The sequence below is a fragment of the Moschus berezovskii genome, chromosome 24 (assembly GCF_049115385.1).
Source record: "Moschus berezovskii isolate FMDL1 chromosome 24, NW_MosBer_1.0, whole genome shotgun sequence".
Taxonomy (NCBI): Eukaryota; Metazoa; Chordata; class Mammalia; order Artiodactyla; family Moschidae; genus Moschus; species Moschus berezovskii.
In genome coordinates, this window is record NC_142483.1 from 46,587,068 (window position 1) to 46,652,384 (window position 65,317).

The 65,317-nt window shown below is 48.0% G+C and overlaps 2 protein-coding genes and 1 long non-coding RNA gene across 6 annotated transcripts in view; 2 read left to right on the forward strand and 1 right to left on the reverse strand.

The window, feature by feature from the left end:
• Positions 1–2,996, reverse strand: part of LOC148774053 (uncharacterized) — a 7,919-nt gene extending 4,923 nt beyond the window's left edge. The window contains exon 1 of the long non-coding RNA XR_016036161.1: positions 2,890–2,996. This is a non-coding gene — a long non-coding RNA (uncharacterized LOC148774053). The remainder of the gene's footprint in view (positions 1–2,889) is intronic.
• A 66-nt stretch (positions 2,997–3,062) lies between these two features.
• Positions 3,063–9,652, forward strand: HIGD1A (HIG1 hypoxia inducible domain family member 1A). Of its 4 annotated transcripts, none has more exons than XM_088831888.1 (5): positions 3,063–3,159; positions 3,633–3,677; positions 7,056–7,170; positions 7,806–7,940; positions 8,603–9,651. In XM_088831888.1, exons 3-5 carry the CDS (start codon positions 7,074–7,076, stop codon positions 8,650–8,652), a joined length of 282 nt encoding a protein of 93 aa, XP_088688014.1. In that variant the 5' UTR covers positions 3,063–3,159; positions 3,633–3,677; positions 7,056–7,073; the 3' UTR covers positions 8,653–9,651. The 4 variants fall into 4 exon arrangements, with proteins under 4 accessions (XP_088688014.1, XP_088688015.1, XP_088688016.1 ...); XM_088831890.1 differs by having other exon boundaries at positions 3,100–3,159; positions 7,060–7,170; positions 8,603–9,652; XM_088831889.1 differs by lacking the exon at positions 3,633–3,677 and having other exon boundaries at positions 3,069–3,159; positions 8,603–9,652.
• An 11,862-nt stretch (positions 9,653–21,514) lies between these two features.
• Positions 21,515–60,233, forward strand: CCDC13 (coiled-coil domain containing 13). The gene is made up of 16 exons (XM_055414526.2): positions 21,515–21,556; positions 22,347–22,573; positions 30,756–30,904; positions 34,340–34,482; positions 36,075–36,164; positions 40,745–40,861; positions 42,022–42,126; positions 45,965–46,123; positions 46,726–46,902; positions 48,057–48,263; positions 49,878–50,017; positions 50,498–50,581; positions 52,756–52,878; positions 56,805–56,959; positions 58,956–59,070; positions 59,631–60,233. Exons 1-16 carry the CDS (start codon positions 21,533–21,535, stop codon positions 59,788–59,790), a joined length of 2,175 nt encoding a protein of 724 aa, XP_055270501.2. The 5' UTR covers positions 21,515–21,532; the 3' UTR covers positions 59,791–60,233.
• Positions 60,234–65,317: the final 5,084 nt, after the last annotated feature.

The following is a 65,317-nucleotide window of genomic DNA, read 5'->3' on the forward strand; positions in this document are numbered from 1 at the left end:
TTTCTGGCAGAGAAATGCTGATCTGTTCTGTTCCGTTCCGTCGCTCAGTCGTGTCCGACTCTTTGCGACCCCGTGGACTGTAGCCTACCAGACTTCTCCATCCATGGGATTCTCCAGGCAAGAATACTGGAGTGGGTTACCATTTCCTTCTCCAGGGGATCTTCCCGACCCAGGGATTGAACCCGGGTCACCCGCATTGGAGGCAGACGCTTTAACCTCTGAGCCACCAGGGAAGCCCCGAGAAATGCTGATAGTACCTGTCTAATGCATTCAATTTTCAATACCTCAAACACACTCAGCTTTTGTAAGTAGCCAGTTCTAAAACTTTCAAGGGCCAACAAATACAATACTGTCCAAGTTCTTTTACTAGCATTAAAGGTCCTCCCCACTGAGCTTTCTTTCTATTACTCTCTGACTGTGCTTTAGTCACAAATGTTTGCCTTTTCCCTACTCATTGTCCTTCATACCGGACCTACAATTGCAGTCTACCTCTACTCCTCCACCCACTGTTTCCTTTTCTGTAAAATTCTTCCAATTTATTTACATGCTAGTCATCCTTCCAAGTTCACACATTCAAGCCCCAGTCCCAAGAAGTCTACTTTGAAATAGCTCACTCACTATGTTATCTACCTGGATTTCCATTCAAAGCACTTCTCACAGACTGTTTTCTACACCTATTCCTTTGACCTAATCAGATTATAAATTACTTCAGGGAAGGAACTGTGTCTAATTTCTGAGTCCAGTACAGCACCAGGCACAATACATGTCCAGTATTTGGTGACCCTGTCATTTCTATTCATACTCAATTTTTCTCAAAAGTCTTACGATTTGTTTTAGACAAAATGCCACAGAGATTACACAATATTTTTTAAGGATGTCAAAAACTGGATTATGTAGCTTTAAGCTGACCATAACCTAAATAGACGTCTGAGTTTAGAAGTGCATTTCTTTTATAATGGATATGATCATATGTGGACAGCTCCTTGGAGCATGAAAAGTTAGACTCTCTAAAGAGGGGAAATTAGCCAAAACTGGCAGACACTTATTGTGCAGGCTTTCTATAAACTACATGTAGATTAATTTAATACATGAGAACCTAAATTTTTTTAGTCTTCTGTATTAATTCTTTCAACTGAGAGTAAGAATGAAATAATATATGTTGTACATTAAAAATAATAATGTCTGTATTATGAAAATTTTAATAGTTAAATCAGTTGTCACTATTGTTTTATATGATACTGAATAAATAGAATAATTTTTTTTAATCTTCTATATCGTCTGATAGTTATCATTACCATTTACCAAGATTTTGGTTTTTATATACTAATCAGAAAGAGATGATTTCTTACACAAATAGGACAGAGTCTGCCTCTTTCTGCACAATGCATATCATAGGTATTTTTAAAGTAATAGCTTACACTTTATATTTGTTTCCTCATTAATCACTACTACTGTTATCCTCTTTTTATAAAGGAAGAAAGTGAAGCTCAAAGTCATGGTTAGTATATGGCCAAGCTGGGACTAGCACTGGTCTGCCTGACCCCAAATCCCATTCTCTAGAAATTAGTAAACAAACTTAACACTATTTAGATTCAAAGACTAGGCCATGTTCATTGCTGTATTTAGCCTTTGTACTTCCAGAATCAAGGGACTTGATGACTTCTGCATTACTTATGAATATGACTTTCATATTCAAATCTCAGGTTCTCTTATTTTCTTAAATATTTATTTGGCTGCACTGGGCCTTAGATGCTGCATATGGGATCTAGTTCCCTGACCAGGTATTGAACCCAGGTCCCCTGCTTTGGGAGCACAGACTCTAAGCCACTGGATCACCAGGGAAGTCCCTCTTTTACTGTTTTAATTACCCTAAATCAACTTCTGATCTTCTGACTTAACTTTCATGCCCTTCGTAACCGTTGCCGCTTCTTTTAACATTACCAAGGTCCTCCAAACACTGTTCAGGGAGATATCACCACGAACCTGACAAAACAGGAGCCAGCAAGGAGCTGAAAGCACTCCACAGGACCAAGGTAAGGAGTTTTTATCATATTCAGAATGAAAGTTTCCGGAAGTGAAAGTGAAAGCCACTAAGTCGTGTCCGACTCTTTGCAACCCCATGGACTATACAATCCATGGAATTATCCAGGCTAGAATACTGGAGTGGGTAGCCTTCCCCTTCTCCAGAGGATCTTCCCAACCCAGGGATCAAGCCCAGGTCTCCCGCATTGCGGGCGGATTCTTTACCAGATGAGCCACAAGGGAATGTTTCCTACTTGTGTCTGAATTATGAGACAAAAGATTTTCAAGATCCTGAGCCTATGACACTGAGCTTCCATCTGTGGGGTAGAGCACATGGCAGTCTGCCTCGTTTCATGGTTATATGCAGAGATGCTAGTTTAGTTAGAAAACAGTCCTCATGGCAGTGCTTGATGCTTTGCACCAATTCGCCAGGTAGTTACCGAGTGACCTACTAACAAATTAGGGGTTCTGTCCCAGGAAGTTCACCGTTACAAGGTGCCTGTGACTTCTTTCCTCAGGCAAACCACGCCCGTCAGTACAGAGTCACCCGTGCTTGTAATGAATGGCTGCCTCCGACTAGAGTGTAAGCGCCAAGCTCCGAGCCCCATAGCGCCTGTTCGCGGCCGATAACTGCCAGGGCATGAGAGTGGATCCAGCGCCCTAAGCCCGCCGGCGGCCCCTAAGGCAGGAACTTGCTCCCTCCTCACCCGCAGCCTCTCAAGGACCGGCCGCGGTTTAACTCTCTCAACCTCAGCTCCGCCCCGCTGCGTTCGCTTCTGCCACCTCCCAAGAGGAAAACAGCAAAGCTAATATCGGGTTCCGCCCAGGCAAGGGCCGAGAAGCAACCTCGAACGTCCTCCGCCGTACCTCTCACCTCTGATGCAATCCGTACGTGAGCCAGGGACGAGAAGTCACCGCCCGCGCACGTCGCCCCAGCCAATCCGGGGCTCTCTCTGGGCCGCCCCACCCACCGCGTACACGCACGCACGCACCCATCCACCCGCCCCACCCACGCGTGCTAGTTGCTGGCTTCTGATTGGCTGAGGCCGGACGTAGGCGGGACCGGGAGAAGCCGGCTGGACGGCGGGTGCCGGAGTGCGGTCAGAATCCGGTAGGAACCTGAAACGTCTTGAAGTTGTAAGTGATGCAGGCGGGCTTTGGGGGTCGAGTGACTCCGGGCGGTGGAGTGGGGAGAAGTGAGGCCGCGTTGAGAGCACCTTGGGAGGGTTGGCGGCCGCGGGACTGGGAGAGGGGGCTGATGCCTGGGCTGAAAGGGGCGAAAGTCTGGTTGGCGGGGCTCAGGCCTCATTTCGTGGTGCCGGGGAGGGCTGGTGAGAGCGCACGGAGCGTATGAGGGGTGCAGAAAAGGCTTGTAGAGCGACTCGGCTGAGCTGGAAGGCTCGGGGATGCATCTGGGGAGGCACCGGGCTGGGGCCGACTTCGCGGAGCCCGTAGGCCCGAGCGTGTCCGGGACTTCTTTGAGAGCGGGTGGGTGAGGAGGGATGGCCGTGGAGTCCTGACAAGGTCACAGGAAGGGAAAGGGGAGGAAGGTTGAGGGGAGGGCGTAACACTACACGACCTTCCCGCCATCGGCTTCCTCTTCTCCCCAGGCCGGTATTCCCTTCCACCTTTGGTGACTCTTCCGCTCCAGGAAGGTAAGAAGGACCAGGGCCTGTATCAAGCGCCTCCGACGGAATTTACATTTCTTCCTCAAAAGTAAACCTGCCCGGTTAGAGATTACAAAACATAGCACCGGATTAGAATTGGGAGCAGTCGAAATGATTCGGCAGGTTTATTCGCCTGTTTTATTTTACCGGTGCGGGAATCAGTTATTCCCCTCTGCTGGGTAATCCCTATGGATGGAATCTATGCTCCCAGAGGTGAAAAGTTGTGATGTATGAGTGGTACCAGGCCCCAGCATGACAGTCGTATTTGAGTTTTGTACACCAGTGGTTCTCTTGATTCCCGGTGCACCAGAATCTCTTGAACGGGTCTTAAAAATATAGATTCCTTGGGACCTGCCCCAGACCATCTGAATCAGAATCTCCTGGGGTGGGGCCTTGGCAGCCGTTTAAAACGGGCTGACAGGTGAAGGGTTCACAATGAAAATTGGAATCCATTGTTAGAAGCTCCTGTGACAAAAATGACGAGCTGTGAAGATCCTTAAATATTTTTACATCACGTGATGCGGAGCGGCTTCTGTTCCTTTATCCCACTACTAGGTGCCCATGCACTTGGAAAGGTCTTCAGTAGTATCTTAGTTTACAGACTAATTCGTGTTTTCCAAATTGGCGTTGAGTATCTGGTTTTAGGTGCCTCTTTTTGTACATGTTCAACTTTCTGGCAGATCTGGGTCAGGTGCTGTGGGTGGATAAGAAATGATAAAGGAAATCCAGAAGTGATGCTAGGGGAAAAATATTCAAATCACAGCTGAAATTGTTAGATGAATTAAGTCACTGGGGAAGAAGATTCCATTTAACTTTAGGCATGACAGACATTTTTCACAGTTTAAAGGAGATGCAGGCTTCTGTTAAGTGGATTTTCAGTTTTTTTCAGATTAAATATACACCAGCATAATAAGACAAATGATCTGGCAATATATTGTCAATCAAAAGAACCCACAACTGTTTATTAGGAGAGCTGGGTTCTAATCCTGCCCTGCCAGAGATTCCTGTTGCTGAGCAGTTTATTTCACCCTTCATAAGCTTTCTTTTTCCATCTGTAAAATAAGGCTGTTGGCATGGATTGATACTTGGTTTTTTATTGTCAAGTGACTTATTGACCCTGATACTTTAAAAGTTAACCATATTTTATTTAGGTGGCTGTAAATCATGAATACTTGGGGAAACTTCTACGTGATTAGGAAGAGAATTATTAAAACGTTACACTCAGGGAGTTTTATAGATATATGTCATGTTAGAAATAGAATTTGAACCATAGAATAACAAATTAACTTTGTGACATGTTGGACTTTTAATATTCTCCTTTTATGCTGAAATGTGCACACAAGGTGTTCTGTATCAGATACAAATTATCCTTAGTCACTTAAGACAAATAATGACTGCATGGTTCCTTCATACCTTGATTCTTACCCCAGGGACTACTTTCTGAAAGCCAGATCAAACGGCCTATCCATATAAACTGCTGCGAGGAAGAAGAAATGAACTTTCGCTACACTGATCTGTTGGACAATTAGTTCTCTAGAAATTAGGACAATGGAAGAAAACATGCTTTTATATCTGCAAAAGGAGGTGCTAGTTTTTAAACGTGGATTGTGGTATATAGTGGTTTTTTTTCTTGTGGTCAAAAGGATCCAAGATAACTCAGCTTATCATGTGTTTTTAATGAGCAATGTAAGAATTAAAAGAGAAATTAGCACTTATGTACTTACAGCTTGATATTTTTCTTACTGATGAAACGCTGCAAATGTGTGTAATTGTTATTTTTCACTAAATTTTCCTAACTGCCTGAGAATAATTTTAATAGTTGAATAAATTTTAAAGTAATATTTTTCAACAAACAAGAAGTTTAATTAGAATGTGGGATTGGTGAGGAAGGTAGAAGGAGGAATTGTGATAAAATCAGAAAGATTTTGAAATGTTTGCCTTTGGGAAGTTTAGATTGGTTACGAAGGGAACTAATAAACATACTGGCCTAAAATAGTTTAATCTTACCATCTAGTCGATTTATGTAGTATCTTGGGGTTTGTTTGTTTGTTTGGGTTTTTTTGGCTGCACCACGCAGCATGTGGGATCTTAGTTCCCAGACCAGGGTCCAGGCCCCCTGCAGTGGAAGTGTAGAGTCTTAACTGCTGGACCACCAGGGAAGTCCTCATTTATGTAGTATGTTGAAAGCCAACCTCAAATATTTCTCTGAAACTTCCCAAACTTTATCTAAAAGGTATCACACTAAATTCTCACTGTCTCTGTTATGCTTTTGGCAAAGTGTACACACTCTGGCATGTTTTTAAAAGAATCTAATTTATGAAACATTATTTCAGTGTTTACATTTTAATCTCTTCAAATATATAATGAGCATCCTGAACCTTGTGTATAATAAAAGTTGAGAGAAAGTAGGGGTTCATTCAGTTAGCAGGTAATGGAGCACAAGAAAAAAGAGAAAGTCAAAGTGAGAGTTGCTCAGTCGTGTCCAGCTCTTTAGAAGTCCATGGACTTTTCCAGGCTAGAATACTGGAGCGGGTAGCCTTTCCCTTCTCCAGGGGATATTCCCAAGCCAGGGATCGAACCCAGGTCTCCCGCATTGTAGGCAGATTCTTTACCAACTGAGCCACCAGGGAAGCCCTAGTTCTAATTGATTCTATCTGTGTGACACTGTACAGCTCATCTGGATTAAGGTCGTCTCTGTCAGATGACAGAACTATACTCTTCCCAGTGAGGATGGAGGCTTGAAGGGACAATTTCACTTTTCAAACTAAACACTACGCTTCACGTCTAGAGTAGGATTTTCTTTGAGAACCTTGATTACTATTAAACCCCTTGAATAGCAAAGTGTTGAATGAGAGCCATTTATTACTGGAGGGAGTGTGATGCACATGAAAAATTCATAAGCTTAAGACTATACAGATAATGGGATGGGCAGTTAACTTTTTGATGTCATCTGTAAATGACATCTGACTGATGTCAATTACAGCAGTTTATTGTAATTAACATCAGTCAGAGACTTGTGCACTTATATACTATGTCTGACTCCCTTTTTTAAATCTGTGGGTGAAGTTTATCATCTGTTCAGATCAGTGAGAAGGAAATATGTACAGTGACTGTAACTAAGGTGAAATTGAATTATTACTTTATTGTGATGAAATGCCTATCAGTTTCCTGTGTTTAAAAAAAAAAAAAGACCGAAAAGGGAGAATGGAGCCTTGGTCCCTTTGTTATAGAAATTAATCCTTTTTTCACCCTGCCCCGTTATTCATATAATCAGGCCAATATCTTACCTTTTTTAGTATTACTTAATAATCTTATTTTAAAAAAGTATGCTTTTAACTGCAGAACCTCATGGAAATTCTGTTTCAGGAAGATTCTTCAATCACTATGTCAAGCGACACAGATATTTCTCTTTCTTCATATGATGAAGATCAGGGATCTAAACTTATCCGAAAAGCTAGAGAGGCACCATTTGTCCCCATTGGTAAGTTTGACTTTGATGGTCTAATAAGCTTTAACACAGTAGAAGTGTGAGTAATTTGTTTCATTCATCAAGCATTTCCTGATGAAGCATTTATTTTTTAATATTTTTTCATATGTTGAAATATGCTTTGATTGGTATAACTCTCCTAAAAATTCTTCTCCAAATGTAGACATCGTGTTTTATTGACTTATCTCAGTGAATGTGTTGCGACCCCAAGACCACTGTCCGTTTCAGTGATTTGCTACAAGGACTCACAAAACTCAAAGAGTTGTTATAAACTCACAATTGTGGTTATTACCTCTCTGCTGCAGTCCCTTAACTGATTTCCTTCAGGGATGGAAGTAGGACAGAGACGAGTTCCCCTAGCACTCTTAAAGGAATTTACTTACTGGCTTCACAAGCCCATACTTTAAAGAAGATCTTGATTTTCTAGATCTGCTACTGTTTGCTACCGATTTTGAAGTTTTGATTCTGAATGGGGGTGGGGGTGAGGATTAAAACCTCAGTTTGTATGCTAGCTGGGTAACGGTCTCCTAAAGCATCCTTATAAGAAACAGAACATCGATTGATGATAAACTCATCTTGATCCCCTGCTCCAATGTATCTGACATAACTTGTGACTATTTCTTTTACAGGAATGGCAGGTTTTGCAGCAATTGTTGCCTATGGGTTATATAGATTGAAGAGCAGGGGAAATACTAAAATGTCTGTTCACCTGATCCACATGCGTGTGGCAGCCCAAGGCTTTGTTGTGGGAGCAATGACTCTTGGTAGGTTCCTACAGGCCATTTTCAAATTTTTGGTTCCCGATGAATGGATTTCTTTGTAAATAAAAGAAAGTAGATACTTTTAACTGACTTTGAAGCAGTTTGCAAATATCACTTACTCATTTTCACCTAAAAACTGAATGAATAAAAATAGTTCAAGTAGTGATATAGTTTTACTATCTATGATGAATAATCTTACTAAGGTATTAAAGAAAGAAAAGATAGTAGAGCCCATTATAATGTCATTGAGGAGCCTATATATGCAAATAGGGTTGGTAGTAAGATCCATCATCTGGAAGAGATATGGCTGTTTTATTGAGTTTTTGAAGGTGGAAAAGATACTACATGCTTTTGTAGGCTTTATAATTCATTGACTTTATCTACTTTATACAGCAAGATTGAGTCCTTTTAAAGTTACCAGATAAATATTGATATTTTAGCCATCTGAGCTAATCATACTAGTCTTGAAAATACTTTGGAAACTGTGTAAAAAAATTTTAGAAATTTGAATTAAGAAAGCAAGAATAAGCAGCCTAGGGTCTTGTTCTCCTTGTAAGTAGTATATACTAGTAAGAGTGCTACTTTTAGCTGTTTTCTGAACAGTTTTTAATTTTCTAATACTGAAGAAAAATGTTAAATGCTTAACTAGCATTCTTTTTCTTTAGGTATGGGCTATTCCCTGTATCAAGAATTCTGGGGAAAACCTAAACCTTAGAAGAGGAGATGCTGTCTTGGTCGTGTTGGTGGTGCTTGCTTTAGTTAGACATCTCATATTGAGGTTATATGTTTATGGTGAAAATAAATTGTTTGGGTGAGACAAGAACATGGTAATTTGAATACTGGCTTCCTTTCTTGCAGGCTTGATTTGCCTGGTGACCAGGTTACTGGTGACTAGTTCACTAGCTAGGTCATTCAGGGGAGTCAGATCAGCACAAAAGAAACATGTCATTTTTAAATACACTTGATTTAAAAGGTGGTACCTAAAAAAAAAAAAGTGGTACCTGTCTACCTTCTTAAACTCTTCTGTTGAAATTAGTTCTAAAGGAGACAATATGCCAATCCTGAAAGTGCTCCCAGTTGCTGCAGAATATCATATGCTTTTGATGTAATGTAGGAATTCTGTTTACCCCGGTTAATTTAACTTTCTGACTGCCTTGTGGACTGAGTACTGTTTTAAGGGCTGGTTGGCTCTTGAGGAACCCTTTCAGAACAGTGCATGGAATACAACATTATAAACCTCCCTGCAAGTCTGTGTGTTTTTAAACCAAACCTAAAAGCTGGTAGCAGAGCCACTTTGAAGTAGTATTCATTTTAGAATCATAGTTGTAAACATGAGAGTGACTTAAATTGTAGCTCCCTTTAGCTCTTTTGTAATTGCAAAATTATATTTTGCTGCTGTTATATTAGAATAATTTTAAATTATTTTGAAACATATACTTTAAGTGCTAATGCAAAGGTAAATGAAAAACACTTTTTAAATGTGTGTAGTATGTTTATTTTCTCCAAAAGAATCAGCTAAATGAAATGCCTATAATGGAAGTCATTGATGAGCAAGCTGGTTTGGAAAGACATTATACAAACTTTGGTATATCACAGAATGCTTTGTTGTACTTGTGAAATTCTCTTGTCTAACCTGAATTTACATTCCATGGTGATAACATGGTAAATGTAGTGTTATTAAAGTAAATGAACACATCAAATGTCTTGTATTTATTTCAATTTGGGAAAAACCATCGTTCTTTGAAGTAGCACAAGAAAAGAAGGAATAATAGTTAAAAATTTATTGAGTATTTACTGTGTGCCACATACGTTTCATGTATGAAGTCATTTAAGTTTCCTAACAATCCTAAGAACTGTGATCCTTGTTTCATGCAGAAGGATACTGAGATACAAATGGTTTTAAGTAATTAACCCAAGGTCACATAGGTAGAGAAAGCTGTAGGTTTGGGACTGAAACCTGGGCAGTGATGCGGTAGAAGCCAACAGATGTTAGAGACTTGAAATGTTGGTGTTTGTGAAATTAATGCTGGAGAGGCAGTGGTTATCATAAATCAGTACTACTGGACAAGAGAGTACAACATGGTCTTGACTTACCACTCCACTGACTATACAGCCTGGCCCAAATCAGGGTTTTCTCAATTTTCTTCTAGTTAGAAACAAGAGATTGGACTAGGTAATTACTACAGTCCTATCTAGCTTATAGATCATGATATGGGTCTATGGAAAATGTGCTTTAAAAATAAAAGCTAGGGAGAAGGAAATGGCAACCTACTCCAGTATTCTTGCCTGGGAAATCCCAGGGACAGAGGAGCCTGGTGGGCTACAGTCCATGGGAGGTGGGGGGGGGTGGTGTCACAAAGAGTCAGACACGACTCAGCAACTAAACAATAACAACAAAATTGAGAGAACTGAAATCTGGAGAGTTTGTCACTTTCATATAGTTCATGGGCTTTATTTTTTGGTTTGCGGGAATATTTGATTTCACTATATAGAACCACTTTTTTTGTTGGAGTATTTAATATTTATAGATCATTGCAAATAGAAAAGATCACTTAAAAGCTATTTACTGTGTGCTTGTTTGTTTTGTACTCAGATTTGAAAATAAAAAATAAACAAGGAAAAATAAAGCTATTACTAGAACTCCTGTCAGCCTCCAGTAGACACAGGAGTTGCTTGTAGGCTATCCTAACAATTTCATTAAGGATAAGCCTTCTACAGAAAAACAGTTTCAGAAACTTTCTAATGAATGATGAGTACATTATTGATTTTGTTAAATGAATACTAATTTGAGAGAAACTGATCTAGACTAATGCCAGAGGACAGAAGAACAGGAGCAAAATGTTGAGACTAGTGAGCATTGCGTAATCAGGAGAAAATGAGTAAAAAAGAACAGAGTGATAAATTAGGACAGATGAACCTTCCCTGAAGAAGAGAGTGATATTAGGGTGGATGAATAGGCTGATAATTCAGATTATGGAATTTATTAAAAGTGGCTCAAGGGGATGTGATACTACTGTCAGACCTGGGTTCATGGTTTTGCCACTTACTAAATATGGTTTCCTCATCTGTAAAGTGGGGACAATGTCAGTGGCCTAGGTTGTTGGGAAGATTAAATACAGTAGTGAATGTGGCAGGGCTTAGCATAGCACCTGATACACTGGTAATCTCTGAATGGTTGCTGTTACCATTGTTAAATGTTAAGCTTGGGAATGTGGCAGCACAGGAGGTACATGGGCCCTCCTCTCACAACTTGGTCTAGCAGCAAAGGTTGACTTTAGATCACTGACTTCAGAAAGCGTGATGAATACTAGGTATAGGATGCGGAAGACTGGGGGACCTAACCTAGGGCTGGAGTCAGAGAAGTTACCCCAAGGAAGCTATGATCTAACTTTAGATGATTTTTCTCTGAGAGATTCCTTGGCTTACTGTTGCATGTTTTTGGAGCACTGGTATATGTCTGCTTCCATGCCTTTCTTTTCTACTACTATGAAGGCGTGATGATCTTTTTTCATCCAAAGCAGCTGGCATTAGTGCCTGGCTCATACAGATGTTCAATAAATGTTTGTTGAATTAATTAGAATAAGTAGGTCATATTTTGACGTTCAGGATTCTGCTGTTTCCAGAAAAAGTCACCAACCTATTTCTAGTTAACAGGCAACGGTGCCATCTGGTGGTAAGAGTTGGAATTTGCCTGCACACATAAATCCCCAAAGTATACTCTGCTTCTGTATCCTGGAGTCAGAACTCTGGAGTAGAGGACAGGTCATTTAGACCATTTCTTTTGCCTCACAGATGAGGAAACACTGCTCAAAGTTTCAAGAATTTGAAATTTAGGCTGTATCCCCAGGTAAATCTACACCCCATGGAACCAGACCAGAACAAAGCTGAAGGAACATAAGGTATTTTAAAGTTCTCGTGTCAAACAGTGGAACTGCCAACTATCATTTACATAACTTAATGCTGTCTATGAAGAAAGCTGATTGCCAAAGAATTGATGCTTTTGAACTGTGGTGCTGGAGAAGACTCTTGAGAGTCCCTTGGACTGCAAGGAAATCCAACCAGTCCATTCTAAAGGAGATCAATCCTGGGTGTTCATTGGAAGGACTTATGCTAAAGCTGAAACTCCAATACTTTGGCCACCTCATGCGACGAGTTGCCTCACTGGAAAAGAGTCTGATGCTGGGAGGGATTGGGGGTAGGAGGAGACGGGGACAACAAAGAATGAGATGGCTGGATGGCATCACCGACTTGATGGACATGAGTTTGAGTGAACTCCGGGAGTTGGTGATGGACAGGGAGGCCTGGCGTGCTGTGATTCATGGGGTCGCAAAGAGTCGGACACGACTGAGCTACTGAACTGAACTGAATGCTGTCTGAAAGCTCTTCAAATCCAACGGGAAACCGGAGGAAGGAGACAAAACATGCACCAGCCATGCCTGGATTGCCACTTTCTTAGTGAATGATTTACCTGCTGTAAGTTCATGGAAGAGCCGGTAATACTCATGCATCCTGGCTTTATTCTTAGATAAAAAAAGAGGGCCTACTTTCCCTCCAGCCACTGAAATGAGGCAAAATCATTTGTTTTTTAGCAAGACAAAAGTTAGGGAATATTCTCCTAAATTCAGTAGTGACAGTTCCAGAGTAGAGGCTAGCATCTGGCTGGTCTCCTCTGTGGTATCCTGAATTGCTTAAAACATTCATGTTAGGTCTTTTTCCTGTCCTTCTTGGTGTCACTCTGAAGTGTCACAGGGAGACTAAAAGTTTACAAAGTAGAAATGCCATCATCATACCTTTCAGGTGGAGCCCTCTTACTCAGCTTGTCTACAGCTACACTTCCTGTCTTCCCCACTGGTGCTCCTCCCAATATCACTCGTTCCAGTTAGTCATCTCCATCTCCCACCATCACACTCTGGGCTCAAACTCTTAGAAGTGTCTTTCCTTCCTCCCATTCATTTATCACTATTAAGCCGGTCACCAAGCCCTGCCATTTTTCATAAGCTGAGTCCTTCATTGCTCAGATTTGTTCTTCTCCTTGTTTGCCACCACTAAACTGAGGCCCTTCACCTCCTGTCCTGGCCCCTAGCTCCAGCAGAGCCACTGACACCAAAGCCCTATGCCCACCACTGTCCCTGACACCCCTACTCGGGCTCTAGTCCTTTCCTGAATGTTCCCCTTCCCCACTCCCAGTCAATTCAGTGTACTCCTTAAAGACCCAACCCCATTCTACTTTTGGTAAACTACTCTGAACTCTTGCAGGCCACAGTGAGTTCAGTTCAGTTCAGTCGCTCAGTCGTGTCCGACTCTCCGCGACCCCATGAATCACAGCACGCCAGGCCTCCCTGTCCCTCACCAACTCCCGGAGTACACTCAAACTCATGTCCACAGAGTCGGTGATGCCATCCAGCCATCTCATTCTCTGTCGTCCCCTTCTCCCGCCCCCAACCTTTCCCAGCATCAGAGTCTTTTCCAGTGAGTCAACTCGTCGCATGAGGTGGCCAAAGTATTGCAGTTTCAGCTTCAGCATCAGTCCCTCCAATGAACATCCAGGATTGATCTCCTTTAGAATGGACTGGTTGGATCTCCTTGCAGTATAAGGGACTCTCAAGAGTCTTCTCCAACACCACAGTTCAAAAGCATCGATTCTTCGGCGATCAGCTTTCTTCACAGTCCAACTCTCACATCCATACATGACCACGGGAAAAACCATTGCCTTGACTAGACGTACCTTGGTTGGCAAAGTAATGTCTCTGCTTTTTAATATACTATCAAGGTTGGTCATAACTTTCCTTCCATTCAGATATGACCTCAATCAAATCCCTTATGATTATACAGTGGAAGTGAGAAATAGATTTAAGGGACTAGATCTGATTGATAGAGTGCCTGATGAACTCTGGACGGAGGTTCGTGACATTGTACAGGAGACAGGGACCAAGACCATCCCCATGGAAAAGAAATGCAAAAGAGCGAAATGGCTGTCTGAGGAGGCCTTACAAATAGCTGTGAAAAGAAGAGAGGCGAAAAGCAAAGGAGAAAAGGAAAGATATAAGCATCTGAATGCAGAGTTCCAAAGAATAGCAAGGAGAGATAAGAAAGCCTTCCTCAGTGAGCAATGCAAAGAAATAGAGGAAAACAACAGAATAGGAAAAACAAGAGACCTCTTCAAGGCCACAGTGAACTTTTACCTTTTTATAAATCTTGCTATATTTGAGTTTAAAACACAATGCACGGTCCACTGTGGTAACACTTTTGCAACTAAAGAAAACCAGCATACAGCATCGAAGACCCAGCACAGCCAAAAATAAATAGAATGTATTTATACTCTCCACTTTGCTGTTGTTCAGCACAAAGTTATGTCTGACTCTTGCGACCCCATGGATTGCAGCCTGCTAGGCTCCCCTGGTCCATGGGATTTCCCAGGCAAGGATACTGCAGTGGGTTGCCACTTCCCAAGTCTCCAGCATTGGCAGGCAGATTCCTTACCACTGAATCACCAGGGAAGTCCATACTCTCTGCTGCTGCTGCTAAGTCGCTTCAGTCGTGTCCGACTCTGTGCGACCCCATAGACGGAAGCCCACCAGGCTCCCCCGTCCCTGGGACTCTCCAGGCAAGAACACTGGAGTAGGTTGCTATTTCTTTCTCCAATGCATGAAAGTGAAAAGGGAAAGTGAAGGTGCTCAGTTGTGCCCGACTCTTCGCGACCCCATGGACTACAGCCCACCAGGCTCCTCCGCCCATGGGACTTTCCAAGCAAAAGTACTGGAGTGGGCTGCCATTGCCTTCTCTGATACTCTCTACTAGTCCCTCACAAAAACTGAAGAAGGGATTATCCTGACTTTTTCAATGTGGAAAGCTGTAATTTACTCAAGTCCATACAACTGAAAAGTGACAGAGCTGGGACCCAAATCCAGAACTTGAGACCTCGGTCCTGTGGAAAGACTGCATGATGGAACAGAAGGCATATACATAAAGCAGCGCCGATCCAAAAAATACTTGCTCTTCCCTTCCCTTCATTTCCCCCTCTCACTGCACACACACATACACAGTTCCCATCAGGTCCCAAATCCAATACTTTTCCAATATATCTGCTTTATTCTCAGGTTTTTTTCATGTATAAAAATCCTCGGCCAATATTTGGTCTTTATAAGAAGGAAGCTGAGTGATACAACTAGAGATGATCACATTAAGTGAAGTAAGTCAGAAAGACAAATACCATATGATATCACTTATATGTGGAATCTAAAATATGACACGAACATATCTATGAAACAGAATCACAGACAGGGCTGACTGATGGTTGCCAAGGGGTAAAGGGCTGGCGAAGGGATGGAGTGGGAGGTTGGGGTTAGCAGATGTAAACTTTTTTTTTTCTCTGATGTAAACTTTTATATAGAGAATGGATAAACAACAAAAACCTACTGTGTAACACAGAACTATATTCAATATCCTATGATAAAACAGAAAAGAATATAAAAATGTAATACGTATAAGTAAATCACATTGCTGTACAGCAGTAATTAACAGAATATTTTAAATAAACTATACTTTAGTTTTTAAAAAAGAAAGTTGAGATTCTCACATATACATGGTCTTACTGTGGAGGCAGTAAATTAAAAACTAGTAAGTAGACAAGGTATTGGGGGCCTTATCAACATGGAAGAAACCAATTACCTCTGAGAAAAGGTGACTTTCATCCAAATGTTTTGAAAGACCATGATATGAGCCAAGAGTGAATCTGAGAAATTTGGGGAGAAAATATAAAATATATTACCAATACATTATGCTTGGAGGAGAGCCATCAGAGTGGTCCCCTGGAACTAAAGACTGATGAATCTTGGCAGAACATTGAGTTTTCTAATGAAGTCAACATATGATGAATGAGATTCACCATATATACAAACACATCTTAAGACAAAATTGCTCCACAGATAAAATAGGACTTGACTGTAGCCAGAATGGTGTTAAATTAAAACATGGAGTGTACAGAGGGGCAGCGGGGTGGAATAGGGGGAGTCTGAGAGGCTGGTGGCCAACAAAAAAAGCCCAAATCCATGATGAGATGAAGAAAACTGGCAATGTGTATCCAGCACCTTCCAGCAAGAAAGGAACTTGAACATGGAGACAATGGACAATTTTTACCTGTAGCATGCTTCTGATTGTGAAGTAGAATATTTAATAAAGCTTCTTCCCATGTAGCTCAGTCAGTAAAGCATCTGCCTGCAATGCGGGAGACCTGGGTTCAATTCCTGGGTCAGGAAGTTCCCCTGGAGAAGGATATGGCAACCCTCTCCAGTATTCTTGCCTGGAGAATCCCATGGACAGAGGAACCTGGCAGGCTACAGTTCATGGGATCGCAAGAGTTGGACATGACTTAACACTCTTTCTAACCCTAAGTTAAAAATATTTCAATGCAGTTTGCTTCTGTTTGCTCTCAATTGCCCACAATATCTTTCTGATGACTCTCGTGGCTTCATGAGTGTCTGATCCTGGGAAAGGAGGAGCTCTGGATATGGGTCACCATCCCCTAGTGTGAAATAGTGTCTTAGTGTTCTTGTTTGTTTACAGGTTAATCACTTAACATCACAGATGACATAAGTCTGGTCCAAAATGACACTCCTGGTTTAATGACCAAATTAAATTTTGGACCTGCAAAGCCAAGGTCCATAAAGAAGAGAACTCTGAAATGGCAAGAAACAAATGGAACCTTGGTTTTAAGCTGCAGCAAAGCTTAATTTCATTTTGAGGCTAAACAGCTAAGGCTGTAATAATGCATGACAGCTGAAGAGCATTTCAGTTTACAGATCACTTTCGTGACCTATTTGATTATCATGAAAACAAACTTGCTATTTTAAGAAGAAAGTTGAGGTTTGTGACTTGACTAATGTCCAAGAGTTAAAACCTAGGTATTCTTACTTCTGAAAGACTGTATTCAACTTTGCTTCTCATAGTAAGGGTAGGATCACTAACTGATTATGTCATATTTACTTATTTGTGGGAGAGAGAATATTATTTCAGTGAAGGGAAATCTATCTTATCACCTTAGAAAAGATAAAGGTTCCAGCTTAAAGTTGGAGCTTTGTTGAACTGTGGGAAGGACCTAATTTAGGGATTAGAAAAAGGATCAGCTAGATCCACACAAACATGCTCGACTGATTAAAAAATAACTATACTGTAAAATATACATGAAAGAAAAGAGAAAGTCGCTCAGTCATGTCTGACTGTTTGCAACCCCACAGACTACACAGTCCATGGAATGCTCCAGGGTGGAATATTGGAGTGGGTAGCTGTTCTCTTCTCCAGGGGATCTTCCCAACCCAGGGACGGAACCCAGTTCACCTGCATTGCAGGCGGATTCTTAACCAGCTGACCCACAAGGGAAGCCCAAAATATACATAACAATTAACTATTTTAAGCATTTTTAAGTGTACAGTTCAGTGATACTGCTGCTGCTGCTAAGTCGCTTCAGTCCTGTCCGACTCTGTGTGACCCCATAGATGGCAGCCCACCAGGCTCCACCTTCCCTGGGATTCTCCAGGCAAGAACACTGGAGTGGGTTGCCATTTCCTACTAAGTATACTTAAAATACTATGCAACCATTACCATTATCGGCCTCCATAACCTTTTCATCATTCCAAACAGAAACTTCATTCTCTTTAATAATAAAACTCCCCATTTCTCTCTTCCCCTGCCCCGTACAATCTCTCTTCTACTACCTGTCTCTACTCTAGGTACCTAATATAAGTGGAATCATACAACAGTTGTCCTTTTATGTCTGGCTTATTTCACTTCGCATGTTTTCCGAGGTTCATCCATGTTGGAGAATGTGTCAGTACTTCATTCATTTCTGTGGGTGAATAATATTCCATTTAGTGGATGTTACCACACTGTGCTTATCCATTCATCTGAAGATAGATATTTAGATTGGTTGCATCTTTTGGGCATTGTGAATAATGCTGCTGTGGACACTAGTGTACAAGTATCCATCTGCTTTCATAGTTTGGGCATATACTCAGAAATGAGTTACTGGATCATAATCTATGTTTAAATTTTTGAGGAACTTCCAAACTTTTCTACAATGGCTGCACCACTTTACTCTCCCACCAGCAATGCATAAGGGTTTCAATTTTCCCACCTCTTGAACAATACATTATTTTCCATTTAAAAAAAAAGTAATAGCCATTCTAATGTGTATGGAGTGGTACACCACTTTGCTTTGATTTGCATTTCCTTAATGGACAGTAATGCTGAACATCTTTACGTGTGCTTATTAGCCATCTGTATATCTTCTTGAAAGGAATGTCTCTTCAAGTCCTTTGCCTATTTTTAAAGTGGGTGGCTTTTTGCTGTTGAATTTACACAACTGATTTTTGACAAAGGCTGAAAAGCAATTCAGTTGAGGAAGGATACTTTCCAACAAATAGTGCTGAAGCAATTGGACATCTATAGGTTAAAAAAAAAAATTTCAACCGAAACCTCACATCTTACATAAAAATTATGTCAAAATAAATCATGAGCATAAGACTAATGCTTTTAGAAAACCGTAAGCGGAAATCTTTGGGACCCAGAGATATGCAAGTGTTGCAGGAAGGGGGACCCCTTCCAGGGCCCGAAACTGGGTTCTTGTCTAACCCTCAGAAATGAACTGTCCGAGGAGACACATGTGCTGACAAAGCAAGAGATTTTATTGGGAAAGGGTGCCCAGTCAGAGAGCAGTAGTGTAAGGGAACCCAAGAGAACTGCTCTGCCACATGGCTTGCAGTCTCGGGTTTTATGGTGATGGGATTAGTTTCTGGGTTGTCTTTGGCCAATCATTCTAATTCAGAGTCTTTCCCGGTGGCCCATGCATCGCTCAGCCAAGATGGATGCTAGCGAGAGGGATTCTGGGACATGGACGGACGGACACGCAGTGTCTCCTTTTGACCTTTCCCGAACTCTTCCGGTTGGTGGTGGCTTATTAGTTCCCTATTCCTTACCAGGATCTCCTGTCATAAAACAACTCATATGAAAGGTTACTAAAAGGCCTGGCCAGGGTGGGCGGTTTCAGTCAGTGTGCTTCCCCTAACACAAGGAGTTCTTACACGCAACACTGAAAAAAAGAAAATGGTAAATTGGAACGAGTCAAAATTTTTGTTCTGTGAAAACTCAAGTAAAGAGAAAAACTTAGCTACAGAATGGGAGAAAATATTTGCAAACTACAGTCCAACAAATGATTAGTAATTTTATATTAGTATCTTTCTATTAGAACATATAAAGAATTCTCAAAAATCAACAACTAGAAATTGAGCAAAAGACGTGAACAGACACAGCACCAAAGAAAGATACACAGATGGCAAATAAGTACCTGAAATAAATGTTCAATATCATTATTCATTATGCACAGTAGAACCACAATGAGATGTCTCTACACACCTATTCAGTTCAGTTCAGTTCAGTCACTCAGTCGTGTCCAACTCTTTGCGACCCCATGAATCACAGCACACCCGGCCTCCCTGTCCATCACCAAATCCCAGAGTTCACTCAAACTCATGTCCAGAGAGTTGGTGATGCCATCCAGCCATCTCATTCTCTGTCGTCCCCTTCTCCTCCTGCCCCCAATCCCTCCCAGCATCAGAGTCTTTTCCAGTGAGTCAACTCGTCACATGAGGTGGCCAAAGTATTAGAGTTTCAGCTTTAGCATCAGTCCTTCCAATGAACACCCACACCTATTAGTATCTCTAAAATAAAAAATAGTGACAAATCAAGTACTGGCAAATAAGTGGAGAAAGTGGATCGCTCATACTCTGCTGGTAGAAATGTAAAATGGTAGACGCACTCTATAGAAAAGATTGATGGATTTTTATAAAACTAAACATGTTATTATCATACAACTGGACTCTTGGGCATCTATCCTGGAAAAACGAAAGCGTTCAGTTCCCACAAAAATCTATATATGAATGTTTGTATCAGCTTTATTTGTAATCCTCCTCATGTGTCTGTTAGTTGCTCAGTCCTGTCCAACTCTGTGACCCTATGGACTGTAGCCCACCAGGATCTTCTCTCCATGAAATTCTCCAGGCAAGAATACTGGGGTAGCTAGCCATTCCCTTCTCGAGGGGATCTTTCTGACTCAGGGACTGAACCTGAGTCTCCTGCATTGTAGGCAAATTCTTTACCGTCTGAGCCACCAGGGAAGCCCCTTTATTTGTAACTGCCCCCTACTAGAAAGAGCCCAGATGTCCTCTGAGGGGCAAATGGTTTAAACAAGATGTTGTAGATGCATTTCATAGAAAACTACTCTGCGATGAAAAGGAACAAACGGATACATACAACAACGTGGATGAATCTCCAGAAATCTATTTTGAATAAAAGAAGTCAGTCCCCAAAGGTCACATACTATATCATTCCATTTATATAACATTTCTGAAATGAGAAAATTTTAGAAATAAAGAACAGATTAGTGGCCACTCCCTTTGGGAGTGAGGAGGGAGGAAAGTGGATGTGGTAATAAAAGCCCCAAAAGAGGAATTCTTGTGGTGATTTAAGTGTTCAATATTTGAAGATGATAGTGGATATGCAAGCCTAAGCATGATAAAACGGTATAGAAGTAAACACACACACAAATGAATACAAGTACAATGATCAACATCAATATTCTGGCTGTGATACTGCACTAGAGTTCTGCAATGTGTGCTCCGGTGCCCCACCTTCATGCATCTCTGTGGAGTGAATGCCTTATGAGGAAAAAAAGAAAAAAAAAACCACGAACTATCTGAAGGCTTTCTGAAGACCTGCATCTAGTAGTGACTTAAATTGGGAAGTATCTTAAAGAAGAAAACAAACGAACACACAAATGTTTTCCACTGTGGAAGTAAACCATGTGCTCTATATTTTTAATCCTCTAAAGTGCAAAAATAAAAATACACCACTGCAATTCCAGCACTCGAATATAACCATTTTCAAATTTAATATTTCTTTGCATTCCTCCCCAGTCATGTTCCGTTCCTAGTTTTTGTTTTGGCCGCGCCATGCGGGATCTTATTCCCAGACCAGGGATCGAACTCGCGCCCCCTGAAGTGGAAGCGCAGAGCCCTAACCCACTGGACTGCTAGGGAAGTCCCTCTGGTCCTACTTTTTTAAAAACATAACTACATTTATTTAGCAGTTACTATTTCGTGCCCTGCCTTTTACACTCACTGGCACAAAATAACCTTTTCCCGACACTGTTCTATGTTTTCAAAAGACATTCTGAAAGGCTACGTTAAATTTCATGGTGGGATCGTCTACTTTAATTTCTTCCAGCAGGACTGCGGGATGCGCCTCTCTGCGTAGAACGTTTGGCCCACAAAACTTTTAAAACACGTTCTAGAAGCGGACCACTAGCTCCACTTTAAAGTCTCAAGACGCAAGACGCCTCCTTCCATTACCCCACCGTGGTGGCTGACTTACCTACTAAACCCCGGTAGTGTGCACCTCCGTTCCTTTCCGAACTCCCGGCGCCCTCTTGGCCGCCGTAGACGCATGATGACGTCACGCGGCGTCGTGGCTGGTTTCCCTGGTGACGGTTGCCAGGACAGCTCAGGAAAGCGTCTAAAGAGGTGACCGAGCTTCTGCAGCTAGAGATGGGGAGCAGCGGAGCAAACACTGTAAGTGCAGGGAAAACTACAGAATGGTTCCGGCTGGAGTCAAGGGAGCAAGTAGCCTCCAGGAGGCCTGGCCGAAGCCAGGGGTGTATACCTGTGTAAAGATTTATTGAGCTGTACACTCACGACTTATACACTTTACTCATGTAAATTATAATTCAGTTAAAAATTATACCTCAATTAAAAGCAGTAATTAGGGACTTTCCTGGTGGTCCAGTGGTTAGGACTCCGCGCTCCCAGTGCAGGGGGCTCGGGTTCGATCCCTAATCAGGGAACTAGATCCCTTATGCCACAACAAAAGATCCTGTATGCTGCAACAAAGACCTGGCACAGCCAAATAAATATTTTTTTAAAAAGCAGTAATGATATCTGAGCCCCATTCCTAGGAATTGATATTTAATTGGTCCAGGGATGTGCCACAGGATTGTTGTATTTTAGGAGCTCCTAGGAGATTCTGATGTTCAGCTAGAGTTGACAGCCACTGCTTATAGGGACAGGAAGGAGTCAACTGTTGAGTCTCAGTAATGGGGAGAGTATCCTGATGGCACAGTCAGGGATGGAAGGGTGTGTCGGGGGTAGGGTGGGGCAGTGATACTCAGTACAGTTCAGCTGTGGCTTTCAGGGGATCTGAAGTGAGGGTGGGTTTTCCAAGATTCCACATGGACACCTGCAAAGCCAAGCAGGAAACTCCAGGCTTGGGGGGTTGTAGACAGGGCTTACTACGAGTCGAGCACTCAAGAAAGAAGCACTTCATAGAGTTTGCTTCAGCTCAGGCTTCTTTTTCTACTTCGAGGGCAAGATGGCAGAGGATGAAGGGTCACAGGACACCTTGAGGCTCCAGTTTAGAGCCATGCAAGAGATGCAGCGCAAAAGGTTACAGAAGCAGATGGAGAAACGGAAGGAAAAAGAACTGAGCCTCCAAAGCAGAGGTGATGACCAAAAAGAGCCCCTGGAGATCTCTGATGGCCTCAGCGTCCTCCAAGCTGGGGAGCAGAACTCGAAAACCAGCTTTGAGCAGAGGTAAATGCAAGCTTGGGACTCTCCCAGGGGCATTGTAGGGAGGTAGGGAAGATGGGGAGAATGACTGCAGACAGTTCGACAGTCTGGTTGGCCAGATGTGTGTTTATCAACTGAGATTCAAGAGGTTTTGACATAGAGATTGTTACTGAAGACTCTTGCATCTGATAGAGGGTCTGTGGGCCTATAGACATAATTTGGCATGAAATTTATTCAAAAACCATGTGAAGTCAAGTGGAAAATTTTGAAACTCATCAAGGTGTAGTTTATTCACTTGGATTTTTTCTTTCATGAAAGAAAAAAATTGGTTTTTGAGGAGCCAGTTGTAGTTTATTCACTTGGATTTTTTCTTTCCTGAAAGAAAAAATTGGTTTTTGAGGAGCCAGTTGGCTGGGTCTGATGAGTCACAGGTGATCACTGCTCCAAACCTCATCTGAGACTGTTCTGCCCCAATTTCCCTTTCGTGACACATAAGGACACATAAACCTACCTCTCATAAAGGAGCACTTGATGGATTCCTTGCTTTTATATAGTTGGTGAAAAGGTTGAAGAGTTCAAAACCTTCTCATTTTGCTCTAAATTTGATGGTGTCATACAGGTGCAGTGATTTATATAGGCTATTAGAAGCAGAAGTCTCGATTGATACAAAAGTTTGCTAGCGATTTTGCTAAAAAAAAAAAAAAATTCACAGCAGTTGTTGAGCTCTCTCTTTTCTTCCGGTTTTACCCAGAATCTATTTTCTCCATCTACAAATTCTTTTCATGGTTTCTCAGTTTGCACAATATTCTACTGAAAAAATTAATTAGAAAAAATTAAGATGTCAATAATTTAAAAAATTCACAGGGCTCCTAAATATTAGATCTAAGTTAACCCAGGACTGATTTCCAAATGATCTTTCCCCAAGTCGGAGAAAGTGGAATTTGTGGCTACTTGAGCTGTTGGTATTCAGTTCAGTTCAGTTCAGTTCAGTTGCTCAGTCGTGTGTGACTCTTTGCGACCCCATGAATCACAGCACGCCAGGCCTCCCTGTCCATCACCAACTCCCAGAGTTCACTCAAACTAATGTCCATCGAGTCGGTGATGCCATCCAGCCATCTCATTCTCTGTCATCCCCGTCTCCTCCCACCCCCAATCCATCCTAGCATCAGACTCTTTTCCAGTGAGTCAACTCGTCGCTTGAAGTGGCCAAAGTATTGGAGTTTCAGCTTTAGCATCAGTCCTTCCAGTGAACACCCAGGACTGATCGCCTTTAGAATGGACTGGTTGGATCTCCTTGCAGTCCAAGGGACTCTCAAGAGTCTTCTCTAGCACCACAGTTCAAAAGCATCAATTCTTTGGCGATCAGCTTTCTTCACAGTCCAACTCTCACATCCATACATGACCACAGGAAAAACCATAGCCTTGACTAGACGGACCTTTATTGGCAAAGTAATGTCTCTGCTTTTTAATATGCTATCTAGGTTGGCCATAACTTTCCTTCCAAGGAGTAAGCGTCTTTTAATTTCTTGGCTGCAATCACCATCTGCAGTGATTTTGGAGCTCCCCAAAATAAAGTCTGACACTGTTTCCACTGTTTCCCCATCTATTTCCCATGAAGTGATGGGAACAGATGCCATGATCTTTGTTTTCTGAATGTTGAGCTTCAAGCCAACTTTTCCACTCTCCTCTTTCACTTTCATCAAGAGGCTTTTTAGTTCCTCTTCACTTTCTGCCTTAAGGGTGGTGTTATCTGCATATCTGAGGTTATTGATATTTCTCCTGGCAATCTTGATTCCAGCTTGTGCTTCTTCCAGCCCAGCGTTCCTCATGATGTACTCTGCATGTAAGTTAAATAAGCAGGGTGACAATATACAACCTTGACGTACTTCTTTTCCTATTTGGAACCAGTCTGTTGTTCCATGTCCAGTTCTGACTGTTGCTTCCTGACCTGCATACAGGTTTCTCAAGAGGCAGGTCAGGTGGTCTGGTATTCCCATCTCTTTCAGAATGTTCCACAGTTTATTGTGATCCACACAGTCAAAGGCTTTGGCATAGTCAATGAAGCAGAAATAGATGTTTTTCTGGAACTCTCTTGCTTTCTCCATGATCCAGCAGATGTGGGCAATTTGATCTCTGGTGCCTCTGCCTTTTCTAAAACCTGCTTGAACATCTGGGAGTTCACGGTTCACGTACGCTGAAGCCTGGCTTGGAGAATTTTGAGCATGACTTTACTAGCGTGTGAGATGAGTGCAATTGTGCGGTAGTTTGAGCATTCTTTGGCATTTCCTTTCTTTGGTATTGGAATGAAGACTGACGTTTTCTAGTCCTGTGGCCACTGCTGAGTTTTCCAAATTTGCTGGCATATTGAGTACAGCACTGTCACAGCATCATCTTTCAAGATTTGAAATAGCTCAACTGGAATTCCATCACCTCCACTAGCTTTGTTCATAGTGATGCTTTCTAAGGCCCACTTGACTTCACATTCCAAGATGTCTGGCTCTAGGTGAGTGATCATGCCATCGTGATTATCTTGGTCGTGAAGATCTTTTCTGTACAGTTCTTCTGTGTATTCTTGCCACCTCTTCTTAATATCTTCTGCTTCTGTTAGGTCCATACCATTTCTGTCCTTTATCAAGCCCATCTTTGCATGAAATGTTCCCTTGGAATTTCTAATTTTCTTGAAGAGATCTCTTGTTTTTCCTATTCTGTTGTTTTCCTCTATTTCTTTGCATTGCTCACTGAGGAAGGCTTTCTTATCTCTCCTTGCTATTCTTTGGAACTCTGCATTCAGATGCTTATATCTTTCCTTTTCTCCTTTGCTTTTCGCTTCTCTTCTTTTCACAGCTATTTGTAAGGCCTCCTCAGACAGCCATTTCGCTCTTTTGCATTTCTTTTCCATGGGGATGGTCTTGGTCCCTGTCTCCTGTACAATGTCACGAACCTCCGTCCATAGTTCATCAGGCACTCTATCTATCAGATCTAGTCCCTTAAATCTATTCCTCACTTCCACTGTATAATCATAAGGGATTTGATTTAGGTCATATCTGAATGGTCTAGTGGTTTTCCCTACTTTCATCAGAGGGCAGACACACTGAAATCATAATCACAGAAAACTAGTTGATCTGATCACATGGACCACAGCCCTGTCTAACTCAATGAAACTAAGCCATACCATGTGGGGCCACCCAAGACGGACAGGTCATGGTGGAGAGGTCTGACAGAATGTGGTCCACTGGAGAAGGGAATGGCAAACCACTTCAGTATACTTGCCTTGAGAAACCCATGAACAGTATCAAAGGGCAAAATGATAGGATACTGAATGAGAAATTCCCCAGGTTGGTAGGTGCCCAGTATGCTACTGGAGATCAGTGGAGAAATAACTCCAGAAAGAATGAAGGGATGAAGCCAAAGGAAAACAAATACCCAGTTGTGGAAGTGACTGGTGATAGAAGCAAGGTCCAATGCTGTAAAGAGCAATATTACATAGGAACCTGGAATGTTAGGTCCATGAATCAAGGCAAATTGGAAGTGGTCAAACAGGAGATGGCAAGAGTGAACACAGACATTCTAGGAATCAGTGAACTAAAATGGACTGGAATGGGTGAATTTAACTCAGATGACCATTATATCTACTATTGTGGGCAAGAATCCCTTAGGAGAAATGGAGTGGCCATCATGGTCAACAAAAGAGTCTGAAATGCAGTACTTGGGTGCAATCTTAAAAATGACAGAATGATTTCTGTTCATTTCCAAGGCAAACCATTCAATATTACAGTAATCCAAGCCTATGCTCCAACCAGTAATGCTGAAGAAGCCAAAGTTGAATGGTTTTATGGAGACCTACAAGACCTACAAGAAATAGATGGAAAAACAGTGGAAACAGTGTCAGACTTTGTTTTTTTGGGCTCCAAAATCACTGCAGATGCTGATTGCAGCCATGAAATTAAAAGACGCTTGCTCCTTGGAAGGAAAGTTATGACCAACCTTGATAGTATATTAAAAAGCAGAGACATTACTTTGCCAACCAAGGTCCGTCTAGTCAAGGCAATGGTTTTTCCCGTGGTCATGTATGGATGTGAGAGTTGGACTGTGAAGAAGGCTGACCGCCGAAGAATCGATGCTTTTGAACTGTGGTGTTGGAGAAGACTCTTGAGAGTCCCTTATACTGCAAGGAGATCCAACCAGTCCATTCTAGAGGAGATCAATCCTGGATGTTCATTGGAGGGACTGATGCTAAAGCTGAAACTGCAATACTTTGGCCACCTCATGCGACGAGTTGACTCACTGGAAAAGACTCTGATGCTGGGAAAGGTTGGGGGCGGGAGGAGAAGGGGACGACGGAGAATGAGATGGCTGGATGGCATCACCGATTCTGTGGACATGAGTTTGAGTGAACTCCGGGAGTTGGTGATGGACAGGGAGGCCTGGCGTGCTGTGATTCATGGGGTCGCGGAGAGTCGGACACGACTGAGCGACTGAACTGAACTGAACTGAACTGAACAAGACATTTTAGAACTAACACCCAAAAAAGATGTCCTTTTCATTATAGGGGACTGGAATGCAAAAGTAGGAAGTCAAGAAACACCTGGAGTAACAGGCAAATTTGGCCTTGGAGCACGGAATGAAGCAGGGCAAAGGCTAATAGAGTTTTGCCAAGAGAACACACTGGTCATAGCAAACACCCTCTTCCAACAACACAAGAGAAGACTCTACACATGGACATCACCAGATGGTCAACACCGAAATCAGATTGATTATATTCTTTGCCGCCAAAGATGGAGAAGCTCTAAACAGTTAGCAAAAACAAGACCAGGAGCTGACTGTGGCTCAGATCATGAACTCCTATAATAGCCATTATCTAATAATTGGAGACTGAACTGAACTGAACTGAACTGAATAATCGGAGGAGGCAATGGCACTCCACTCCAGTACTCTTGCCTGGAAAATCCCATGGGCAGAGGAGCCTGGTAGGCTGTAGTCCATGGGGTTGCTAAGAGTCGGACACGACTAAGCAACTTCCCTTTCACTTTTCACTTTCATGCATTGGAGAAGGAAATGGCAACCCACTCCAGTGTTCTTGCCTGGAGAATCCCAGGGACTGGGGAGCCTGGTGGGCTGCCGTCTATGGGGTCGCACAGAGTCGGACATGACTGAAGTGACTTAGCAGCAGCAGTTACCTAATAATTAGTTGAGCTTCCCATGTGGCTCAGTGGTAAAGAATCTGCCTGCAATGCAAGAGATCCAGGTTTGATTCCTGGGGCGGGAAGACCCTCTGGAGAAGGAAATGGCAACCCAGTCCAGTATCTTGCCTGGAAAATCCTGTGGACAGAGGAGCCTGGTGGGCTACAGTCCATGGAGTCACAACAAAGTTGGACATGACTTAGCAACTAAACAAAACAACAATAATTACTGTTACCTTTGAGCTTCCCAACTGGCACTAATGGTAAAGAACCAGCTTGCCAATGTAGGAGACTAAGAGATGCAGGTTCAATCCCTGGGTCGGGAAGATCCCGGGAGGTAAGCATGGCAACCCACTCCAATATTCTTGCCTGGAGAATCCCATGGACAGAAGGGCCTGGCAGGCTACAGTCCATAGGTTGCAAAGAGTCGGACACAACTGAAGCAACTGAGCAGACATACATGCATAATTTCTATAACTTATTTACTTCATGAGCAACTGCCTCTATGAAGCTGGTTTCGTGCCTAATGATAGAAATGATCACAGACCCATCAATCATGTTTCTCATGTTTTAAAGTTCTGAAAAAAGCATTGCAAGACAACATAAAACATGCAATGCTGCTGCTAAGTCACTTCAGTCGTGTCCAACTCTGTGTGACCCCATAGACGGAAGCCCACCAGGCTCCCCCGTCCCTGGGATTCTCCGGGCAAGAACACTGGAGTGGGTTGCCATTTCCTTCTCCAAAACATGCAATACCAGTCACCTATTCTGACTTCCTATTGAGTTAACCTGAGACCCAGAGCCCTGGCCTCAACTTAAGTCTTAGACAATCCTCTTTGGTCTTCTAATTGTTGTTCAGTCACTCAGTCGTGTCCAACTCTTTGTGACCCCATGGACTGCAGTACGCCAGGTTTCCCTGTCCTTCACCATCTCCCAGATGCTCCATCTTGCTCAAACTCATGTCCATTTAGTCAGTGATGCCATCCAACCATCTTGTCCTTTGTGGTCCTCTTCTCCTCCTGCCTGCAATCTTTCCCAGCATCAGGGTCTTTTCTAATGAGTCAGTTCTTCACATCAGGTGACCAAAATACTGGAGCTTCAGCTTTAGCCTCAGTCCTTTCAATTCAGGGTTGGTTTCCTTTAGGATTGACTGGTTTGATCTCCTTGCAGTCCAAGGGACTTGATCTCAAGAATCTTCTCCAATACCACAGTTCAAAAGCATCAATTTTTCAGTGCTCAGCTTTCTTTACAGTCCAACTCTCACATCCATACATGACCACTGGAAAAACCATTGCTTTGACTAGATGGATCTTTGTTGGCAAAGTAATGTCTCTGCTTTAAATATGCTGTCAAGGTTTGTCATAGCTTTTCTTTCAGGGCAAGCGTCTTTTAATCTCCTGGCTGCAGTCACTGCCCACAGTGATTTTGGAGCCCCCCAAAGTAAAGCCTCTCACTGTTTCCATAGTTTCTCCATCTACTTGCCTTGAAATGATGGGACCGGATGCCATGATCTTTGTTTTTTTAATGTTGAGTTTTAAGCCAGCTTTTTCACTCTCCTCTTTCACCGTCATCAAGAGGTTCTTTAGTTCCTCTTTGCCTTCTGCCATAAGGGTGGTGTCATCTGCGTATCTGAGGTTATAGATATTTCTCCCGGCAATCTTGATTCCAGGTTGGGCTTCATCCAGTCCAGCATTTCGCATGATCTACTCTGCATAGAAGTTAAATAAGCAGGGTGAATATAAGCATAGACGTTAAAGAAGCCTTGACCTACTCCTTTCCTAATTTTGAACCAGTCCATTGTTCCATATCCGGTTCTAACTATTGCTTCTTGACCTGCATACAGGTTTCTCAGGAGGCAGGTAAGGTGGTCTGGTATTTTTACCTCTTTAAGAATTTTTCCACAGTTTATTGTGATCCACACAATCAAAGGCTTTAGCATAGTCAATGAAGCAGAAGTAGATGTTTTTCTGGAATTCTCTTACTTTTTCTATGATCCAATATGCAAGTAAAACTAGAGGGCCTTCCCTGGTGGTCCATTGGTTGAGACTTTGCCTTCCAGTGCAGGGGCTGCAGATTCCTGTTGGAAAGGTAAGATCACACATGCCTCGGGGGTCAAAAAAACAAAACAAAAAAGAGAAGCAGGGCTTCCCTTGTGGCCCAGTGGTTAAGAATCAGCTTTCAATGCAGGGGACACCAATTCAATCCCTGGTCCAGAAAGATCCCACATACTGTGGGGCAACTAAGCCTATGCACCACCACTAGAAGAAAGCCTGCATTGCAGCAACCAAGACCCAGCACAGCCAAAATTTTTAAATAAATAATTTCAAATTATAAAAAAGAAGCAATATTGTAACAAATTCAATAAAGACTTTAAAAAATGGTCCGCATCAACAAATCTTTTAAAAATTAAGACTATAAATTTCCTTGTATCACTTAAGCTGCTGTTCACAAGTTTTCAGATATATTGCTTCTACAGTCACTCCATTCTAAATGCTTCATAATACACATTATGATTTCTTCCTAACCCATAAATAACTGAGCAGTGTGTGTGTATGCACATGTTTAGTTCCAAGCATATGACAAGTCTGGAGTTCTTTTCTGAATTTTTGCCCTTTTTTAGTACTGATTTCTAATTTTAGACAATTAATATTAAAGAAAATGGTCTGCATGATGCTCATTATTTGGAGTTTGCTAAGATTGCCTTTGAAGCCTATAATACATTTTTATGCATGTTCCATAGATGCTGGAATGGAGTATGAATTCTCTGGGCAGGGTTTTACGTAGCTCTGTTGAACCCCTAGTAAACCATAGCATTCAAAACTTGTTGCTCCTTTCACTTACGTGCATGTGTCCTTGATCATTGTTTTAAGAACAGTATGCTAAAAATCTGCGCATTGAGATTCCCCTTAATTTCTCATTCCTGTTTTATACAGACAAGTTCTAGTCACCACCCAGTACCCGGCCAGGAACAACAAACCTGGGCCACGGAGGCCTGAGCCCACTGTGATCCTGCCTTTCCCTTGCAGGGTTCTTGAAGATGAGATCGAACAGCTTCGGGATCAACTCAGGGAAACAGTGGATGAGAACGGGCGGTTATATAAGTTGCTGAAGGAGAGGGACTTTGAAATCAAACATCTCAAAAAGAAAATAGAAGAAGACAGATTTGCCTTTACAGGTAACTGCACCGCTATTATGACAGTTTCTACCCTGAAGACCAGGTCGGGGGCCCAGCTACCATGGAGCCTACGGGGCGGACAAACAGCAAGTTCCCGAGGGCAGGTGTGAAGAGAGAGTGCAAGGGTCAGCTGTAATCAAGCATGTCCAGATAAGTCCCAGACATGAGGGATGGGGAGAGGAATGGGGCAGGCAGGGTGGGCCAGCATGCCGGGAACCAGGAGCAGCAGAGGCAGAGGGCAGGCATTCCAGGCAGTGTGGGTGAACCTGCTGGGACTCGTGACAGTTCTCCATGGCATTTGCTGCGTGTTTGGTGGGCTGATGGCATCCATTCTATCTCGATACTCTGGCTCAAACATGGACGTGAAAAAAGCCCCAGTAAAAGTAGGCATTTACTCTATACCTCTAGACTCTAGATAAGGTATCTACCCTTATCTGCCCAGAAGGGTAGATAAGACAGGGAATTTGGCTGTTCCCGGGGGATTTCCTGGAATCCAGCAGCATCTAGAATGGACCTTGTCCCTTCAGGTCTGACTTGGACCCTGGCTCTGCTGCTTGAGACCTTGACCCCATGGGCCTGTTAGGGACCTTGGGTATGTTAGCCCTGTGGGTATGGACTGGACATTGACCACTGACTCTGTGGTTCTAAGCTAGACCTTGTTCTTACAGATCTGGTGGAGACCTTGGCCCTGGCTGTCCTCTGCTCCATGCATTGAGCAATTTCCAGGTGGCTGACTAAGAAAGTACAAAGTCGGTGTCACCAATCACAGAGGGCAATACGCCTCACCTGGCATCTGCCAGAGCGTCCCCCTCTGCCTTTGCTAGTAAATGCCCTTAAGAGTAGGTGTACCCAGAGGACCAGTGCCAAATTAAAAAGCAAGGGGAATTTGGTATCTTAAAAACTCTTACACCTCCCTCCATTCTTTGGCTTTTTCTGTCTAAAATAAAGCTATACTGAAGAGAAGGCAACACCTATCCTGGCTTGGGTTTCAGATGCAAGGCTGTCTCTCAAGGCTGAGAGGCTCCAGGGGGAGAGGAGATGCCTTCATGTTTTGAAGAGGAAAGTCTGACAGGCTCAGCTCATATTTTTAAACCAGGCTGCTGACAGCTGATAAACTGGTTTTCCTTTGGCTGGATTTTTCGTGTTTGCTTTAGTTTTTCCATTTCTTTGTACAATTCTTTAATGATTGCAATAGTGCTTACACCACACATAACTTTTCATGTCCTACTTAGAAGTATTATTTTACCACTCAAGTGGGATGAAGAAACTTTACCACCATATGGATCCCTTTACCCTCCCCCTTATAGTACAGTTCTTAAGTATTGTATCTGTGTATGTTGAAAATCTCATCAGAGAATGCTATTGTATTTGCTTTCAACCATTATACATGAACCATGAACTTCCAGATGTTGGATTTAGAAAAGGCAGAGAACCAGAAATCAAATTGCCAACATCTGTTGGATCATCAAAAAAGCAAGAGAGTTCTAGAAAAACATCTATTTCTGCTTTATTGACCATGCCAAAGCTTTTAACTGTGTGGATCACAACAAACTGAAAAATTCTTAAAGAGATGGGAATAACCAGACCACCTGACCTGCCTCCTGAGGAATCTGTATGCAGGTCAGGAAGCAACAGTTAGACTGGACATGGAACAACAGACTGGTTCCAAATAGGGAAAGGAGTATGTCAAGGCTGTATATTGTCACCCTGCTTATTTAACTTATATGCAGAGTACATCATGAGAAACGCTGGGCTGGAGGAAGCACAAGCTGGAATCAAGATTGCCAGAAGAAATATCAGTAACCTCAGATATGCAGATGACACCACCCTTATGGCAGAAAGCAAAGAAGAACTAAAGAGCCTCTTGATGAAAGTGAAAGAGGAGAGTGAAAAAGTTGACTTAAAACTCAACATTCAGAAAGCTAAGATCATGGCATCTGGTCCCATCACTTCATGGGAAATAGATGGGGAAACAGTGGAAACAGTGACAGACTTTATTTTTCACTGCAGATGGTAACTGCAGCCATGAAATTAAAAGACACTTGCTCCTTGGAAGAAAAGTTATGACCAACCTAGACAGCATATTAAAAAGCAGAGACATTACTTTGCCAACAAAGATCCATCTAGTCAAAGCTATGGTTTTTCCAGTAGTCATGTATGAATGTGAGAATTGGACTATGAAGAAAGCTGAGCACCAAAGAATTGATGCTTTTGAACTGTGGTGTTGGAGAAGACTCTTGAGTGTCCCTTGGACTGCAAGAAGATCCAACAGTCCATCCTGAAAGAAATCAGTCCTGAATATCCATTGGAAGGACTCATGTTGAAGCTGAAACTCCAATACTTTGGCCACCTGATGTGAAGAACCGACTCATTTGAAAAAACCCTGATGCTGAGAAAGACTGAAGGTGGGAGGAGAAGGGGACGACAGAGGATGAGATGGTTGGATGGCATCACCGACTCAATGGACCTGAGTTTGAGTGAACTCCAGGAGTTGGTGATGGACAGGGAGGCCTGGTTTGCTGCCTTCCATGGGGTTGCAAAGAGTCGAACACGACTGAGCGATTGAACTGAATTATATTAATACATATTTTAAAGAACTTAACGATATAAAATATTCTACTTACCCTGATATTTTAGCATTTCTGTGCTTGCCCATTTACTGCTGCCCCTATTATCATGGGGTTGGCAGCTTCAAGAGTGGGGTTTGGGCTTCCCTGGTGGCTCAGTGGTAAAGATTCCACCTGCCAATGCAGGAGACGCCAGTTCAATCCCTGATCCGGGAAGATCCCACATGCCTCAGAGCAATTAAGCCCACAACTATTGAGCCTGTGCTCTAGAGCCCAAGAGCCACAACTACGGAGCACAGATGTTACACCTACTGAAGCCCATGCACCCTTGAGCCCATGCTCTGCAGCAAGAGAAGCCATCGCATTGAGAAGCGTGTGAATCGCAACTAAAGAGTAGCCCCTGCTTGCTGCAATAATGAAGACCCAGCACAGTCAAAAGTAAATAAATTAAAATTATATTTTAAAAAATAGAGGGGCCTGTCTGGAGACAGAGTTGGGAAAGAATAAGCAAAAGATGAGGATTTCCCCCATTCGCTCTGAGCCCACTGCCTGCCCTTTGGACGAGAGAGGGCAGATCGCTTTGACCTCTTTCTGAAGTCTAGTTCCAGGATTTGTAATGCTTTTGAGTCCTGGGAGGGAAACATAACCAGAAAACTCACCACTGGACCATCTGTACTTCTAGGTTTCGTTTCCTTCCCCGGGATCTTTCTCCTCACATGTCCTAATCCTCTTCAACAGACATGAGGTGGCCGAGGGCAGCTACTCCTTGTTTCCCCAGTGACTGCCTGGCCCAGGTCAGCAGCAGCAAGCTTGTTCAAACGTGTGGGCCTGTGTTTTTAATGGACCTCACCGTTTCCTTTCATTTTAGGGACGGCTGGTGTGGCTGGGGATGTGATTGCCACCAAAATCGTCGAGCTGTCCAAAAAGAACCGGGTGCTGATGGCAGAGTCCGAGGGCGCGAAGACCAGGGTGCGGCAGCTGAGCAACCGCATCCAGGAGCTGGAGCAGGAGGTGAGGAATCTCAGGTGCCCCTGCCCCGGGGGCTCCTCACACCCCCCGCCACTCCTCCAGAGAGGGAACGCACTTAGATGCTTTGGGTCCTTCGCAAGGACTTTGGGTCAGTGTTTGCCCTGAGTCCCTCAGTCTGTCATATCCTGAGGGGACTGTTGGGAAGGAAGGAGGAGGCAGGCCTGGAGAGGTAACCCAGCACACCGGAGAGGATGCGAGCCTGGAGCCTGACCACCCAGGTGTGAATGTCAGCTCCACTGCCAATTTGCATTGTGACTTTGAGCATGTTACAGTCTCCCCGTGCCTCAGTTTCCTCCACCTGTCACATGGCAGTGATAATGGTGCTCACCTCAAGGTTTTCTGAGGATTAAATGACTTAATATTGTAAAATGCTTAAAACAGAGCCTAGCAGGTAGTTAGCACCAGGAAGATGTTGTTAGATACATTATCAGGGATTCTGGTTAACTTGAAGCTAGAACCAGGAACATTCCATCAGTTCGTCCCATGTTCCTCCACCTTCCCTCTCTGCTGCCCCTACCCTCTCACAGCTAATCATAAATGCCTCCAGCTGAGTGAGGGCACAGCCCCAGCGGCTCATGGTCCTTCAGGAGCTGGAATGAACCTACGTGCATAGCTTCTCCTTATGTGGCTGGAGGAGCTGAGGCTGGCAGAGGTTAAGAGGCTTTCTCAAGTCACACAGCATGCGGTGGTGCCAGACTTCAGATCCAGTTCTGTTGTCCTCCAAAACCCTCCTCAGCCATTATACTTGGCATTGCATTAGAGCTTCTTTGTTCTATAACAAAATTTTTTTTGAGAACCATCTCAGGCTCTGTGCCAGGCCCTGGGGAGACTGTGAGGAGCAAAATAGGCCTGATTCTTTTCCTCCTGGAGTCAGACCAGCATCGAGGGCCCCTGCAAGGAGGACACATGCGCAGTGGGTCCCTGGAGGATGAGAAGGGGCCAGACTCAGAGGGTTGAGGCAGGGGCCTCCAGATAGAGGACCCAGCAGGTGCAAAGGACCTAAATATGGATAAAGGCCTGAAAGAGGGCCAGTGTGGCCAAGCATGGAGCAAGGTGAGGTCAAAGAGGTGGGAGGGCAGGTCGTGCCCAGCTGTGTCAGACAGGGGTGGTCTTAGTGTGAAGGACCACTGAGAAGCCCTTGAAGGGTCAGTTGACTATCTGTATATAGCAGCGGTCTTGGCCACCAGGCCACAAGCCTGTCAGGCAGGTTTCTTAGCATCTCTGACTTTTTTTCCTTGTGTGTAAGGTTAAGTCTGTAATTCCTTTTCTGTTTCCCAGGCTATTGTTAGATGCAGACCATGGCTGCACAATCATTATTTATTAAGCTGTTCATGAATCCTAGGGCTGCTCCACTCTGTGACTGGGGAATGGGGCAAACAATCAATTAAACCCTTTCCCCTCGCAGAGCAGCTTGTAAAGGACAGTTCTTCCATTAATGGGCCTTAAAGTGAGCTGAAGAGACAGGCTACTGAGATTGGTGACCGCACATCCGACGGCAGCACCAGAGCACTTCCTGCAAGGTGCCACAACCGCTGAGCAGAATTAAATATTAAGTGCCAGGTTTGCTTTTTCAGCTGCAGATAACCCAGGCCAGGCTGCCAGCCAAAGGACCCACTGATGCAGGAGCCAAGCCATCAAGGACCCAGATGGGAGACAGAGTCTTGGTATGAATTCTCTTCTGTGCTGGGGGGTGTGTGAGGCAGCCATGGGCCTGGGCCTCCCCTCTCCCATGGGGCGCAGGTGTCCCTCTCCAGAGTCCACCTCCACCCCACTGTTGAGCCGGTGCCGCCACTGCAGCAGCATCCTCAGAGTAGCCATCAAGGCACAGTGACCACGTCTACGGTCTGAGGCCAGGAATGCCCCAGTGAAGGCTAGTGAGGGTCTAACTGATTTAGTTCCCAGAGAGGGAGGTCAGCAGGGGCCTGAGGACCCCGGAATCCTAGAATTTCAGGATCAGGAGGGAAGGCCTGGTCCAGCTGGCCTCCCGCTCTCAGCCCAGCCATGAAGGATCTCCGTTACAGCCTCCTCACTGGGGAGACATCCAGCCTCTACCTCACCCCAGGGACAGGGAGCACACTCTTCCTCAATGGAACTCTGGTTTTGGAGGGAGGCAGTCCATATTGTGGGAAGTTTTCCCTTGGTGGAACTCCAAATCCACAGAGTAAAAGAGATTACTGGGAATGGGGCTGTTTCCGAGATTCCATTCTTACTTAGCCAGTAAGCCTACATGAGATCTAGGACATGGGAATTACAACTCCATGAAAGGAAGACAGTCTGACCCAGTGGGCTCCTGGTGAGGGGCACCATATCCAAGCCAGACAATAAATAGCTCAGTGTCTCAAGAATAGACTTCCCAGGTGTTTCAGTGGTAAAGAATCTGCCTGCCAGTGTAGGAGACAGAGGAGATGCGGGTTCAGTCCCTGAGTTGGGAAGATCCCTTGGAGAAGGGGCATGGCAACCCACTCCAGTATTCTTGCCTGGAGAATCCCCATGGACAGAGGAGCCTGATGGGCTACATTCCATGGGATCACAAAGAGTCAGACAGGACTGAGTAACTGATCCACACTCAAGAACATCCCAGGAGGCCTCCCCACGGTTTTTTGTTTATTTTTTTGGCTGCACCATGTGGTTTATGGGATCTTAGTTCCCTGACCAGAGATTGAACCTGGGGCCCCAGCAGTGAGAGCACCAACTTCTAATCACTGCACAGCCAAGGAAATCCCCCTATCGTTTTCTTAAACCAAATGAGTTGGTGAAATGGAATCCAAGCCTCAGCACTCCCAGTTCAGTGCCCCATTTTCCACCCAATCTTCCCTCTTGTCTATGACTCAGGGTCAAGCCACTTCACGCCTGTCTCAAGGAGAATGCAGTCCTCCCCTCGGTGTACATCGATGGGCCCCTCCATGCACAGGGTGACTTATCTCTTGAAGGCTTGTCTTGTGTAGACCTGTCTCATTATTAGGGAGGCAGTGGAGGGGTTCTACCCTCAGCGGGGACCAGACTGGGTGTCATTCAGCGCTTTTTCCAGCTCTGGGGGATGTTGCTAAGCTGCCCCATGTACATCCACATCTCTGACTGGGACTGTGCTGGGTGGGAAACTGCTCTTTCAGTCACTGATGGAATTTTCTGTAACACAGAGAGCCTGATGGAATTTTCTGTAACACAGAGAATCAAAGACCAGCCCACTGTCCACAAGGGGGTTCAACAGGGGAGATAAGTAGGCATACTGAAGGAAGAGGGGGGGACAGGGCCCTTGGGGAGAGCCCCCTGGCTCGGAGTTCACAGAGGGAACGCACTCCACCTGAGGCAGCCAGGAGGTGGGATGGGCAAGGGCTTCCTGAGGTGGCCTTGCTGGAGTAGGAAGGTAGGGGTGGCCCTTCCAGCAGAAGTGGAGCAAGCTCAGAGCAGGAAACTGTTCCTATTCTGTTTGTTAGCTGGGCATCAGTTAGACAACATTTGGCTGCAACCCAGGGCCCATGAGGAGGAAAAGGGGAACATAATCCAAACAAAGCTGGGGTGGGGTCACCTGCGGAAGGAATCCTTGACAGTAGATGGAGGAGGAGTTCCAACTTTGTTCTCTGGCAGCAGGGAGCCTGGGAGGTTTCTGATGGAAGCATGGGTGGTGCGCTGCAGTCTCCACTCCTCAGTACACGAGTCTTTCCCGGGCCTTTTCTAATGAGAGCGAGAACAATAGCCATGTCCCTCTCATTAGACAGTTCCGGCCAACCCAGGCCTGGGCCATGCTCCATAGCCTGTGGGCTCACCCCCATCAGGGCCCAGAGCTCCAAGTGCATTCCAGAGTGGAGCTGCACGTCCTCTCTCTGCATGGGGCCTCATGAAGCGGTTGTTGTGTGTGGCCTTGGCATGGTCTGCTCCCCTGGACACCAGTTCAGGTATTCCCTCAGGGGAAAAAGCCAAGACCCCAGAAAGCCTGTGGTATCTCACTCTGGGTGGAAACAGCTCTGAAATGCCAAGGAGGTGGGGCTGGCACAGCTTCCTGGGTTGGGGGTGAGGTGTGGGGCCTGGCAGAGCAGTTGGGGTGATGCCCTCATCAGAACACCATCTAACCCTCAGCCACCTTTGCAGCTGCCTACCCAAGCCAAGTTATGCCCCCTGGGCATCACCACCTGTCAGAATCTGCCCCAGGGAGCACCCTTTACATGCATTATCCCCTCAGCACTCACAGGTACCCCAAGGGCTGGTATAAGGTGCCCCCATTTCTCAGACGAGAAAATGTGGCTTGGAGAGGTGTGTGGTTGCCCGGGCTCCAGATCGAGATGCAATCTGAGTGCCCTTTCTGTGCCCTCATGCTCTGAAGTGCTCTCTCAGCTCCTGCACCACCACCCACCAGAGCCTGGGGGATAGGGCGGGACAGGGGTTGTCAGGCAGGAGCTGCTGCTTCCTAACCCAGGGCAGATTCAAAGCAGCAGGGGGCAGACAGGCCCCCAACAGCAGTGGGAAGGGGTGGCAGACAGCCAGATGGGGGAAGGACAGACAAAAAATTAGATTAAAAAAAAAAAAAGATGCCCTTGTGTTTTTCCTAAATTCTCAGGTTGCGAATTCTGCTCACTGATTACTCTATTCAACCTCATGGTGGCGCTGTTAGGACGCAGGCATTTCCTAGATGAGGAGACCCCATGAGTCCAGGCTTTCCTGCCTGTGTGTACAGGTCTAGTTGCTTTGATCAGTGGTTTTCACAAGGGCTGCCCAGAACCTCTGGGGTCCGTGGAGCTCCCCACCCCCAGTCTCCTGGGGTCTATCTTTCACTAGCATTCCCCAGAGGTTTTAATCTGTGCCTACTATGAAAAATTCAGAAAGCCGCTGCGGTATCCACTGCTTCCCAGAAGTTTAATCCAGCTGATGTCTTGGGACAGCAGCAGAGGGCCTCAGTGTCACTGCCTAGTGAGACCCTCAGCCCAGCAACCAGTGTGCCTGCTGCTGCTATGCCAAGGCATCAGCCCCAGCCTAAACTGGGAGCATCAGCTGGTGCAAGGGGAGGACCAGGCTGCTAATGCTACTGCTGTCCCCTCAGCCAGCTGTGTGCCTCAGAGGGCATGTATTTCCTTTCTCAGGAACTTATTTTCATCACCTATGGAAAAGGTTTGAATGGGTTGACCCTGGAGTCCCTTTAATGCCAAAGTTCTGTGAGCCTCAGGAACTTCTATTGAAGTCAGAAATGGGGAGCACATTAGTTCCCCATTTTGAGAAAATTTTCATCCAAATCGTTTACATAAAATATTTTAAAAAAAGACACTGCTAAGAACTCCAACAGGCAGAGTTTTCATGGTTCCTGCAATTCTTTATACCACAGAAATGGAGCACTGGGGGATTAAACTGGGTCCTTATTTCTTTTTTCAAACAATAATGTTATTCATTTGCTTCTTTTTGGCTGTGCTGAGTCTTCACTGCTGCAAGGGCTTTTCTGGAGTTGTGGTGTGCAGGCTTCTCACTGAGTGGCTTTGCTTGTTGCAGAGCACTAGGGCGCACAGGCCTCAGGAGTTGCAGCTCTTGGGCTCAGCGCACAGGCTCAGTACCTGTGGCACATGGGCGCAGTTGCTCCGCCGTACGTGGGATCTCCCCAGATAAAGGATCGAGCGTGTGTCTCCTGCATTGGCAGGGAAATTCTTTACCAGTGAGCCACCAGGGAAGCCCTGGGCCCTTATTTCTATTTAGTGAGCTTACTGCCAGGAAAGGGAGCCCAAGGCCCAGTCTGACGATTCTAGGAGAGAGAGAGGCCCTGAGTTAGAATGGTTGTGGCTCTCCTGCCAAGCTAGGGCAGGCTTCTATAAATAAACCCGTTCCCTCTTCATCCTGAGTGAGGGCGGATTTGCTGTGATGCCGGTCCCTGCACACAGCAGAGAGCGCACAGTCTGTGAGTGTCTGGGAGGTGGGGAACAGCCTCCTCCAGATGCTCCCAGTCTGTGGTCAACCTCAGGTGTCCACACATGTGTGGGCCACACTTGAGCACAGGGCTCAGCCCCCAGAGTTGGGCTGCCAAGATCCACATCCCTGCTCCCCTTTACCAGGTCCCTCAAGCCAAGGGGCTCACCTTCCACCAGCTTCTGCTCTGCATCCACAATGGGCTGATGACAGGACCTACCTCACAGTGGGTATGAGGATGAGATGGGTTCCTCTTGTTGAGCTTTAGCGTGGTACCTGCACACACCTAGAGAAACAGGGGCTGTGAATATTATTACTATTTAGGCTTCAAGTGACCTCTCTCCCTCCTGTCTTTCCAAATCAGCCAGAGAACCCAGAGGTGAAAGTCTTGCAGGACAGGCTGGCGGCCACAAACTTGAAGATGAGTGACCTCCGCAACCAGATCCAGGCTGTGAAGCAGGAGCTCCGGATGGCCCAGAAGGTACTTCTGGGTCAGAGTTCAGGTCCTCTTGTATGGCTGGGAAAGGCATGACTGGACAATGGCTTCCATTCAGGAGCTTGGTCCCGTGAGCATCATGCTGCTTGTTCAGGGTCAGGCTTCAGATCTAGTAACTTCCTTCCACCAGCTCTTTAAACAGACCCATCTGGTAAGGGGGATTGCTGGCTGCCTGCAGGTCCCTGCACAGAGGCCCTTGTGGTGCCCGCTCAACCCTGGATGGAAGACAGTGCTGTCCACCCTAGAAAGTCCCTTAAACCTTCCCTGTGCTATGTGTACCCCACCAGACCCTGGGTGTCTCCTTAATAAGCCACCTTGGACTTGGAAGCCTACCAAGACCCACCTCCTGTCCTCTGCAGTCTCTAATATTAGAAAATGGAAAGGTTGTTTGTGGATTAAAGGCCCCTTTCAAAGGAAAATGCTCAGAGTTGGGAGGCAGGCCCAGCTGGTTCATTATTTATTTTTATTTACATAGTGAATTCTCTGGCATTTGTCTTCCCTGCTGAAACCAAGCAGACCAGCCAAGATTTCCAAAACAGAGTTCTATTGTGGAAACAAGCACCAGAGACTTGGTACGCTAGATCAGTTTCCGTGACAGGCTATAGAGGGGCCCAGGACACAAGCTGGGGTGTACTGTTTCTACCTCAAAGCCTTGAGGTTGAGCCTGAACATCTCCCTTAACAGCCACAAATCTGGGCTCCTTCTGGAAGCAAACATCCTCAAGTGACATTTGGTAGGCCCCTGCCTTTGCACAGAGGGCAAAGTCCTGTGGTGAAGTCGTCCCTGTAACCTCCAGAACAATCTCAGTTCAGGGTGACAGGTGAACAAATTTAGGAAGCAGGTTTTGGTCAACTTTGTGATTCGCTCATCCCAGAATGTGTCACGAGCAGGCGGCCCCACCTGGGCACTGTCACCAGTTCCTTGTCTGCTCCGAGCATCACCAGGAAGTGCTGGGGAAGGTGGGTTTACTGCTTTCCCAGGGAGAGCTGCTTGTAGAGCATGGTCAACTGGCCTTTGAGGTGGGGAGGCAGGAGAGGGGGGTGGTTGTGCAGGTGGAGGCTGGGTCTTCTGGGAACGCCAGGCACCCAGCACTGTTTCTGCACATACTGGGCTTTGGGTCATACTGAAGGCCCCACCTTTTTCAGGTTTTGACTAGTGAGGTTGGGGAAGATGTGAACATCCAGCAGCTCCTGTCCTCGCCTGGGACCTGGAGGGGTCGGGCTCAACAGATCCTCGTCCTGCAAAGCAAGGTGAGTGAGTCATCAGACTCCTCCTGGCCCTGAACGTAAGGCTTGAGATGCCCTAGAAAGACCCACGATGACCCACATTAAGAGACACAGAACCCAAAAGAGGCCTTTAGGTTCTGCGGAGCACACTCACAGGGCTGTTGTTTCACATTCTCCCCAACCAGCCTGATTTTCATTTGTTCTTTAATGAACAAGCATTTATGTAACACTACATGCCAGGCACTGGCGCTCAACAAATGCCAGAGCCTTTGATTTATTTCACTCCAGGCAGATTTCCCCCCCTCCCCAGTTCATGTAAATTTGCATGACTATTGTACTTGTAGGCTTTTTCCAGTTTAGTCCAGATGCTTGTAGGCTTTTGAAAGTTTCAATTACCCACCCCACCCCCCACCAAAAAAAAAACTTAGCCTGTCTCCCTTTTTATGTTCTAAATATTTTGGAGCATCTCCGGGAGATGGTGAAAAACAGAGAAGCCTGGCATACTGCAGTCCGTGGGGCTGCAAAGAGACAGACATGACTGAGTGACTGAGCAACCACAAAGAGGCTGGGGGTAGGGGCTCTGCAGCCAGACTGCCTGGATTCAAATCTTAGCTCTCTGGGACCTCCCTGGTGGTCCAGTGGCTAAGACTCCATGCTCCCAATGCAGGGGGCCTGGGTTTGATCCCTGATCAGGGAACTGGATCCCACATCCCACAACTAACATGTGCCCCAATTGATATTTGGAGAGCAAATATTAGCTCTCCACTCACCAACTGTGTGGCCTTGGGCAAGCTGCTTCATCTCTGTGTCTCAGTTTCCTCCTGTTTGTACGGCGGACAATGAGAGCATCTACCCTACAGGTTGTGGGGGGACTGGATGAATGCACAGGGGTAAATCACTTACCGCAGTGCCTGGCATGGAGGAAACGCTGTCTGAGGTTAGCTGCACCAAGAAACTAAGAGACGCGCGATTAGGTGAGCCACTTTTGCCATGTGCAGGTTCACCTTCCCCCCAGGTTCTCCAGTGGCTTTGACCCTCAGGGTCTCCTGTGGGATCCTTGAAGCCAAAGGAAGAGGTCTGCAAAAAACTGTAATTAACAACCAGTGTGTGGCCTTTGAGCTTCCAGAGATGTGAGTTTGAGTCTGGCCTCAGTCATTGGTCTGCATGTTTGGTGTCTTTGAACAAATCTCTTCATCTCTCTGTCTCAGTCTCCGCACCTGTAAAGTGGAGATAATAATATCTTCTTTGTAGTATTGTTATGGGTTAGACAAAATAACGTTTGAGAAGCCCCCAGCACAGTGCCTGGCCATAATAAGCACTCAGCACTTTAGTTATCATTGTTGGTGTTGTAAAGCTGTGTAAATAAATGGTTAAAAGCAATAGTGTTCTTTACCGCTTAAATGGAATTACCACACAGTGCCACACGAGGGCGCTGATCCTGCAGCCCTTTACCAGGGATCCCAGTGAATTTTTCTCCTGGCCATGGACACAGGAGCCTAGTGGGCTACGGTCCACGCGGTGGCAAAGAGTCGGACATGATTGAGTGACTAACACTTTCAGGATCACACCATTTATGTTGTGTTGACACAGAAATCAGGGTTAGAAGGGCCCAAGGGGTTATCCACATTAAACTCAAAGTGATAAAGCCATTATTCTGTAGGATGACTTCCACCTGCCCTGTGCTGAGGGCTTCCCCCAAGGCCATTTTGGAGTTTCTCAAAGTTGCCTAACCTAAAAATCATCTATCAGTTCAGTTCAGTCGCTCAGGCGTGTCCGACTCTTTGCGACCCCATGAATCACAGCACGCCAGGCCTCCCTGTCCATCACCAACTCCCAGAGTTCACTCAGACTCATGTCCATCGAGTCGGTGATGCCATCCAGCCATCTCATTCTCTGTCATCCCCTTCTCCTCCTGCCCCCAATCCCTCCCAGCATCAGAGTCTTTTCCAGTGAGTCAACTCGTCGCATGAGGTGGCCAAAGTATTGCAGTTTCAGCTTTAGCATCAGTCCTTCCAATGAACACCCAGGACTGATCTCCTTTAGAATGGACTGGTTGGATCTCCTTGCAGTCCAAGGGACTCTCAAGAGTCATCTCCAACACCACAGTTCAAAAGCATCAATTCTTCGGCGATCAGCTTTCTTCACAGTCCAACTCTCACATCCATACATGACCGCTGGAAAAACCATAGCTTTGACTAGACGGACCTATGTTGGCAAAGTAATGTCTCTGCTTTTTAATATGCTATCTAGGTTGGTCATAACTTTCCTTCCAAGGAGTGTCTTTTAATTTCATGGCTGCAATCACCATCTGCAGTGATTTTGGAGCCCCCCAAAATAAAGTCTGACACTGTTTCCACTGTTTCCCCATCTATTTCCCATGAAGTGATGGGAACAGATGCCATGATCTTAGTTTTCTGAATGTTGAGCTTCAAGCCAACTTCTCCACTCTACTCTTTCACTTTCATCAAGAGGCTTTTTAGTTCCTCTTCACTTTCTGCCATAAGGGTGGTGTCATCTGCATATCTGAGGTTATTGATATTTCTCCCGGCAATCTTGATTCCAGCTTGTGCTTCTTCCAGCCCAGTGTTCCTCATGATGTACTCTGCATATAAGTTAAATAAGCAGGGTGACAATATACAACCTTGACGTACTCCTTTTCCTATTTGGAACCAGTCTGTTGTTCCATGTCCAGTTCTAACTGTTGCTTCCTGACCTGCATATAGGTTTCTCAAGAGGCAGGTCAGGTGGTCTGGTATTCCCATCTCTTTCAGAATTTTCCACAGTTTATTGTGATCCACACAGTCAAAGGCTTTGGCGTAGTCAATAAAGTAGAAATAGATGTTTTTCTGGAACTCTCTTGCTTTTTCCATGATCCAGCAGATGTTGGCAATTTGATCTCTGGTGCCTCTGCCTTTTCTAAAACCAGCTTGAACATCTGGAAGTTCACGGTTCACGTATTGCTGAAGCCTGACTTGGAGAATTTTGCGCATGACTTTACTAGCATGTGAGATGAGTGCAATTTTGCAGTAGTTTGAGCATTCTTTGGCATTGCCTTTCTTTGGGATTGGAATGAAGACTGACCTTTTCCAGTCCTGTGGCCACTGCTGAGTTTTCCAAATTTGCTGGCATATTGAGTGCAGCACTTTCAGAGCATCGTCCTTCAGGATTTGAAATAGCTCAACTGGAATTCCATTATAGCACCTGTTTAAAATGAAAATCCCAGGGTTCTTCCCCTGGAGTGGACCCCAAGATTTGTCACCCCAAGAAACGTCTTGGGGATTCCCAGGCTTAGACAAGTTGGGATACTGAATTCTCATAACATTATACAGGGCGTACTCATAGACACCCTACCCTTAACAGACGAGGGACCTGAGATTCAGAGAAGCAATCTGTGCAGAGTCACACAGCCAGCAAGGCTCTGAGCTGGTCTCCCAGCTTCCACACCCCGCCCTCCCTCGTAGCATCTTCTGCAGGAACCTGTGGCCTCCCGAGGAGCGTCCCCAGGCTCAGGTGGCCTGTCTGTTAGCTATTCCTGGTACTGAGACCTGCTATCCTTTCCCTCCCAAGTTCCCGGGGCTCCACATCTGCTTCTCAGCCTCAGAGATAGGGTGATTTTTCTCATTTACTTTGAAGTTTCTCTTTGCCAAGCAAAGCCTCTCTGGTGTTTTCCCTTGTTCTGCTCAGGATGCTGCCACAGACCCCTTCCACCCCTCCCCCACCACAGTCCCTCTCGTAGGGGCCTCCACATCCATCTGGAACTGTGGTATCATCTGTCCAGGGGGGTCATGCATCCATCATTCCACAGGGCGGCCCCTCTTAGGGGTCAAGTCTGACTGCAGACCTGTTCTGGAACCACCTTCAGGTTCGAGAGCTTGAGAAACAGCTGGGACAGACCCGGAGCCGGTCCGAAGAAACAGCCAGTGATCTGTCTGTCTATCCCGACCCAAGGAAGCTGTCGGCCCAGGAGAAAAATCTGCTGCGAATCCGCAACCTGGAGAGGGAAAAACAGGAAGGCTGGGAGGTAAGTGTGCCCGGCAGGAGGTGGGGGGCGTGTGGGGCCGGGAGACCACGGCCACGTCTGTGAAGCCTCAGAGGCTCTGCGGCTCGGGGCCACCTCTGTGCGCGTTCCTCATGCCCCGCTGGTCCACCCTGAGCGGCCTGACTGGTTCCTCACCCCAGGCCCACTTCATGGAAATCGGGGTGGCCCCATTGTGGCTGTTGTGGAGATGCTGGGCCTGAAACTAGCTCTTGATGGGGTGAGACACTTCAGTTTGAACCTTAGGCTTAGTGTTGTCCACCGAAGCATGGCTTTTCTCTTTTCGCCAAGACACACTGGGGCTTCCCAGGTGGCTCAGTGGTAAAGAACCCACCTGCCAATACGGGAGATGCAAGAGATGTGGGTTCAATCCCTGGATCAGGAAGACCCTCTGAAGGAGGAGATGGCAACCCACTCTAGCATTCTTGCCTGGAGAATCTCATGGACAGAGGAGCCTAGTGGGCTACAGTCCATGGGATCGCAACCCCTCTCTGCTCTGACCTCATCAGTGACTGGCACTGAAGGCTTAGCTGTGACCCAGGGTCCCACTCAGCCCTGTAGCCTGTGACTGTCCCCTCTGATTACAGAAACTTGTGGCGGAGCGGAATGCCCTCCAGAGAGAGCTCGAAGAGCTGAAAAAGAAGTTTGAGGGCATGAGGTCCCGGAATAAGGTGCTGTCGAGCGAAGTGAAGACCCTCAGGAGTCAAATGGGGACCCTTGTGGAGAAGGGCCGGCATGACGACGAGCTCATCGACGCCCTCATGGTACAGTCACCTCTGGGGCCCCCACCCCATCCAGAGACCTGTGACCCAGTCCCAGCCCCCGGAGTCCTCATGCGCCCCAACATGCGACCCGCATAACCCTGGAGCTCGTTGCTCTGCTGGGCCCAGCCCCAAAGCCTGGCCCCGGGCACAGGAGCAGCACAGAGGCTGTCGGAGGGCCAGCAGAGGACCTGCTGTGAGAGGCTGATGCCGGCCATGAGCCACTGAGCCTGTGGCCCCCAAAGGAGAAAGAAGAGGACGAGGTGGGAGCAGACGTGATTACACCCTGGGTTACTTTTCATGGAGGAATGGAAGGGATGACTGAGGGGAGCCGGTGCATATCCCTGTCTGTGTGGTAGCAAAAGCCACCCTTCTGGGCTCTTGGGGTGTGGTTTATGATGGTGAGTCCCCACTCATGTCCGACTCTTTGCAACCCCATGGACAGTAGCCTGCCAGGCTCCTTTGTCCGTGGGATTTCCCAGGCAAGAGTACTGGAGTGGGTTGCCACTTCCTCTTCCAGGGAAGACAACCCTTAGCAACACATAATCCAATTTCACAGCTAGGTAAGTCATCCAAGGCCACACAACTGAATTCAAACCAAACTTATCTGATCGTAAAACCTCCTTGGATGGGGCTCCTGGAAGCCCCTTGGATGACCTTCTTAACCCTGATCTCAAGGAGAAGGAAGCTGAGGACAGGGAAACCTGATTGAATGCCCGCTGAGGGCAGGCAAAGTATTCTTCCTTCCCAAGGAAGCACTCGGAGAAGGCAATGGCAAGCCACTCCAGTACTATTGCCTAGAAAATCCCATGGACGGAGGAGCCTGGTAGGCTGCAGTCCGTGGGGTCGCTAAGGGTCAGACACGACTGAGCGACTTCACTTTCACTTTTCCGCATTGGAGAAGGAAATGGCAACCCACTCCAGTGTTCTTGCCTGGAGAATCCCAGGGACGGGGGAGCCTGGTGGGCTGCCGTCTATGGGGTCACACAGAGTCGGACACGACTGAAGTGACTTAGCAGCAGTAGCAGCAAGGAAGCACTAGCATCCCACTGTTAGGTTCCCGAGGAGCAGGGAAGGGACGGGTTGCTGGTCTTCTCTTGTCCTCCTCCACCCAGAGTTGTGGCTCCCCTTTCCCACCCTCCCACCCGGCCCCACAGGACCAGCTGAAGCAGCTCCAGGAGATTCTGAGCAGCCTGAGTCTGCAGGAGGAGAAGACGCGAGTGTCCCAGCACTGCCTAGACCAGCAGCTCAACAGTGAGGCTCAGCGGAGCAGCAGCCTGGTGGCCCAACTGCGGGCCATGGTGGCTGAGCGGGAGGCCAAGGTGCGGCAGCTGGAGCTGGAGATCGGGCAGCTCAGTGTGCAGGTGAGCGGGGCGCCGGCTCAGCCTGGCATCCACTCCCAAGTCCGGGCAAGTCCACCCATTACCCAGAGAAACCTCAGCCACTTCCTCTTCTCTCCACCTGTGTTCCCTTGGGCTGCACCATCTCCTACCTGGCCCTGCTTCAGCTCCCTGCTTCCATCTGGCTCCCCAGCCCATGCTGCACACACCTTTCCTCTCGGAAGTACAGATCTCATTGTCTCCCTGCTCCTTTTAAAACCTATGCGTGGCTCCCCATCACCCTCAGCCTCACCTGGTCCTCAAGGGTCCAGGCTCCTGCCAGCTTAACCTCTCCCTCCTCAGCTGTGGCCTTCATCCTCATGACCCAAGATGGTGGCCACAGTGCCAGCACTTTTATGCACATTCCAGGCAGCGGGATGGCAGAAGGGAAGCACACTCCTTTGTCCAGTCTGCAGGGCACCAGGTGACTGGCTCCTGCTGCCACTCCCCCTGTATCTTCTCTTTACTGCCCGCCGTCCACCACTCTGACCACGTGGATACCACTGAGCTCCCCCATGTCCCTGCTTTCTCCCCACCCTGGGCCTGTGGACATACCCAACGCATACACCTTCCCTGTCCTCCCCCTCAGCTTTGACATCTTACTAGTCCAGAGCTCCTCCAGGAAGCTCCGGGGCTCCCAGTCTGTATTACAAGCCCCTCCTGGGTACTCTCCTAACTCCTGTGCATCCCCAAGCCAAACTTGTGTCACACAGTGTGATCATTTTCCTGTTTTCTCTCCCAAATTCTCCTTGAGGGGGCACCAACCGTGGTGCCTCAGTGCCTGGCCCAGGACCGAGCACACAGTAGTTGCTCAGTAAATGCCTGTTTAACACGTGAGCTCCTGAGGATGTTTTGCCTTAGCAGAGGCCTGGAAATCACAGTATCTCCACCTCACTGCTGTCCTGGCTCCAGGCACAGAAAAGAGGACTGACCTTCACCTCAGAGGTCACACCGAGCAGTTGGGGGCCGAGCACTACCCACCAGACAAACTGGCGCATGTGGCGAGTTTTGTCAGGGTGGGCGGGGCTTAGGGGACGTGCCAGGTTGTTCAGGGCTCACACCAACTATCCCACTGTTGATGGTGGCCAGACCTCCCATTCGGGGTCCTCAAACGTTCCTCCTTCCACTGGCCCCACCAGCCATCTGGAAGAGGGAGGGATAGGGAATGTGGGGGCCTGAGAAGCCCAGCCTCCCGGCCAGGCTGCCGGCCCTTGCTCTCGGCTTCAGGTGTTTGGAAGGTCTTCGTGTCTCCAGCTGAAAAAGGCCTGAAGTCACACCTGGTGTTCACCCCCATGTGGGTGGGGCTACCCGGAGAGGTGGACCTGCCCCCTCACTTCCCCCTGGGACCTGAATGTGGAACAGCTTCCTGGCCCAGTCACCCTCCTCTGGCTATGAAGCTCCCTTTCTGAACAGAGGCATTATGAGTTGTCATTATCATGCAAGCAGTGGCTTCACCCAACAGGCCTCGCTTTGCACTCCTGAAAAGAAGCCTCTTTCTTATCCCCTGAAAGCCCTGAAATCAAGCCAAGGCCCCCTCCTGCCTTCTCCAGGCCTCTGAGCCAAGGCCCTGATGATGGAACCCACGTCTGTTCCCTGCAGTATCTTCGGAATAAAGGAGTAGACGAGGGCTCCAGTGGGCCCGAGGTCAGCCAGGCCTCCGCCAAGCTCCCCGAGGACCCTGTCCTGACCAAGCCCCAAGCCTCAGTGGGCAATCATGCTGGCAGGCTTGGATCTTCTCGGTAAGAAAAAATGGGGTGGGGGGGTTGGAAAGTGCATCTTCATTATTCAGAAGAAAGGGCGGGAAGCCACGGATGCAATTTTACGATGTCTATGGTGGTATTTTTCTGATGCGTGGGCCTCCCCTTCCGTCAGCCTCGCGTCTGCATGAAGGGGCCAGTGAGTTCCAGATACCATTACTTCAAGAGCGTTTGGTTGCAGCTCTCTGTAAACTTGGTTCCCAGCTGGCCTCAATTCTCATTTGCTTCTAGGATTCTCAAACAGACCCGTGTTGGACCCTTCGAGGCTCTGATGTCCCCTGGTTCTGTCTTGTTTTTAAGCAAGCTAGAGTTCTGGAAAGGAGGGCGGCCAATCCACAGGGTGGCTGTAAGGGCCAGCACTGCTCCCTCCTCCACTCCCAGGTCCCTGCTGGCCCCTGCTCCCCTCACAGCCGGGCCCAGCCTGCCTGCCCGTGGTGATGAGCCCATTCTGTCTTTGCGCAGCTCCGTGACCAGCCTGGGCCACACACTGGTGGAATCTTCTCTCACATGGCCTTCCCTGCCCAGTCCTCATGGGGCCTCACCCAGGTAGGAACCCAGCCCTCTCAGCACCACGCCCTCACATGACTTCCCATTCTTGATCACTCAGCCGGTGTTACCATCCCATTACAAGGATGGGAAACTGAGGCCAGGCCAAGTCTGGGGACTCTTCCCAGGTTCCATAGGGACATGGAGGGTCAGGGAGGTCCAGGGCCTTATCTAAGGTGAAAGGGCAAGTGGCTTCACAATAGGAGTCCTGGCCTAGTGTTCCTCCTGCTACCAGAGTTCACGCCAGGAAACTTCCAGGGCCTAGGGCCCAGCACCTTCCCTTGCCTCCTCTTGCCCACTGAGAGTCCGTCTCTAGGGGGAGAATGTCACATCACATGGTTCCCACTTTAAGCCACTGATATCCCCTCAGCTCTCTGCCCCGTTCTGTGCTGACAGAATCAAGCTGCGGCACTCGAATGGGCCTTTGTGCTTCCCGCCAGCTCGCGGACAAGGGGCTGCTTTGTCCTGGCCCACTCTGTCCTGCGTACTGTCCGCTGGACCGAGCGCCTGCTCTCAGCTCCTGCCCCCGCTCTTTGGGCAGGTCAGCTCAGGTTCTGGTTGAGGCCTCTCAAGGGCCTCTGTCTCACGTTCGCCTTGCTGTGTGGCTCTCGGCAAATCAGTCCTCCCTGGGGCTGCTGTCCCCCAGGAAGTGTCTGGGGGTGGTGCTTCTGGCCTGACATCTGGCGGCACAGGCACCATGGGCTGAGGCCAGCCCTGCAGATGCCCCTTCCATCAGCCTGGGGCCACAAGGGCACGGGGGAGAGGGGTCTGACTCAGAGCCTCAAGGGCCCCTGTCACACCCTCCTCACAGCACAGGGAGAACAGACGCTCTGAGGTGGTTATCACAGTAGTGAGAGCAGGAGGATAGACAAGATGACCCCAAGGTCCCTTCCAGGCTTATGTGGCCATGACCGCTGCACTCCAAAGGGTTGCAGGAGTCAATGTGCCCCGGGCTGGCCAGACTGCTGGTTCTTAAGCTTGTGTCTTCCACAAGACACATATTTCCTAAAGCCAACCGCATGTGAGTCCTCACAGAGCTCACAGTTCCCTCCCATCAGGGACAGGACAGATGTTCGTCAAGTAGGAGTGACCCCAGAGAGTGTGTCTATCAGGGCTAGCGTGCAGGCTCAGCTGCGGTACCTGGGAGGCAGGTGGAGTAACGGGATAACTCCTTCCCCCAACATGTGAGATCACAGAGGTGACTAGAGTAGGTTTTCCTAACTCACTGTGCACACGAATCAGCTGAGGATCTGCCAGGTTACAGCAGGTAGGATCCTGCAGGAAATGGGATCCTGCATTTCCAGCAAGCTCGCTGATTCAGAGACCACACTGAGTGGCAAAGCCTTAGAGTATACTTAGGAACCAGAACAGGGAGGAGCCTGCAGTCCTCGGAGCCCATCTCAACCAACCCCTGTTCAGTGGGAGGACTGGGGCCCAAAGAGTGGAGCCAGTCAGCTTCTGGGCTCCCGGCTGCAGTCCAGCTCTCCTCATGTCTTGTGGTTCTGGAAGAGCAAGTCAGCCTCACCAGGGTCTCCCTAGAAGGGTGAGGGCAAAGCAGAGAGCAGCTTGGCACTGTACAAGGGCTCTGGGGGTGGGGGCGTGCAGAGCTCCCCTTTGGTCTCAACCCCAGCCAGCAGGTAAGGTCCAGTGGTAAGAAGGGAACCAGAGATAGGCTGGATCAGGGCTGGAGAAAACTGACTAAATTACAAAGCAAGAGTCCAGGGTCCAGGAAAGAGGACTGAGCTGAGGGTCATGCCAGGAGATACAGGAGGGCCAGGACAGGCTGACAGGGAGACAGGAGCTGGGCCCAGTTGGCACTGAGAAGGGCGGCCAGGTCCCACACCCACCAGGTCCCCAAGAGTCAGCTTCCAAGGCAACCAGACTGATTCCAGGCCCCTACAGGGATTGGGTGGACAGAGGTGCTGATGAAACTCTAGTCCTGGTCGGGTCTGGCTTTGGAGCCAGCTAAGTGAGGTCAAGAGACTTCAGCAGAGCCAGGAGTGGAGGCCTGAGAAGAAGCCAGCAGAAGGGGCCAGAAGGGACTGGACTGTCTTCCTTCTCTCTGGTTCCCTTTGAGGACCCGTGAATGTCCTTCCAGTCCCTCCCACCCTCACAGGGATAAGCATCTCTTCAGGTAACTCTTAACTGACCTCTGCCTCCACCCTGGTCCCCAGGTTCTTGGACTCCCCTGAACAAAAAGGCTGGCAGACACAGGTGACGGAGTTTAAGGCCCTCTGGCAGGCTGCCGAGGTGGAGCGCGACCGGCTCACTGAATTTGTCACCGTCCTGCAGAAACGGTAACGCCTGGAGCCAGGGAAACACTCTCATGGGCCCAGGTGGGCTAGAGGTGGGCAGCCTGACCCAGGGGCATCCCTCTGGGACAGAGGCCAGGCCGTGTCCATGCCTGGGTCCACCTCATTGGTGAGCTTGGTTCCCATAGTGTTGCTCCCGGGCCTTGCCAGCCACATCTCATGTGTCCCCTGAGTGTCCCTCAGTCTCAGGGCCCCGTCATCACACTTGTGTTCTGCTGTGTCCTGTGTGCCCCCAGCAGGACTGCTGGACGCATGTGGCCATGAGGTGGGAGTCTCAAGGAAGGGACTCTCTGAAATAGGTAAATCAGTCAAGTTAACTCTCCAGTGAGAAAGATCTAGGATGAGCATGGCTCTGGACTCCGTGTCTCTGCAGGCTGTGGCGGGAAGAAGTTCCGGGCGAGACTGAGGACTGAAATAGCACAGAGGAAAGGGCCACTGAGAGACGGGGAGCCGAGGCTTTCCTGGTTGGGGGAGGGAAGCGTGTGGCCTGAGGCAGTGGACCGGGAAGGGGATGACAGAGAATGAGATGGCTGGATGGCATCACCGACTCGATGGACATGAGTTTGAGTGAACTCCGGGAGTTGGTGATGGACAGGGAGGCCTGGCGTGCTGTGATTCATGGGGTCGCAAAGAGTCGGACACGACTGAGCGACTGAGCTGAACTGAACTGAAGGGGTTGTTGACAGATTTCTATTCAGATAAACCAGTGTTCCTCGCTCAAGTGATACTTTTGGCAAGAACTGTGGCTGCCCAGGCCAACACACGGCCCAACCATGTGACCTCCACACTGAAAAATATAAAGGATACCGCGCAGTATCTCCCTGAAGAGGCCATGTCACATGTCAGTTAGGGCTCTTTGGTGACACTAGAAACCAATTCTGGCTAAGTCAAGGGAAAGGAGAGTGTGGGAAAGTGCTGGCTGACTCCAAGGTGCAGGGCGGAAGAGGAGCCCAAGAAGGTCTAGGGATATTGGTAGCAGGAACCCTGGAGTAGTCTCTCCTGGGTCATGAGGATGATGCAGGCCCAGTGGATTTCAGTTCTTGTGCCAGTGGGTCCCGGGAGAGAAGGTCTAGCTGGCCTGGGTGGCTCACATGTCAACCCTGGACAAGGCCAGACACCCTTTCTGGAAGGAGCTCTAGATGCTCACATAACGGAGGAGGGCTGGGACTTCCCTGGTGGCCCAGTGGTTAAAGCTCCATGCTTCCACTGCAGGGGGAATGGGTTTGATCCCTGGTCAGGGAACTAAGATCCCACATGCCACACACTGCAGCCAAAAAAAAAAAAAAAATTTAAATTAAATGGAGGGGGGGCAAATTGCCAAAGGAAAAGATGGAGTAAGTCATCAAAGGAGCTGAGGTGCTGGGACGGCAACTGCCTAAGCAGTGAGGGGTAATCAGCTTTGTTTTCTTTTTGTAGTATGTACACAGAGAGGGTATGAATTTCAGACATGCTCGAGCAAATGAGAAAAAGTAACATTAATTCTTTTTCTGTCATTGAAATGTCATGGCTAGCACAAGCCTCTAGCCTGTCCAATGAAAGAAACATACTCAGTTATGGCTTTCTCTCCCATTTTCTTTGAGCTGCACCTGAGTCTGGGGCAGTGTGGGTGTGAAGCAAGGTGACTCGGTTATCTATTGCTGCCTAACAAACCATCCCAGACCTAGTGGCCTCAAACATGACTTATTCTTTCTTACCATTCTGTGGGCAGCCTAGGTAATTCTGCTTCACCTGATGCCAGTGGGATCACTCACACGCTCCATTCAGCTAGCTGGGTAGGGGCGCCTCCTTTCTCCTGTACGTCACCTCTCCCTCCGTGTGGCGCCTCATCTTCCAGGGCCTCTCCATGCAGGGCTGGGGTGAGGGTGGGGCAGGCGGGAGACCTAGGGTACAACATGCAAGAGACTCTCAGAGTCACACGTGTGTGATTCTCTCTCAGCTGATACCCAGACCTTCTGGGGAACTGAATTTTACATTTTACTTTATTTTCATGACTTCTTATTTGAATAGCTCCATGTGGAAGCGAGGCTGCAGCCACTGTGTTGAGCAGCACAGCTCCGTCATATTCTACCATATCCCATGGTGTGAATCTGTTACCTTTGGTCTTTCTCCTGTTGATGCACCTTGAGGTTGTTTTAGTCATTTTCTTTAGCAAATAAAGTTTCAAGGAACATTCAAAATAACAAGGAACACTGAAAGTAACATTGTGAGTTTCAAGGAACTAACACAACACTAACAGGTTGTGTTACTAGCTGTATACTGTGTTGGCATACAGTTCTGTGTTGGTAGTTGTATTCTGTTCAAAATTGTTACCATTCTGTTCCTTCTTGAAGGAAGGGAAGAAGAACCGCTGGGAAGGTGGGAAGGTGGGAAGAACGCTTCCTCCAACACTGTTCTTACACTTCTAGGTTCCCACTCTGATTTGCATGGGTCTATGTGTGTATGTGATCCTTTGCTTGGGTGAAACCTCAAAGAGTCCTGGCCTTCTAGCTGAACCTTTGGTATCACAAAAGTCTGAAATGCCATACCTCACCATAAGAAGGACCATAGCCTCAAACTCAGTGAGAAAATAATCAGATCCTTTGGTGAAATAACCAAATAACAAGGACTCGAAGGCCCATAAATTCATGACAAGTATATAGAAAATACTAAGTAATCATAATAACAGAATGCAATCACTAACTCTAAGCAAAACAAGAAAATAAGAAAGAAAATGTCCTGAATTCTTTGGTAGTCTAGTGGTCGGGACTTGGAGCGCTTCTACTGCAGAGGGCCCCGGTTCAATCTGTGGTTGGAGAACTAAGATCCCACATGCTGTGTGACATGGCCAAAAAAAAAAAGTAATCATGAGTATACTGCCGTGAGTGTCCTAATGTAACCCCCTGTGGTAGAGAGGATTTTGCTCTCTGTGCTCTTCACCCCCACTCCTGTGCCTCTGAATACTTTATGTTATATGGCCAAAGAGACTTTGCAGATGTAATAATCATCATGGACCCTGAAACAGGAAGATTATCCTGGATTACCCAATCTAATCACTTGAACCCTTAAAAGCGAGAAATTTCTCTATCTGGGGTCAGTCAGAGAGGTGCTACAGAAAGTCAGAGACAGTGTGAAAAAGGCACCCGGCCGGCTTTGCATATGGAGAGGGCCCAGCGCTGTCTAAAAGGTGAAAGCCCCCCGGGCGACAAACCAACAGGAAACAGGGATTTCAGTCCTTCAACTGGAGCTGAAGCCTTCCAACAATGTGGCCAAGCCTAGAAGCAGATTCTCTCCTAGAAACTTCAGGTGAGAGCCCAGTTCAGCCAACACCTTGATTTTGACTTATAAAACCTGGAGCAGAGAAACCAACAGGACCTGCTAAACTTCTGACTTACAGAACCATGGGGTGATAAATCTGCATTGTTTTAAGCTAAGTCTGTGGTCATTTGTTACAGCAGCAAGAGAAAACAAATATGCTACCTAACATTCATTCAGCCCCCAATAATGGTAATATAACTACATTGGGAGGTGGTGAGGTGATTCTGTTTGGTGAGGAGAAAGTACTAAAATAAAACTAAAATCTCATGTTGCATAAGATACACTCATAAGATTATATTTAAGCCTTAAAAAATAGCAGCATAAGCATCTGTAGAAATATGGCAGTAGTGAAAGGAACAGCTAAAAGTGGTAGAAGTGGTTGCTTCTGGAGAGCAGGAATTGGGGGTGAGGAGGGGTGGGAAGGGGCTGCATTTTTTTTTTCCATTTTAAAGCTTGGAGAGAACTATATGGTTTTTAAACGCACATATCTATGTTATTGCAATGAAAATAAGGAAGAACGGAGCCCGTGCCCACCGGTGTAAGATGTGCCCAGCTCTCTGAGAGTCTGAGCAGGTGGGTGCCAGGGAGTATGGTGGCCCCTGTTCTCTCATCGCCAGGGTGGAAGAGAGGAACAGCAAGCTTCTGGAGTCAGAGAGGAGGTTGCAGGAAGAGCGGCACCGCGCTGTGGTGCTGGAGCAGCACCTGGAGAAGATGCGCCTGGAGCCGGGCAGGATGTCAGCCTCTCAGAGAGCAGCCCCCAGGAGCAAAACAGGTAGGGCTGGGGGTGGGGCCGGCCCAGGGCCACATGGGCTGATGGTGCTCTGGGGCTCCTGGTTCTGACTGGGGTGCCGGGGGGAGAGCACACGCAGCAGCAGAGGCAGGCTGAGCTCCACCCTGGTGGAGGGGCTGCTGACTGGCTCTACCCTCTGTCCTGAGCCCCTTAGCTTCCAAGGGCAGGACCCTAAGGCTCCTCATGTCACTTCTGCTTTCATCCCATTGGCCAGATCCTAGTCACATGACCACACCAGCTGCAGAGGGCAGTTTAAGTGTCCTAAACTAGAAGTTCATCTCTGTGGCTCTAACACAGTGGATCTTGAGGTACAGTCTCTGGACCACAAGTGGCAGCATCTTGCGGGGCAAGGGAAGTGGGGGTGCGAGATGCCAGAGCCAGAAGCCATTTCTGGGGAGGGAGACTCTTCAGCGTGGAGATGATGGGTCTGCCTCGCTCTAATATCTCTATCCCAACCCCTCCGGGTTCTGGCGTGGACTGTTGTCCCCAATTCCTTGCCTCTCAACACCCCAGTACCCCTGCCCCAGCCAAGGACACTTAGATCTTTTTTCCCAGGGCAGGTGAGATCAGAACACTGCAGGACGTGCTAGAAGTAGGGCCCGGAGAAGAAGTAAAGCCCTTTTCCCACCAGCAGAGCCAAGACTCCAGGGGCCTTCCAGGAGCTGCTGAGAGCGCAGGCTGGGGAAGGACTACAGGGCTTAGCTCTGCTGAGCTCTCAGGAACAGGTCCCTTAGGGATGTAGTGTCTCCAGACCTTGGACTTACCTCCTGCCAGGAAGCCGAGCTTCCAACTAGGGAGGGCTAAGCCACAGTAAGAAAAACTACTTTGGCACTGCCTGGACAAGGAAGGGGCAACTGCCTGGAGAGAAAGTGACCATGTGGCTTCTGTGCATGCTGCTTGTGACCTGGGAAATGCACCACCCCTCTGGGGGGCACAGCACACCCCTTCACCTATACAATAGGAAGCCTGATTGTGAAATGTGGTCCCTTGTGGCAGTTCCATGCCAGTGGGGAAGAGAACAATAAACAAACCAGCAAAGGATGGTAGGTCAGATAGAGGCAGACTGTGGCTCACAGCAGAGGAAGGGGACAGGAGGTACAGAGAGCAGCTGATTTCTGTGGGGTGGTCACCCTAACTGATGAGCTTACATCTGAGCAAAGACAGCAGAAGGGGATGGGGATGTGGCATAGATACCAGCGGGAAGAACAAGTGCAAAGGCCCTGAGGTGGGTACACGGCTGGAGGCTTGGAGGCAGTGAGCCTGGAGCACCGGGAGGGGACTATGAAGTGAGGAAGGGAAGTCATGAAGTGCTGAGCACGTGGTTCCATCACACAGGCCTTGAGGGCCAGACGTGCATCCACTGTGGCCTCACAGAGCTCTGGAGGCAAGAACTATTCGCCTCATGAAACAGGTGAGGAAACCAGCTCAAAAAGGTTGACGGTTTACCTGGGGCCACACAGCAGGAGGTAAAAGCCAGGGCTGCTGATGTCAGGTGGTTTACCCTGCACCATGCCGCCCCTGAGGTCTTATTTAGCATAGAGGTTTTCTGATGCTGTGATAGTACTCCAGTTCCCCACCAGGTGGGCTCTGATTTCTTTTTCTGAGAACTCTTTGTCCCCTGGACCCAGCCACCCTGGATCCCCTATATGTATGGATAGAGCTGGAGGTGAGGGGCCAAATGGTGAGAGAGAATCAGGTCCATGACTGCCTAGACTCAGACCCAACCTGCAGGCCAGACCTCAGGCCCAGCTGACTTCCAGAAACTTGTAAAATGCAAATATGGAAACATTAACAAGAGGAGCCATCTCAGTACAAAGCAGGGCCTGGAGGGAGGCAGCCCCTACCCTGAAGGAGGTATAATGTTTCAACAAGTGGAAAAGCAGGAAGTGGACAGTTGGGGGTTGCGGGGGGGGGGGGGGGGGGGGAGTGCTAACACAGAGCCATGGCCTGATCAAAAGTGGCCACTGTTGCCCCACAGGCTTGCCTGCCTCTAACACCAGGCACCACCCGAGCGAAAGTGAGAGGAAGGACCCGTCTTCCGCCCAGCTCTCCAGTGTGCCCATGGAATCCCAGATGGAGGAGCTGACCACCAGGTGCTCCCCGCCCCTTCTTCTGAAAAGGGTGATGTTGCATGGGTGGAGGTGCTCTGATAGGCAGAGGGATCACATCACTCCCCTGCTGACTTCTGTTTGCCCAGAAGGCTGGTCCTGCAGGGTCCTGGGTCCTGCAATTCAGTGGCCGGCCATCAGTGGGCAGAGAGACCAACCATGACTAACGATCTCATGGTCCCAAGAAAAGCTTTATCACATGTGGGTTACTGAACCCACTTTTCTCATTCACTTAAACTTTTTAAGGTCAAATGCAGTGGTGGGAAAGGAAGAAAGGGGAACCTCTATAAATTAGTACTCATGCCTTGAGGCAGTCAACATTTGGGGGAACTACCAGATACTAGGCCCAGCAGCTGTGAGTGGGCCCAGAGAGGAATCCCATATGGTATTATTCCCTGAGGGTCCCTGAGAGGAGGGCACTGGTCAGAGAGTACCCTGAGTGTGAAGAGCAGCTGTGCTGGCAGCCCCAGGGCCCTTCGCAAACATGCACACAGGCTCACATGTGCCAGCTCAGCCATGCTGAGCCCTCTCTCTGTGTGGTCCAGGCTGGCCATCCAGGTGGAGGAGAATGAAATGCTGAAGGCTGCCCTAGGCAATGCCCTGCAGGGAAAGGAGGAGGACTTCCGAATGTACCATGAGACCCTGGACCAGGTGAAAGGGGTTTTCCTGCAGGCCCTGCGGCAGCAGAAAGCAGAAAAGCACTAGGATGGCAGCCCAGTGTCAGCCTGGCTGGACAGGGCAGCCTTAGGCCTTGAGAGGATGAGGCTCTATCTGAGGACTCCATCTGCTCCTGGAAGCCAACCTGAAACAGCCAGCTGGGTCCCTTCTCCCAGAAGAGGCGCTTCAAAGGTGACCAGAGCCAACATCCCATGGCAGGAGGGCAATATCCCTGGGCATGCTTAGCCACAGCAGGGAAGGACACCGACACCCTGTCAGCATCAGCAAGAGCTCTGGGATGAGAAGCCAGCTGTGGATGAACAGATGCAGTCCCTTGGGCAGGTGCTTACTGCCCCGTCCCCTGCAGGCCCACAGGGCTCCACATGTGCAGGAGGATGTGGAGGGCTCTGGGCTGGAAGCATCCCCCAGCCACCCAGCCACACTCCATCTCCCTTACCAGAGCATCCTCATAGCCCAACACCAATGCTACGCCATGGCCCCATCTGTGGGCATCCCTCCCTCTGCAGACTTGGGGGGCACTGTGCTCCTAGCCTTCTTGTCAACCCACACCTTAGGGTTTGTCCTTAGATTCAGAACATCAGGTTTGTAATAATAATGATTATTTTCATGATCATTGCAGATCCCAGTGAGTGGGCATCTACTGTGTAAACCTGACCCCCATCAAGATCTCAAATAACCCAGGGGGTTGTCACCCTATTTTACAGATGGAGAAACTGAGGCTCATGGAAAGACACAGAGCTAATATTTAACCCTGGCCTGCATGCCTCCAAAAGCCAGGGGCCTCCAGTTGAGCGGATTACCCAGAGTGGGGGTGCCACCCACTGCTGGGCAGCTCTGCCCCCCACCAGCTGCTCCAAGAGGCACCTCTTTTTGTTTCCAAAAGGCTGCAGCTGGTGGGCACTGGCGGCAGAGGGCAGAGGTGAGGCTAACAAGGGGATTTTGAGGCAGTGGGTCCAGGCAAAGGAAGAGTGTACCTCCCTGCCCACAGCACAGGGCTGAGCTGGGAGGGCGGCTGCAGGAGAGCTCCAGGCTCCTCTGTGACTGCTACAGGGTCACCCCCTCCACTGCAGTTACTGTCATGGCGAGGGGTGGCTCCACGGAGGGGAGCCACATCTCTGCTCACACAGGCCCACACAAAGACACAGACACACACAAATCCCTAGACTCGGGAGCATGAATCATGTATACACATGTGCCAACAGATGGTGCTGACCACACTCACAGGTCCTGCCTGGCCATTTCCCTTCAAGTGGCATCAGAGGAAAACTTCCTTCCCAGGAACCCTGAGGGGCCCTTCATCCTGATTGCCTTCACTACACTTGCAGAGGTCTCTAGACCTGTCACCCCATGCAGGGCCGGGGCTCCGAGTAGGGGGGCCAGCATGGACTCCCTCCTCAGCCCCATCCCTGAAGAAAGGCTCCAACAGACAGGGTCCAGGAAGCTGTGGATGGCTTTCCCTGAGGAGGGGGCTTTCACAGTATGTACGCCGCCTATGTGAGTCGCTGCACAAGTGACACAAGTGACTGGTCTTCTCTAGCAGGAAAGGACATCTACCTCTCCACACACACACACACACACACGGAGGGGCCAGTTTAGAGGTCTGCTCCACTCACACACACACACACACACACACAGACACACACGGAGGGGCCAGTTTAGAGGTCTGCTCCACTCACACACACACACAGACACACACGGAGGGGCCAGTTTAGAGGTCTGCTCCACTCACACACACACACACACACACATGGAGGGCCCAGTTTGGAGGTCTGCTCCACTCACACACACACACACACACTCACACACACACATGGAGGGGCCAGTTTAGAGGTCTGCTCCACTCACACACACACAGACACACACGGAGGGGCCAGTTTAGAGGTCTGTTCCACTCACACACACACACTCACACACACACACACACACACACACACACACACACACACGGAGGGCCCAGTTTGGAGGTCTGCTCCACACACACACACACACACACACACACGGAGGGGCCAGTTTAGAGGTCTGCTCCACTCACACACACACACACAGACACACACAGACACACACGGAGGGGCCAGTTTAGAGGTCTGCTCCACTCACACACACACACACACGGAGGGGCCAGTTTAGAGGTCTGCTCCACTCACACACACACACACGGAGGGGCCAGTTTAGAGGTCTGCTCTACTCACACACATACACACACACAGACACATGGAGGGGCCAGTTTAGAGGTCTGCTCCACTCACACACACACACACACACGGAGGGGCCAGCTTAGAGGTCTGCTCCACTCCCACACACACACACAGACACACATGGAGGGGCCAGCTTAGAGGTCTGCTCCACTCCCACACACACAGACACACACACACATACACCACAGACACACACACACATACACGCGCACAGAGGGGCCAGCTTAGAGGTCTGCTCTACTCCCCACACACACACACAGACACACACACACACAGAGGGGCCAGCTTAGAGGTCTGCTTCACTCCCCCAGAAGAATCCCTCTTCAGGACTCACTGAATTAAAAGGTGCCAAGTCCTGGTGCAGTGGCTGGCACACAGTAAGCACTTAATAAATGTCACCCCTCAGTATCTCCTCTATTAGTTCCACAAATACTTGTCAAGCAGCTCCTCTGCCCCAGGTAAGGGGGCGCTGGGCAAGGCAGACTTGGCCCCTGAGATCCTAGAAGCCCCAGACCAGCTGGGGAGAGAGATTCCCAGGCCACCATGCACCCAGCCAGCTGGCTGTCAAGCAGTCACCGAATGCCAACAGCATGCCAGTCTCTCCAGGCCTGTTAGGGACCCAGAGGTGAACCTGACTTGTTGCTGCTGCCTTTACAGAGCTGCTGGTCTGGTCAGAGAGGCGTGGGAAATGGAGGGCCCTGATGGAGCAGGAAAACGTGGGGTGGGGTGGTGGGGGACAGAGACAGAAAACCGCACTTCAGAGCCTCCCATCCCTCAGGCTTCCAGGCTCATTGCCCAGGTCTGAGTGGGGCAGGGGCCATCCTTCTACTCTCCCTGAGATATGGACGGGAGAGGGTGGAAGGGGAAGGCCCAGGAGAAGAAAGAGTTGTCAAAAGGGACAAGGTCAGGGCCCTGAAGGATCTAACCCAGGTGGGCCGGGGGGGAAGTGGGACAACCTGGTCTGTCCAGGTGAGTGCCCTTGGCCCCTCCTGAGCAGCAGTGCGTGTCCCTGAGGAGGACCTCCCCAGCCCTCAGGCAGGTGGGTATCCAGTGGGTTGGACTTTTCTCCCACAGATGGGAACACTGAGGTCCCTGCCCAGAGCCACACGGTGATGGGAATAGGAGACAGGTGCCTGGAGAGTGCAACAAAGAGGCCGAGGATGGAGAGGCCTCACGTAAGGACTGTCCCTGGCCGCACCTTGGGCTGTGGGCCTGGGTGCTCAGGTTCCAACATTGACAGGTGAGACCTGGTTGAGTCATGGGTGTGGCTTGGCCACTGTCCCTGTGGGGGCCTCTGGGGCACCAGAGCTGAGCTGAATAAGGTTGCAGTCTGGCTCAGGCTGATTCAAGCCCCAAACACATCCCACTGTCCCTGGCCCTCCGGAGGACTCCTCCGGGCCCCCATACCCCTCCTCCAGCGAGACCACAGCCACCATACAAGGAATTGTTTGTGCACCCACTCCATCTTCACAGGCAATGCCTGCACTTAAACCCTATCTCCTACAGTCCCTGAGCCTTACACACACACACACACACACACACATGCCATAAACAACATACCACACACACACACTTTCCCCAAATTTTTACTATGAGCAGCAACCAGAAACAAATAAAAAGGACTCTGACACTTGACAGAATTGGCCCCCTGCCCATCTTTCCCAGTGGCCCTTGCTGATCTTAGGCCAGTCACTTCCGCCCCTCATTTTGTGGGTGCCAGGCGCCCTCCCCTTGGCACCCCTCATGCAGGGAGGAGCAGGCTGTCTAACCTGAGGTCCAAGAGGCCTCCCTAGCCCCCACCCACCTGCTGTCCACCCCATCCAAGCTCCCGACAGACTCTGTTGTGCGGGGCTCGCCTGGTGGACCTCCTGCTGTGTGTGGGTGCTGCCTGTCCAGGCCTCTGGAGTGAGCGAGGGGTCTTCACCTCTCTTAACAGCTTCTCTCTATGAGCAGTCCAGTGAGCCAGCCCCTGGCCATGGAGGGAGTCGTCGAATCCCCCCAGGAACCCAGGGAGGTCAGGCCTGGCAGCGTGCCCATTTACAGAGGAGCACCCGCAGCTCAGAGAAGTGGATCGCAGCAAGGCGGAGCTCAGGCTCGAGTCGGGCCGGCTGCACCTGGGTTCTGAATGGTGAAGCCAGACCGCCCCATCTGCTTCCCAGAGTCGTTCTCTTTGAGCCTCACAAGGGCACCAGCTAGAAGGCTGGCCCAGGCTGGTCTCAGCCAGCACGGGTGTGGGTGTGCTGGGTTCCTGCCCCTGCAGGGCAACCAGTTCCAGAAGCTTATGCAGTTGACCCAATAGCTGATTCTAACCTCCTCGTATGTCAGTTTCCTTTTCTGTCAACTAGGAAAAATGGTAACCACCCCTTCCCTAGGGATTGTGGTGACATTAAAAAGAGTTAATCCTTGTACTGTCTTACAACCATTCCTGGCTACTGTGATTAACTTGTTTCTCCTCTAACCGTCATAGTCTCTACCTCAGGACTCTGTTCAGGTGTCCTACCTCCTCCAGGAAGCCTGCCCTAGACTGGCTTAGGCACCCTTGCCTGATGCTGGCCTCCTCTAGCATTTGTGATCCATGACTGGAGCCCCCACCCAGCCTCTACAGGGCAGGAATCACCGCTCATGCTTCTCCGAGTCAGGGACCAGCCATGCCAGGCTCCATGTCACTCTGGGGAGTGTGTGCTGGGAGGTAGCTTGTCGCCTTAAGGTATTATGGAAAGGTAGGGGACTCTCCTGCCCAGGCCTTGCTCAGGCCCTGGAAGTGCCCCTGCTGGGGGTAGAGGGAAGTACCCCTTCCTCCTCTAGTCTCAGCTGAGCCTATGACTGGGGTTGGAGGATCAGCATTGGCTCCAGGACCTATCCTTGATGGATTTCCATCACACAGCTCCTTCTGCCCCCAGACTCTGCCCACCTTGCACATGCACAAACAGACCCTCACAGACTGAGATCCTCACCCCAGAGGATCCCAGAGTGGCTGGATCACTGGGTGGCACTGGCCTTAAGGAGGCTGTGAGGGACCCTGGCACACTCCCCAGCAGGGAACTCTGGGGTCTGGCATCCACCCATGTATCCGTCCGACCCACTGGGCTCTGGAGCCGGGGTGGAGTGGCCCTCAGGATACCCCTCTGTAACAGGTTGGTTGGTTTGAGGCATTGGCTACCCCTTCCCAGAATGAGGGTCCTGTCTCCCCCAGAGGAGTCCCAGTTGGTTGGGAGCACTGCTGTCTGCCTCCATCCTGCATGGAGAGGGTGCCTACACCTGAGGACCCACTCAAGTGCCCCTGCTCTCACCCCTCCACCTGGGCAGCTCCCTGTGGGACAGGGTCGGGGTGTGGGGTTCACATCTCTCTTGTTAGTTCC

Coding starts and splice junctions, on each gene's coding strand:
- CCDC13 (XM_055414526.2), top strand. CDS start 21,533: ATGGGGAGCAGCGGAGCAAACACT. Junction 22,574..30,755: donor AAAACCAGCTTTGAGCAGAG/GTAAATGCAAGC, acceptor TTTCCCTTGCAG/GGTTCTTGAAGATGAGATCG. Junction 36,165..40,744: donor AGATGGGAGACAGAGTCTTG/GTATGAATTCTC, acceptor TTTCCAAATCAG/CCAGAGAACCCAGAGGTGAA.
- HIGD1A (XM_088831888.1), top strand. CDS start 7,074: ATGTCAAGCGACACAGATATTTCTCTTTCTTCATATGATGAAGATCAG. Junction 7,171..7,805: donor GGCACCATTTGTCCCCATTG/GTAAGTTTGACT, acceptor TTTCTTTTACAG/GAATGGCAGGTTTTGCAGCA. Junction 7,941..8,602: donor TGTGGGAGCAATGACTCTTG/GTAGGTTCCTAC, acceptor CTTTTTCTTTAG/GTATGGGCTATTCCCTGTAT.